General features: G+C 48.1%; 1 protein-coding gene across 2 annotated transcripts; it reads right to left on the bottom strand.

Moving 5' to 3' along the window:
* Positions 1-23,854: 23,854 nt before the first annotated feature.
* GPR20 (G protein-coupled receptor 20) lies at positions 23,855-70,024 on the bottom strand. Of its 2 annotated transcripts, XM_084621022.1 has the most exons (3): positions 69,904-70,024; positions 65,206-65,299; positions 23,855-25,514 (listed from the first exon to the last, which is right to left on the bottom strand). In XM_084621022.1, the coding sequence occupies exon 3, from the start codon at positions 25,494-25,496 to the stop codon at positions 24,417-24,419; it is 1,080 nt and encodes a 359-aa protein (XP_084477148.1). In that variant the 5' UTR covers positions 25,497-25,514; positions 65,206-65,299; positions 69,904-70,024; the 3' UTR covers positions 23,855-24,416. The 2 variants fall into 2 exon arrangements, with proteins under 2 accessions (XP_084477148.1, XP_084477147.1); XM_084621021.1 differs by lacking the exons at positions 65,206-65,299; positions 69,904-70,024 and adding an exon at positions 47,212-47,489.
* Between the last annotated feature and the right edge of the window lie 1,553 nt (positions 70,025-71,577).

Genomic DNA, 71,577 nt, shown 5'->3' with positions numbered 1-71,577 from the left:
AAACTCTTGCTCCAGGAACACAGGACACTAACGCTTACACTGAAGGGGAGAATTATCAGTGATATCGCTCCACCTACTCAGAAATAACAAGTCTGAAAGTCTGGGGATGTTCCCCCCGACCCTGCAAGCACAGCTTAGTGTTCGCTGAAATTTTCTGACCGGCTTGTCCGGTGACACAAAGTTGGGCACTACTGATTCTAATTCTGTCCAGCAGAGGGAGATGGGAGATCAATATGCCTGACTCGAACCTACTGCACCTCCATTTTCTCCAAGCCAGTGAGCTATTTCCTTTCTCATAAAAATTTTGCCTTAAAGCTTTCTATTTATTTTTAGCATAGTCTGAAATCTCTACAGTGTGTTATGCTTTTGGGCGTTAGGAGGAGACAACACAAATCTCAATTATATTCTCATTCTCTGCAGTGGTTCAACACACTTGCTATGCTGGGGCAGCAAAGCCTCTAAAAAAATCCAACAAATGTTTCCCTAATGACTTCTTAAATAAAAATTGCAAACATCTGGAACAAATTACGATTGGCTGATATGGTGTAAAATGGGTGATTTACTGCTGGATTTTAATACTCCGGGTATTTAGTTAACTGCAAGTGTTTAAATGAAGAGAAATTGAGAAACGTTAGCCATGTTTATAAAACCGCACCAAACAATATATTTAACAAACTCTGCCCGTGTGTGTAAGCAATACTGAAGGGCATTCCATCTTCTGGGCATCCCATTACCCAGGGAAGGGAAAAGATGCTGGAAAAAAGAACCTCTAAAGGGATACTGGCTAGTCATGTTCTCCCTGGCCTTGCATCCTGGCTGCTTTGCGCCATTCCATAAAGGTAGCATCATCAACCATACGAGGAGCACCCCAGAGTAAGGGGAGTTTGAGTTGGCAGAGAGCTGTCATGGCGGCTTCTCTGGCAATCTCCCCTCTGGCTACTGGAATTGGGAGTGTAGCCGTGAGAAGCAGGGCACGGCGGGGTCTTGCCTATGTCGAACCAGACCCTGGCTGCCATATTGGCCTCTTGGGCTGATGGCACTTGGCATAACTTCTAATTGCTTTAAGTACAGCTAAGGCGTGGGCCCACCCAGAGCAGCCTGAGGACTTTGAGGGGAGCCAAAGTCTTTTGCAGAGGCCAAGTCTGCAGCCTCCCTCCTGAGCTGTGCTCTCCCCCAGCCCGATACTCATCTTGGGGGACACCAAGAGAACTCCGCTGACTTGAGTGGAGGCCTGTGTAAAATCAGGAAGCGAGGAGACGCTAGCCCTCCGAGGATCTGGGCCAGGGACTGCAAAACGGAGGAGCGGGGGAGAAGGCTGCTATTCAGATGTGGTTGCCACTTACACTTAGTTTTCACCCATTTGACCCATGTTTTAGGGCTGGATTAATATGCCCTTATTCAGCTCGCCAAGTAACCTCTCTGAAGTCAGTGGGGCTACTCCTGAAGTAAGGCTCAACTCAGCATGAGTAACTTGACCTAAATGAGTACCTAGGGTGCAAGACAGTGGAGAATCAGGCCCTTCTACCTCTGAAATAGGACTGGTAATGGGAGCAAAAAAGCAGGGAAACACAGGAGCACAGTATAGGGGCCACGTGGAAGCAGAGGAGCTCCATCGTGCTGCATGGCAGCTCTGCGCTGGGGAGCAGAGCACAGTGGGAGATGGGACAGGAGAAGTCAGAGCAGCTCCTTAAATGTACCCTCGGCTCTCCTTTTTCTTAAACTTGCTAATTCATTCTCCCAAGCTTTGTATAACATCCCCCAGTGCAAGCGAAAGAGCTTGGCTGTTTTTTGTTTCAGGGTTAACATGGCTTCCTCTGACCATGGCTTGAAAAGTTATCGGCAGCTCCAGCTGCAGCTTGTGAATCTGCAGTCACAGAAATCACCCCTTGTTGCCGAGTTGTTCAGCGGATCCTGAGCATTAGAGACAAGGTTTCCAGCTACCATGGTTATGAAGAACACCTTCAAATGTCACCGACACTGTCATCATGGCTGCCAGAGGCTGCAGAAGGTCTGAAGCAATAGTGTTGAGAGAAAACACTTCAAGGGGAGGCCTCTCAGAAGCCCAACGGTGAATATTTAAAAGTCAGTGTTGTTAGCTATTGAAATGACGATCATTTTAGCAGAAACACGCAGCTAACGGCCTCAGGCGGTGATCAGAACTGCAGTAAATGGCGCTGGGAAAAGGGAAGGGTGGGTTGGCGGGTTGCTAGGATGTTCAAGCCCACCCCAAAGGTTTCTGAGTAAGAAATTCCCTCTTAGAAATGTGAAGAGAAGCTCAGTGTTTCTCAGACTGGGGGGTCCTGACCCAGAAGGGGGTCACAAGACTATTGTAGGAGGCTTTTGAGAGCAGTCTCTGCTGGCAAGATGCCCAGCTCTGAAGGCAGTGTCAGCACCCGCAGCAGTCCAGAAGTACGGGTGGCCTGGTATGGGAGAGGGTGAGTCATCACAGCTTGAAATATTTTCAAAGGGGGTCCCAGCAGAAAAAGTTTGAGGACCCCTAACCTACATTGAAAACAAAGCCCATACCTAGCTGTGCACCCCGTGCAACTCTGCTCAGTTCTGGCAGTACACCACAGCATGGATCTTTACAAGCACAGCTTCCCTCCACACCTAGCCTCTGAGCACAGGCTGCCAATCATGCTAAGCTGTAGGGTGACCAGGTTTCTGGTTGTCGACCAGAACACCTGCTTGAAATGAGATCCTGGCAGCTTTGGTCAGCACCGTTGACTGGGTCATTGACTGTCCGGTTGGCAGCACCGTGCAGCATGGCTGGCAGGCTCTCTGCTAGCCTCCACGCTGCGTGGCTCCCAGGAAGCAGCCGGTATGTCTCCAATCTGGCTCCTACATGTAGGGGTAGCCAGGGGGCTCCGTACACTGCCTCTGCCCCAAGTGCTGCCCCCGCAGCTCCCATTGGCTGGAAACAGCTGTCAATGGGAGCAGCAGGGGCAGCGTCTGTGAACAGGGCAGCGTGCAGAGCAGCCTGGCTATGCCTCCGTACAGGAACCGGAGGGGGGACACGCCTCTGCTTCCGGGAGCTGCTTGAGGTAAGTACTGCCCAGAGCCTGCACCCCTGACCCCCTCCTGGGCCTCAACCCCCTTCCCCAGCCCTGATCCCCCTTCCACCCTCCGAAGCCCTCAGTCCCAGCCCGGAGCCCCCTCCCGCACCCCAAGCCTCTTAGCCCCACTCCAGAGTCCACCCCCCACCAGCCGGAGCCCTCACCCCCTCTTGAATCCCAACCCACTGCCTCAGCCTAGAGTCCCCTCCTGCACTCTGAACTCATTTCTGGCCCCACCCCAGAGCCTGCACCCCAACCCTCTGAGCCAGCTCGGTGAAAATGAGCGAGGGTGGGGAGAGTGAGCAACAGAGGGAAGGGGATGGAGTGAGTGGGAGGTGGGGCCTCAAGAAGGGGTGGGGCAGGGGATGGGGCAAGGGGGCGGTTTTGTGTGAGTAGAAAGATGGCAACCCTACTAAACTGTGGGGAGTCTGGGGCCCTACAGGGACATGCACTTTTTCGGCCTGTGACCCAAGGCATGATTTTACACTTGGGTCCAAATCCAGACCTGGTGCAAGCTGAGTGCCACGGTACTCTTTGGAACTGGACCCATTCCTGGCCTGGAGAAGTCAGCCCTAGAGCTGACAGGTTGATGCACTAAAATCACAGATAGCTCAGCTTAGTTTGGACTGACTGTGAGAGCCGAGCCATAAAACGACAATTGTTTCAGCTATTTCTGACTCACACAGTCCTGCCACTTGCACCGACGTCGGCTCTGACAAGCTGTGTAGACAACGCTTCACTCGGGTTCAATGTGAACCAGTGCTAGTGCTCTGCACACCGAGCCCGCTAGCCCTCGGAAAGTGCCTGCCGGGGTGGGACACCATAAACCAGCAAGGGCTTGATTCCCCAAGGTGCTGAGCCTTCTCAGCTCCCACTGCACTCAACGGGTGCTCAGCACTCTGCAGGATTGGGCCCTCTGTCTAAAAATAGCTGATAGGAGTACTTATGCTTTCTTTATACAAGCTTCATCTTCTCCATTTGCTCTTAGGCAGACAGTTTTCTGTGAGTGTATGCTGTAGTGGCTGGGTGGAGAGGGTTCCCGGGAGGGTCATTAAAAACAGATTTCAGCCTTTCACTTGTTCATGGAAGACAAATTGTGCCTTGCGATGGAGGCGAGGGAAATCGCCCTGCTGAGGGTGCTTGCTAGAATGGGATGATTGTTTTCTTTTAAAGGCAGCACACACTTGTGCCTTGCTTCTGATCAGCTTTGTAAATACTCTTTGCACCCAGCTGGCTTAAGCCTGTAACCACCAGCTGCCTCCTGAAGAAAGCAGACACCCTGTGGGACAGAACCTAAGTAGAGGCGTGGCATTTCTGTGCTCCTTCCCATAGGGAACAAGGGGCCAGATTCTGACCTACAGCTAGAGGGAGCGTCAGCTCCTGCCTTTAGTTACATCCTGTAGCCACCTGCCATTGGGAATCCCGTGTTGGCCTCCCATTACCATGATATCTCAGCACCCTACATGCCTCAGTGGATTTATCCTCTCCACCCCCTTGTGAGTACTATTATCCCCATTTTGCAGCTGGGGAAACTGAGGCACAGAGTGGCTAAGCGATTTAGCCATGGCCACACCAGAAGTCTGTGGCGGAGAGGACCCTGGATCTCCTGGTCCCATGTGAGTGCCCAAGCCCTGGGCCAGCCTTTTCCCAATTGTCATCCACACCCATGTAGAGTGAGTGCAAAGTGCACGTAAAGCAGAGAGTTCTGGGTTTGCTATGCAATGTGCACAGGTGTTAAATGGTCACCCACAATGCGAGGGAGTAGAGACTCAACCCATGTGGTCTCAGTTACACCATGATAAATCCAGGGGAGGGGCCATATTCTGATCTCAGTTATAGCTGGGTAAATCTAGAGCAGCCCTATTGTCATCAGTTCTCCATGGCATATGATCTTGGTTCCCGAGCGACAGCAAGCGCAAAGCTACCAGTGCGCCAGGAGTTTGCGACTGATGCACCAGTATGACCAAGCTGTGCTGGGCCCAGGCAAAACTCCACATCCATTCAGAGATACCCATTGTAAGCTGCGCAGAACAACTTGCAACCAGTTTGGCCCTTGGGAAATGGAGGTTCGCAATAGTTCAAGCTAGAGGGCAGCGTAGAATGCTCACAGGTGCGTGGGTAAAGCTGAGGCCTGTGATAGTGTAGAGGGCAGAGATCAATTTGTATAGCTTTGTTCTTCCCTTCCCCTAAACTGTTTAAATGATTTTAACACTGTTTAGATTTGTGTTACTGCTCCCGGCTAATTTTTAAGCCCAGCTTGTTTTGCGGGGATGGTAGCAGAGGAATGCCAGTTCAGAAACTGTGAATAGCATTACTTCAGGAGTCACCGGGGGACTTTTAAAAGAATGAGTTGGAGAGGACCATGCTTGGGAATGATCCTGGCTACCCTTGGGCAACACCAAGAGGCAGCACCACCTATGGGAAATTGTGTCACCCAGCCTGGCACTGGTGACCCACAAGTAAAGAATGAGAGGTCGACACAGGCAGCCCTGGAGCTGTGCGTATGGTGCTGAAAATAATATCCGTTACGTGGTGCAAAACGTATCGGGTGCTGCCTCACGGGCCTGGTACTTCAGGCTGAAACGCTAGGGAAGTGTGGCCTGGTGCTTGGCACTCCAGCTGGGGAGTCAGGAAACCTGGGTTCTATGCCTGGCTCTGCTGCTGGATAACCTTGGGCAAGTCACTTCACCTCTCTGCACCTCAGTTTCTTCCTCTCTAGGAAAATGCTTTGAGATCTACCAGTGAAAAGTGTTGCAGAAGAGCTAGGTATTCTTCTTCTTCAATTTCCATAGAGAAACTCACAAGTAGCCCTCTTCCCTGGACACACTGATGTATCAATTTTCTTCATGCAGATAGAGAAACTGAACTGACTCATTCTGGCCCCCATCTGGAACCCAAGGATCAGCCTCTGAAGTTCTCCAGTGGTTTCTTCATCCTAGATATTAAAGGTTTCCAGTGAGGGAGACTATCCCCCAGAGTAGAGGATCCCATTGCTAGGAACTTCCTCCTAATACCCAGCTTGTGATTGGGTGCACTCACCTCTTATGAGTGCCTCGTGTCAGCTGGGTGCAAACCTGCACTCTCTCTGCTCATGGTGCCTCCCGACGGCTATTGCCCTCATCAGGCAGGTCTTCAGGGGCTCAGCCCTCTGGCTGAGTCACACACACTGTCTAAACACGTGAAAGAACCCCTTCTGGGGTAAAAAGGTCCAACAAGGCCTGTCCCTGTGCCCTTGTTACTATCTATAACCCTGTCTCTTGGCTCAGTCCTGAGCCTCTTCTGGGCTAGCATTAAGTCTGTGTATGCCTTGGTATAGCACAGTACCTCCAAGGGCTTTCTCCCTGGAGACTCTTTACATTCTGCCTGTCACTTGGGCCTCTAAATAAGACATATCCTCTTCTCGGAGCTTTGACCACACTGCCAATGGTAGGGCCAAGCCCACCCACTACTGCGGGTCCCAACTTAGGTACCCTACAAATAGCAGCCATGTGGTGCTTCCTGAAATTGCTGCTCCGGCTGTTCCCTGGGCCACTTCCCATGTAGCCCCTTGCACTTCACCCTTCCCTCGGGGCAGAAGATCTCAACTTTCCTCCTGTCTCACCCTTCTGGTCCCAGCCAGCAACTGACCTGCTCAGGCCCTGCAGCTCCTTTTAACTAGCCCTGTTGCACTCTGATTGGCTGCTTCCTTTCAGCCCTTCTAGGCAGGCCGGGAAGACCCACCTTTGCTGCTCCTTTTCTGTGGCGGGGTGTGGTAGGACTGCGAGGCCTCCAGCAGGGGGCCTCAAAGGGCCTGGTACACCTCATCACACAGCTCATATTTGCCTGTACACTTACTTTCATCCTATGTCTCCTAGTAACAAGAGTCACTCTAAGGGTACGTCTACACAGCAGCTGGGATATGGGATTCCCAGCTTGGATAGATGTACACATGCTAGTTCTGATTGAGCTAGCATGCTCGAAATGTAGCGCAGGCTGGCTCAGTCCTAGAGCCTTGGATGGATTTGTACTCAGGTAGCTAGCCTGAGCCACCATCCATACTGCTGCAGCCACATGGCTAATTTTAGCATGCTAGCTCAATCAGGTGTAGCGTGTGTATGTCTGTTCAAGCTGGGAATCACACCTCCCTCCCTCTTTGGGGTTTGCACCCCTAAGATAGTTGTGTGGGGTTGTCAGATCCCCCTCTCTGGCCATTGCTAAATCATGAATAAGGCATCCGCCCAGTTGTCTCTTTGGATTCTGATTACAATTTATCCCAGTGATTATACAAATGTTTCACTTCCTTGTTCTAAGTACGGCCATTTACGTCTTCATTGCTCTACAGGACGTAGCGGTGGCTTCCCTTTGAAGGGCTGATGTTCACACAACACTGGAATTTCTGAGGGACATACAATATCCAGCATGGGCCTGATGCCAAGCCCTCAGTGGAAAGACTCCGATTCACTTAATGCCTTAGATGCAAGCGCACCCGATCTGCAATTTTCTCCATGTAGCAGGAAGTTCAACAACCCACACTCAGAGCAGGGCTTCCCAATGGTGATTTGATTTGTTCCCTGCTTGTGGCTACCGTTGCCAGGCTGGCTTACTTGATTTCCCATTACACTTTAGTGGCACCAAAGCATGCCCAGGAGGTAGGGACAGTTCCCATCCCTGCCCATCTCCAGTTTAGCCGTTGATATGTCCTTGTGTATCTCCTGCATGCCTGCGGTGTACAGAGTCACAGCATAGTTCTCAGATTTCTGTCACAAAGCCTCCTCCACCAGGTGCCAGAACTGATCCCATTGATTTTTCACTGTCCTGTGCCTGAGGGAAAAGCAGCCCCCTGACTATTGATGCTAAACACAGACTTGCACTTGCACTCCCTGCCCCGCAGCTGCTGCTGATCAGTTTTGCTCTAGTGACTGGATGGGCAGCTCTCTCACAAATCACCCCCCTCTCACCTTTGCAGAGCTAGAGGAGTGTGCTGGTGGTGTCCAATCTCCATGCAATGTGTGGACTATATGCCAAGCTGTGCAGCAGTTTTATGCCATCGCAAAGCAAAGCTGACCTGGGAGGACAGCATGACAAAGACCTCCACTGAGGTCTGAAGGGAATCAGAAGACTCCTGTGTTGCCCATCAACCGTGGTAGTTGAGTGCCTAATAACTAGAGACAGTCTTTGAGACACATTGACTAAAGGGTCTATGCAGAGACACCAGACTCTCCTTCACTCAATCTGCAGATGTTCCCTACCTCTAATGTATTACAGGCCCAGATTGTTTTTGGCCTATGTAATATTGATCTACAGGACAGTTATACTACTGGTCACTTTAAAGAATGAAAGAAGTCAGAGTCAGAAAAAATAATTCTCTGCTCCCCCTGTGCCATACATTGTTTAAAGGGGGAATAGAGGGTCTTAGCTCCAGGACTTTGACTGATGTTAACAGGAATAGCTGGGAAGAACTTTATTATAAAAAAAAAGTAAAAGAAGCACCTCTGTAAAATCAGGATGGAAGGTAATTTTACAGGGTAATAAAAAGATTTAAAATACAGAGGATTCCCCTCTAGGCTCAACTTTAAAGTTACAAAAACAGAAAAAATGCCTCCCTTTTGGCATAGGAAAAATTCACAAGCGAAAACAAAAGATAACCTAATGCATTTCCTTGCTATTACTTACAGTTCCTGTAATTTTAGATGCATCGTTTCAGTAGGAGCTGAATTACCTGCTTGGTCTCTCTCTTTGTCTCAAGAAAGAACACAAAAAGAGCACAAACAAAACCTCCTTCCCCCTCTCCCCCCCGATTTGAAAGTATTTTCTTTCCCCATTGGTCCTTCTGGTCAGGTGCCAACCAGGTTAATGGAACTGATTAGCCCCTTGCAGGTAAGTGATTCTGTACCTCTGACCAGGAGGGATTTAATGTTACTGCATACATAAAGGTTGTTACCCTTCCCTTTATATTTATAACCACGGGCCTTAGCTCCAGGACTTTGACTGACGTTAACAGGAAGAGCTGGGCACAAACAAGTAACAAGCTTTCTAATAAAGCCAAGTGCAAGGTCAGATATCTAGGAACAAAGAGCTTCAGTCATGCTGACAGGATGGGGACTGGATCCTGGAAAGCAGTGACTGCAAAGGACTCTAAGAGGTCATGGAACATAAACAGCCTGAACATGAGCTCCCAGCCCAGTGCTCTGGCTATAAGAGCCAATGCAACTCTTGGCCCTATAAACAGAGACAGAGCAAGCAGGAGCAGGGAGCTGGGATTACCTCTCTGTACTGCACTGGTGAGCCCATCTCGGGAACGCTGGTCCAGTTCTAGTGTCTACACTTCCAAAGGGGACATTGAAAAATTGAGGAGGGGTCAGAAGAAGAGCCACAAGAATGATTTCAGGTCTGGAAAACCCGCCTTAAAGTGAAAGACTCAAATTCAATGTGTTTAGCTTATCCACGGGAAGGTTAAGGTTATGGTTTACAAGTACTCACACAGGGAGAAAATATCTGATGCCAGGTTTTTTTAAAATCTAGCAGACAAAGGCACACAATCCAATGGCTAGAGTTTGAAACTAGACAAATTCAAACTGGAAATAAGGTGCAATTCTTTTGAGCAGTGAGGTTAGTTAACCATTGCAACCACTTATCAAGGGATACAGCAAACTCTCCAGCCACTTCATGTCTTTGACTGGCTGTCTTCCTCTGGACACGCTGTCGCTCAACCAGGAGTTACAGGCTTGATGCAGGAATCACTGGGTGAGGTTCTACGGCCTGGGTTATGCAGGAGATCAGACTAGATGACTATAATGGTCCCTTCTGGCGTTAAAATCTATGGGGAAAAATATCCAGCAAGTTACAGGGGCTACAAAAGCTGCATGCCTTGGTTTTAAAGCTGTAGGGGTTAATATACACTAGGGTGGCTTGCAGAAGGCTTCTCGGCTACATGAGCTTTGTATGGCTAAGCTGATGATTCCCAGATATAGCAGTAGAATCAGTGCAGATGTTTAGATTGCATAGATATGTACCATCTTCAACCTCCAATAGTTTGCTTTAATGATGACATCATGGATTTGTTTGCTTTACTCAGTGTTTGTCATAGGATGAAACATGATTACCAAATTTATACCATAGGCTCCTCTGTATATAACGGCAGGCCAAGAGGTTAGAAGAGCAAAGACTTCCTGGTTGTGTAGTAGGGATAAAGGAAAGTTGCCAGATAAACAGGACATAATTTCTGTCAAGAACCTATCAACAGATTCCCACTACACATGTGACCGGGCAGCTCCAGTGAGAAATTCATCTGAGTTGGCATGCTGGGTGCACTGTGGTATTTTCAGAGCAATGCTGGCAGGATGGCATTTCAGATTCTAAATAATATCAATCAGAGAAGGGCCTGACCCAGAAAGTTTGGAATCTGGTCTACTTCTGAGCTATCCCAAAGTTCAGGGGTTTTGGTTGAGACTCATCTTTGAAGCACTGTACAGAATGTATGCACAGGGATCATTTACTCACCAGGGAAATGCAGCTACCTCTGGGATCAAAGATAAGATGGTCCAATGCTTGTGGGGTATTAGGTTGCGACTTGGAAACTCAGTGTAACTCCTTGCTCTGCTACAGGCTTCTTGCATGACCTTGGGCAAGTCACTTTATTATTTGTATTATCATAGCATCTGGGAGCCCCAGTGATGGGCCAGGACCCCATTGTGCTAGGTGCTGCACAGCCAAGAACAAATACAGTCCCTGCCCCAAAGAACTTTCAATTTAAGTATAAAACAAGAGACAACAGATAGGGGAGTCCAAGGAAACAATGAGGCAATAAGATACTTAGTCTTTCTGCCTCTCAGTTGCCTATAATAGCACTTCCTTACCTCATGGGGTGGTGGTAAAGACTGTAAGTATCTAAGAGAGCCAGCAATATTACACAGTAGTGAAGAAGAGACAGAGGAGCAATCTTATGCCCTGAGATCTTTTAATAACCTTAAGAGGTCAAGGATTTGTTTGAAATACTGATCCAAAAATACCACCTCTCCAGGACTGAAGCCAGTATCTTCTGTTGAGTCATTCTGATGTCAAAAGAAAAAGGAGGACTTGTGGCACCTTAGAGACTAACCAATTTATTTGAGCATAAGCTTTCGTGAGCTACAGCTCACTTCATCGGATGCATTCAGTGGAAAATACAGTGGGGAGATTTATATACACAGAGAACATGAAACAACAGGTGTTACCATACACACTGTAATGACAGTGATCAGGTAAGGTGAGCTATTACCAGCAAGAGAGTGGGGGCGGGGAGGAAACTTTTGTAGTGATAATCAGGGTGGGCCATTTCCAGCAGTTGACAAGAACGTCTGAGGAACAGTGGGGGGTGGGGTGGAGGGAGAGGGAAATAAACATGGGGAAATAGTTTTACTTTGTGTAATGACCCATCCACTCCCAGTCTTTATTCAAGCCTAAGTTAATTGTATTCAGTTTGCAAATTAATTCCAATTCAGCAGTCTTTCGTTGGAGTCTGTTTTTGAAGTTTTTTTGTTGAAGAATTGCCACTTTTAGGTCTGTAATCGAGTGACCAAAGAGATTGAAGTGTTCTCCGGCTGGTTTTTGAATGTCCCCTGAATAGATATGTGGACACAGTTGGCAACGGGCTTTGTTGCAAGGATAGGTTCCTGGGTTAGTGGTTCTGTTGTGTGGTGTGTGGTTGCTGGTGAGTGTTTGCTTCAGGTTGGGGGGCTGTCTGTAGGCAAGGACTGGCCTGTCTCCCAAGATTTGTGAGAGGGATGGGTCATCCTTCAGGATAGGTTGTAGATCCTTGATGATGCATTGGAGAGGTTTTAGTTGGGGGCTGAAGGTGATGGCTAGTGGCGTTCTGTTATTTTCTTTGTTGGGCCTGTCCTGTAGTAGGTAACTTCTGGGTACTCTTCTGGCTCTGTCAATCTGTTTCTTCACTTCAGCAGGTGGGTATTGTAGTTGTAAGAATGCTTGATAGAGATCTTGTAGGTGTTTGTCTCTGTCTGAGGGGTTGGAGCAAATGCGGTTGTATCTTAGAGCTTGGCTGTAGACAATGGATCGTGTGGTGTGGTCAGGGTGAAAGCTGGAGGCATGTAGGTAGGAACAGCGGTCAGTAGGTTTCCGGTATAGGGTGGTGTTTATGTGACCATCGCTTATTAGCACCGAAGTGTCCAGGAAGTGGATGTCTTGTGTGGACTGGTCCAGGCTGAGGTTGATGGTGGGATGGAAATTGTTGAAATCATGGTGGAATTCCTCAAAGGCTTCTTTTCCATGGGTCCAGATAATGAAGATGTCATCAATGTAGCACAAGTAGAGTAGGGGCATTAGGGGACGAGAGCTGAGGAAGCGTTGTTCTAAGTCAGCCATGTGGGTACCCATAACAGTGCCGCTGATTTGAAGGTATACATTGTCCCCAAATGTGAAATAGTTATGGGTGAGGACAAAGTCACAAAGTTCAGCCACCAGGTTTGCCATGACATTATCGGGGATACTGTTCTGATAGCTTGTAGTCCATCTTTGTGTGGAATGTTGGTGTAGAGGGCTTCTACATCCATAGTGGCCAGGATGGTGTTATCAGGAAGATCACCGATGGATTGTAGTTTCCTCAGGAAGTCAGTGGTGTCCGAAGATAGCTGGGAGTGCTGGTAGCGTAGGGCCTGAGGAGGGAGTTTACATAGCCAGACAATCCTGCTGTCAGGGTGCCAATGCCTGAGATGATGGGGCATCCAGGATTTCCAGGTTTATGGATCTTGGGTGGCAGATAGAATACCCCTGGTTGGGGTTCCAGGGGTGTGTCTGTGCGGATTTGTTCTTGTGCTTTTTCAGGGAGTTTCTTGAGCAAATGCTGTAGTTTCTTTTGGTATATAAATCTCCCCACTGTATTTTCCACTGAATGCATCGGATGAAGTGAGCTGCAGCTCACGAAAGCTTGTGCTCAAATAAATGTGTTAGTCTCCAAGGTGCCACAAGTCCTCCTGTTCTTTTTGCGGCTACAGACGAACACGGCCGCTACTCTGAAACCTGCCATTTTGATGTCAGGCACTTGAACCTTGCAGATGTATTTTTGCTGATGTGTCTGATTAATTTCAATCGAGGAGTGCAAGAGAGGGAGAGTCTGTGAGAGAGGGAATGAGGGGCAGAGATGGAGAGGTCTTCCCAGGAATACCCCAGACAAGCTTGGGGTAAAAGCTCAGGCTGATTAATTTAAATAGTAACAACAAAACTATATCAACAACAAAGACAAAATCCAAGATGGAGATAAGTTTGGATCATATCCAGTGTGAATATCCTTTCAGCTGAGCAGGGTGGAAATGTCACCGGCTTACAGATTTGTGAAGCATTATATATTTTGAAGGGCTGTCAAGCGATTAAAAAATTAATCACGATTAACTGCATGATTAAAAAAAATCGTGATGAATTGCACTGTTAAACAATAATATAATACTATTTATTTAAATATTTTGGATGTTTTCTACATTCTCAAATATATTGATTTCAACTACAACACAGAATACAAAGTCTACAGTGCTCACTTTATATTTATTTTTGATTACAAATATTTGCACTGTAAAAAACAAAAGAAATAGTATTTTTCAAGTACTGTTGTGCAATCTCTTTATCATGAAAGTTGAACTTACAAATGTAGAATTATGTACAAAAAATAACTGCATTCAAAAATAAAACAATGTAAAAACTTTAGAGCCTACATGTCCACTCAGTCCTACTTCTTGTTCAGCTAATCGCTCAGATAAACAAGTTTGGTTACATTTGCAGAATATAATGCGTCCTTTTCTTGTTTACAGTGTCACCTGAAAGTGAGAATAGGTATTTGCATGGCAGTGTTGTAGCCAGCATCGCAAGATATGCCAGGTGCACTAAAGATTCATATGTCCCTTCATGCTTCAACCATCATTCCAGAGGACATGCGTCCATGCTGATGATGGGTTCTGCTCAATAACCATTCAAAGCAGTGCGGACCACTGCATGTTCACTTTCATCATCTGCGTCAGACGCCACCAGAAGAAGGTTGATTTTCCTTTTTGGTGGTTCGGATTCTGTAGTTTCTGCATTGGAGTGTTGCTCTCTTAAAACTTCTGAAAGCGTGCTCCACACCTCATCCCTCTCAGATTTTGGAAGGCACTTCAGATTCTTAAAGCTTGGGTTGAGCTTGGGTGCTGTAGCTATTTTTAGAAATCTCACATTGGTATCTTCTTTGCATTTTGTCAAATCTGCTGTGAAAGTGTTCTTAAAATGAACACATGCTGGATCATTATCCGAGACTGCTATAACATGAAATACATGGCAGAATGCGGGGAAAACAGAACAGGAGCCATACAATTCTCCCTGGAGGAGTTCAGTCACAAATTTAATTAACACATTATTTTTTTAAGGAGTATCATCAGCATGGAAGCATGTCCTCTGGAATGGCGGTTGAAGCATGAAGAGGCACATGAATGTTCAGCATATCTGGCACGTAAATACCTTGCAATGCCAGCTACAAAAGTGCCATGCGAACACCTGTTCTCACTTTCAGGTGACATTGTAAATAAGCAGGCAGCAGTATCTCCCGTAAATGTAAACAAGCTTGTTTGTCTTAGCGATTGGCTGAACAAGAAGTAGGACTGAGTGGACTTGTAGGCTCTAAAGCCGTGGTTCTCAAACTGTGAGTCCGGACTCCAAAGTGGGTTCCAACGCCATTTTAATGGGATTGCCAGGGCCGGCGTTCGACTTGTTGGGACCTGGGGCTTTGGCTTTGGGCCCCCCTGCGTGGGGTGGCAGGACTCAGGCAGGTTCAGGCTTTGGTCCCCCCTCCTGGGGTCATGTAATAATTTTTGTTTTCAGAAGGGGGTCACGGTGCAACAAAGTTTGAGAACTGCTGCTGTAAAGTTTTACATTGTTTTGTTTTTGAGTGCAGTTATGTAATAAAAAAAATCTACCTTTGTAAGTTACACTTTCATGCTAAAGAGATTTCACTACAGTACTTGTATGAGGTGAATTGAAAAAATACTATTTCTTTTGTTTATCATTTTTACTGTGCAAATATTTGTAATAAAAATAATAATATAAATGGAGCACTGTATACTTTGTATTCTATGTTATAGAAATCAATATATTTGAAAATGTAGAAAAACATCCAAAATATTTAATAAATTTCATTTGGTATTCTATTGTTTAACAATGTAGTGAATTGTGAATAATTTTTTTGAGTTAATCATGTGAGTTAACTGCAATTAATCACCAGCCGTAATATTTCTATAGTGCTGTATAAATCTCAGTTGTTACTATACACATTCCCACCCAGGATCCATAGGAGGACCTAACTCTTCTTTATCATGTCCCCCTCCCCTCCAACACACAGAGACAGATACGTTCAGTTCTTGGTTACAGTCACTACTGTCTTTCAAGGATCAGCTTTAAGACGGATCCTCACAAACCTCTATTGAAACAACTCAACCTTTGTATCTTTTTTTTTTTTGGTTTTCATCAAAGGTTCTTAAAAGATTATTGAAATCCACCCCACCCACAAATTGCTCTGGGGTGACACAATCCAAGGCAACAGGTTAATAGTCTTTTGGGGCCAGAATGCACCAAGCTAAGGAAAAGCTAGAGGCTGTAGCAGGCACACTGAGATCTCTTATGGCAACTCCAAGTCAGACGTGTGTTAGCCTTGGTGGGTGCTGCTTTTGGGGGCAGCAGGTAGAGACGGTGGGTTCTTCATTCAATTTGGATTGAAACAGAAGAATATAATGAAGAGTCTGATGTGGAAAATGTTTCCCTCACTTGGTCCCTTTGTTTCATCTCTCCTTGATGTTTTAAATGGGTTACATTTTCTGCTGGGCTGTCGCCAAGCTGGTCTTAGATTGTCAAGACAATGAAGAAAGCAGATCAGAACAGGCTGCCAGTTGTTTAATTTCCTGCTATTAATGGAGCATAATCTAAACAGCAATGGCAAATATTTACCTTCACATTCCTCTGGTTCAGTGTCTTGATGGGTGATAGACAGCATTCTGCCCTTCTCATTCTTGATGCTTATTAAGGCAAATCCAAAAGGAGCAATGGAGACCGAAAGAAGGATGCTTATCTTTTGATAGATACAGACTCAGGCTGTTGCAATCAGTCGAAGTCATTGTTAGATTAACCCTGGATTTCTCTTGGGCATGCTCTGAGCCTGATTTCATCTGGGTGCTTTGCTTCTTGCAGAGGGTGGCTCTCAGATCTGTGTTGAGCGGCACATTCCCTCCATGGCCATGGTAAGTGAGAACGAGGACTGTGCCAGAAAGAAAAGGCTAAGGGAGAGGAAGACACTCGGGCCCTGCTTCAGGGCAGCACTTAAACACATGCTTAAAGTTAAGTAAAGCCCCATGGGACTTAAGTTAAGCACATGTTTAAGTGCTGTCTTGAAGAGGGCTGTTTTCCTAAATCAGAACCTAGGTCAGTGGTGGGCAACCCGCATGGCGCATGCGGCCCAGCAGGGTAATCGGATTGTGGTCCGCAAAGCATTTTGCTGCAGGCACAGCCCCCCGTAGCTCCCAGTGGCCACGGTTCACTGTTCCCAGAAAATGGGAGCTGTGGTCACTGGAGGAAATTAATAAACAGCAGGTTTAAAGCAAACAAACAGAAGAAAGCATAAGAAAGTACAATGCACAGTCAACCTGTGGAACTCATTGTCAGGGGTTGTTGTGAAGGCCAAAAATATAAAATGGTTCAAAAAAGAATTAGGTGAGTTCATGGAGGATAGGTCCATCAATGGCCATTAGCCAAGATGGTCAGGGACACAACCCCATGCTGTGGGTGTCCCTAAATTTCTGATTGCTAGAAGATCGGACTGGACAGTAGGGGAAGATCACTCAACAACGTGGCCTGTTCTGTTCACTCCCTCTGAAGCATCTGGTACCAGCAGTGCCAGAAGGCAGGATACTGGGCTAAATGGACCATTGGTCTGACCCTGTATGGCTGTTCTTATGATCTATTACTACTAAGCAGCTATGGGAGCTCTCCTTTAGTTCTCGTGGTAAAGATCTGCAGCATTACCAACCCCAAACTTTGAAAAATCATAAATCAGGCCTCGCAAAATCCTGGGATTAAAAAAAAACAAAATACTTTGTGGATGCTTTTTATTCATCTTCTGGTTTCTGAGGCCAGGTCTACACTAAAAAATTAGGTCTACCCTGCTACATTCCTCAGGGATTTTTTATACACCCGAGCAACGTAGTTAAGACAGCCTAGCCCTGGTGTTGATGGAAGAATTCTTACGTCAACCTAGCTACCACCTGGTGGGGAGGTGCTTAACTACAGCAATGGGAGAGCCTCTCCCATCCCACCCTGCCTGCCCTGCCAGCACATTTGGCCCCTGTCCCTGGCAGCTGGGCCCAGGCAGGGAGCCGAAGGAGCATGACCAGCCACTTCTCACGCCAGCCGCTCTGGCTGCCTGTGAGAACCTGGCTAGGGAGGTGGCAGCGGCTGGGTTCTCTCTTAGACAGCTGCTGAGCAGCCACCGTCAGCTAGTGTGAGAAATGGTTCTGCCACCTCCACTCCCCACCTGGGCCCGGCTGCCAGAGAGAGTGGCAGAACATGCCAGTGGGGGAGACACAGTGGGAGAAGGACAGAGCCCTCCCTGCAGAAAACTCTGGTGGGGTGGGGAGAGCTCAGCAGCCCCGGGCTGGGCGCATGGCCGGGGGTGTGTGTGTGTGTCACTGGGCAGAGGAGACACGTGGGGCAGTCATTTGTCCTCCCCTGTAGATTGTCCTCCCCAGTATTAGGAGGCACGGGTCATCTATGGATCTGGAGGTCTGTGATGCAGTGGGGGGACCCCATACAATGTGGGGTGAGCTTACCCCATCCTTCAAGCCACCCCATCTCCAGGCAGTGAGGCCTAAAGGGCTCAAGTCTGCAGAGTGACCCTTTTCCTCAGGGCTGTAAGGCTTAGAGGCCATAGTCAATAGAGAGATCCTGATTCACACGGCAGCGAGGCTTAGTGGCCAGAGTCAATAAGGCTCCGCTGGTTCACCAGGCAGCAAGGCCTAGTGGCCAGAGTCAATAGAGTTGCCCTGCTGGATGCGGCTGGATGGCCGGTGGGTGGTGGCCTGGGTAGGGGGAACTTGGGCCCTCCCTACTCCACCGGGGCCCTGTCAGTGGCAAGTAAATCCACCACTGAGTCAACGGGGGTCCATCCACAACACGCTGACTACCGTCAGGACAGCAGCTAGTCCCCCCACAGGCCATGGATATCCTACCGTGATATCCATGGCAGCGATCTGTGAGTCTTCTGGATTCCTTGGCGGCCACAGCTCATGGTTGCTCAGACCTCTCTGGGACGTCTGCAGGTAGCTGGGCATCTGCCTGGGTCTCAGACCCTCTGGCTTCCATGGTCTGGGGCTTTGGCTGTTCCCGGGCTGGCACCGGCAAAATGCAGCCTTCCTCGCTGGTAGTCCACCGGCTGGGCTGCTCCCTTTTATACAAGTACTGCGTTTGGTGCATGCCTGGTAGGACAAGGGGGCATGGCTTCCTCAGCCAACAATGAGGAGTTAACCCTTTCCCTTCCGGTGCGGGGTGAGTGCGCCCCGTCACAGGATCATAGCGGGTCACAAACTAAATATGAATCAACAGTAGCCAAAAAAAAAAAAAGGCTGCAAACATTTTGGGATGAATTAGCAGGAATGTTGTAAGCAAGACATAAGACGTAATTCTTCCGCTGCACTCCGCACTGATTAGGCCTCAGCTGGAGTATTGTGTCCAGTTATGGGTGCCACATTTCAGGAAAGATGTGGACAAATTGGAGAAAGTCCAGAGGAGAGCAACAGTAAAGGTGAAAGTTTGAGAAAACATGTCCTATGAGGGAAGATTGAAAAAAATTATTTGTTTAGTCTGGAGAAGAGAAGACTGAGGGGGACATGATAACAGTTTTCAAGTATATAAAAGTTGTTAAAAGGAGGAGGGAGAAAAATTATTCTCCTTAACCTCTGAGGATGGGACAAGAAGCAATGGGCTTCAATTGCAGCAAGGGAGACTTAGGTTGGACATTAGGAAAAACTTCCTAGCACTGGAATAAATTGCCTAGGCGTGTTGTGGAACCTCCGTCATTGGGGATTTTTCAGAGCAGGTTCAAAAACACCTGTCGGGGAGGTCTAGATAGAACTTAGGCCTGTCACGAGTGCAGGGGATTGGACTAGATAAGTGGTTTTCAAACTTTTTTCTGAGGACCCAGTTGAAGAAAATTGCTGATGCTCATGACCCACGGAGCTAGGGATGAGGGGTTTGGGGTGTGGGAGGGGCTCAGGGCTGGGGCAGAGGGTTGGGGTGCAGGAGTGAGGGCTGCGGAGTGGGGCTGGGAATGAGGGGTTCAGGGTGTGGGGAGGGGGCTCTGGGCTGGGGCAGGAGATTGGGGTGCAGGAGAGGGTCAGGGCTCTGGGCTGGGGGTGCAGGCTCTGGGGTGGGGCTGGGGATGAAGGCTTTGGGGTGCAAGAAGGTGTTCCAGGTTTGGGAGGGCTCAGGGCTGGGGCAGGGGATTGGGGCATGGGGTTGGGGTGTGGACTTACCTCCAGTGGCTCCCAGTCAGCTGTGCAGCCGGGGGGCAGAGGCAGGCTTCCCATATGTCCTGGCATGGCGGACCACGCTGCACGTGAAGTGGCTGGCAGCAGGTCCGGCTCCTAGGCAGAGGTACGCAAGCGACTCTGTGCGGTTCTGCACGGCTCTCACCTGCAGGCTCTGCCCCTCCCCCCCCGCTCCCATTGGCCAGAGCCGGTGCTTGGGGGAGGGGCTGTGTGCAGAGCCCTGTGGGCCCCCGTGGCTAGAAGCCGGACCTGCTGCTGGCCACTTCCAGGGCACAGCGCGGTGTCGAACAGCTAGGCACTTGCCTGCCTTAGCTGAGCAGTGTCGCTGATGGGACTTTTAATGTCCCGGTCGATGGTGCTGACTAGAGCGACCCAGTGCCTTACATGCCAGGACCCAATACTGGGTTGTGACCCGAACTTTGAAAAACACTGGACTAGATGACCTTTCAAGGTCCCTTCCAGTCCGACAGTTCTAACACTCTATGATTCTATAATAATCAAATGATGTTACTAATAATATATTCTTGCATGCTCCAATATAGAGGGTATGTGTGAAGATCTTCAAGTCCCATCAAAGTCCATCACCTCTAAAAATCAGGCTCAGATCTGCCTTTATGTGCTAATGGGACTTCTGTGCATAAACTCTCCACATCCGAGGGGTGGCAGAGGCCAAAGAATTAAACAGCACGGACGAAATATCCGTTGACTATGTGGAATGGATCGTTGTTCCATTTCCTTTTTGAATGAACAGGATTTAAATGCACACATGGAGGGGGGAGTAGAGCTCGTTAACTGTCCTAACGGAAGTTGGTAAGTTGGGGAACCAGATGTTTGGAGTCAAGGCTTCTCATGCTGGACGTACATCTGGCATTCGACGGAAGCATTTTAACCCTTTCAGTTGGAGTGTGTTTGCAAGCAAGTTAAATGCTGGTCATTGCTACACGCTGTCGCTCCGCCGTGCCCCAAACTGAAACATGTCTCTGTAAAGAAATATGTGGAGCCCTGGTCCATGACGAATGCCCCCAAACATGATAGCAATGCCCCTTTGAACTAGTGAACATCCTTCATGAAATCAAGGTGGCCCACACAGGCATGGTAGTAAAAGACAGCTTTATTTCCTGGCCTGCATCACCTGACATATGTCAAGGTTACAGAAGGTTATACACCTCTGCCACATGCCTGAAGTCAGCACCCACTGACTCCCGCGGCTACTATTACACTGAATACAGAGCTTCTTGCAATACAAATTGTTTACATCAGATATAAATACACATGACATTTTGCAGATATTCTCTTTGTTACTCATTGACAACCAGTGGAGGAGGAGATTTCACCAACAGTACTTGTCTTTCAGAGATTCTGGATACAGTCAAAGAAACCCCAGGAACCAAAGGAAAATGGACACCATGGCGACACTGAAATATATAGCCTTTTCACAAAGCTCTTTCTATTGAGCTTTTAATGACCTTTAGAGAATGTCTTCTGCTTTAAATTCCAGGCTTGATTATGTGGAATTTCCAGCCATCCCTATTATTATTATTTGTACTTTGGGGCTGAGATCCTGACCCTGCAAGCTGTCCATGTGCATAGCTTCCATTGACTTCACCAGAAGAATCGTGTGCAGAAGGCTTTAAGGAGCCAGCCCTACATTTTCAAACCTAGATGTCTGCAAAATATGTGCACTGTGAGGAATGCTGGAAGAGACCAATTCATGATGAAGGAAATAAAGTCCAGGCCAGCCTGACAGAAGAAATACACACATACTGCATCTACAAAAGAGGTGTTTAACCTCAGGCCAGGCCAGTGCATGCATGGGTACTGGTTTGTGTGTGAAATCTGAATGTGCACAATTACCCACTTTTCACTTTTCACGTGCATGCTTTCCTTAGGCACAATTCTCTGTGTTGTGCAGGTGCATTGTGGGAAGGGAACTAGTATAGGCAGCCATTCATCCCTGGTGCAGCAGTGTAACAGCTGGGGAGGAGACCCACCTAATGCTCAAGAGACTTTTACGAGTGTGGCCTGGCTGGTGGTTCTCCACTATCCAATGGGGTGGGATCTGCTAGTTTGGGGGTTTGGTTAGGTGGTTAGGGGGTGTGGTTAGGTACAGTCTGTAGTTTGCAGTGTGTGTTAGCAAGGGGTGCTGCTCTGCTCCTTTTCACAGAAGTGGCAGCGTGCCCAGCACCGTGCCCACCCTGCCCTGCGCCAGCAGGAGTCCTCCGGGACCAGTTGCATCCTGGACAGCACCCAGGACGGCCAAATGTCATGCCTCGAGTGGGGCATGCACGCATCTGGCAGACGGCGCACACCTTCATGCATCCCAGTGAAGAGCTCCGGCATTCATTCCCCTGGCAGTAAGTTGCAATTCCTGTGGGCAGCTACAGGGGTTGCTGTGGTGCAGGTTTCTTGCAGCGAGGCGGGTCTCTGCCATGACCTGCTGGCGGCAGACCCATACCCAGCCCCCCAGGAGGAAGTGGTGGTGGCAGCTGGGCGAGGGGAGGAGTGTGTATGCGTGTGTGTGTGTGTGAGCGCACAATGAAGGACGGGGCTGGAGAGGGCAGAATGGGGGGATGCTAATGGAGTGCCACAGGTTCCCCCCAACAGTCTCCCCAGACTCCAAACCCCTAGTGCCCCGTCCCCCTTATTCCCCAACAGCCCCAATGATAGACCGCCACAGGCCCTCCCCCACCCCCTGCCAGATCCTCATTGTCCCCCAATAGCCCCAACCCCAGGTTGCCACAGGCAACCTGTTCCCACCCCTCGATGCTCCATTGCCTGTTGCTTAACAATCCCTCTTCCAGACTCTTCCCCACTGCAGCCCCCTGACCCCCTTAAGCCCCCGAGGCCCCTGACTCCTTCCCAGACCTTGGCCTTCACTAAATCCCGCCAACCCCCCCTTGCTCCTGGGGCTTGCCAAGAATAGGCGCCTACCTCCCCCAGACCTTCCGCCACTTGACTGAGGTGGGGGAGCACCTTGAGGGGGAAATCCCTGACTTCTCCCCACAAGCAAGAAATGGGACACATAAAGCTGCACAAACTCCACTGCCCCATTCCTTCGCTTGGCTCCCTGTAGCAAGAGCAGGTTTTGACCCTAATTTGTAAATTTTGGCGTGCAGATCTCCTTTGCTGGCTCCTGTGCAGAGTTTGCTAGTGGAAATTCCAGTGGGTTCCATTAGAATCCTTTAACTAGTCTCAATTGGTTTCTACTGGTTTAAATTGGAGGACCAGTAGTCCCAGTAACCAACAGACCAATAGATCCATTGCTCTGTTCCTCAAACCTAGTTAGCCAGGTGGAACCCGTTGAAAATATTTCAAGTGACATTTCCACTAGGAGAATAATCACAGCAATGATCATTTTCATTCATGCTCTGGGTCTTGCTGTTTCTCTGGGATGCTTTTTCATGCTTATGCCTTTTAAATGGTGCAATATAGAATGCAAACGATACAGCCACTAGCCAGCACTGTAATATTGAAATAGGGACTCTCATTTGCGCCGATGTTGTGAGTCAAACATTGCGATGGGATTTTTACAAAGGGTTGGCTCATTTTATGACACTGCACGATGAAAAGGATAATTCATGCTCCAAGAAGGGTGTAAACCTACCCGCCTGCTTTGGGGTGTAAACTGATTGCTGCAGGGGATCAGGAGTGAATTCATCCCTTCCCAGGAACAGCATGACGGAATTTGAAAGAGGTGAAGTTCTTCCCTGGGAAAAGGCCCTCAACATAATTTAAATCCTAAACATAGGTCTTAAATTATGCCTAAGGTTCTGCCCTGAGATGGATTTCAACCTAGATATTTTATGGGGTTGTGGAGTTAGTTGTGGGATTTGTTGTTGTTGTTGTTGCTTTCCTCTGAAGCCTTAAAGGAAAGGTAGATACAGATTAGTTGGACCAATGGTAGGATCTGCTATAGCAAACCCTAATTTAATGCTGCATCACAAAATAAACTTAAACAAGGCTGACACATCTTCGTCTTTCAGTTCTGCTTTTCATCACCACCGATTTGCTAGAAGAGGTAGCAAATGTGGGAAACAGAGTTTCCAAGAAATCACATATGCTTGGACAGCTTCTTTCCATGCCTCTCTGAAACAAAAGGAAACTGGTGATCCAACTGAATAATCTGAACCAAGCAATACAAATCCTTGCATGTTTATATATTATATAAAGTCATACAAATCCTCTCCTTATAGCTGATATATTAAGGGTGTGTGTGTTGGGGGGGTGGGGGAGATATTGTTTTGCTTTAGAGTGCCTTCCCTGAGGAAGTTCAGATGTGTTTCAGAAACAACTGAATAGCTGCTAGTGACAAGTGGGTTAGATTTATTTTGTCCCGCTTCAGTTCAGTCACCTCAAACTGACAACTCTGCTTGGTGTCTTAAATCTTTGCTGTCTCTAGTAGCTTGGAAAGGTCAGCAGAATCCGCGTTACTCAACAACAATATTCCTTCCCGAGGCTGGGAGGCTTTCACCGACAAGAAGAGTGTTTATGGCCTTCTAAGTCCTCCTGCAGTTTGGTATCTTACTGTCACACTGCCGTGTGAAACAGTGAAAGAAAGACCACAACAGTAAGGGATTTGCTGCTAGTAAAACATCTATATTAAAATGCAAACAGAGCATTCCTGTTGTGAACTGTAATTAATGGACTTTCTTTTGTATTGGTACTAATGGCACTGAGAGTTCCTCTTTCCAAAAAGAGCATAATGTTCTCGTGGAATAAATTCTAACACAGTCGCTCCAAAGCTCGTATTTGAAAACAAGAGGCCAAGGGCAATAGTACCAGACAGCCCAGCAATATTCCACACTGGCTTACTGTAGCATGTCCCTCTAGGAGCTGATTATATCTGTGTACTGTTTGTTGAAGGTAAGCTCAAAGGGCTGCCTATTGTGTTTGAGAAGGCAATGATCGCATTTGTACCTGAGCCCTTGGAGCTCTTGTTCATAGTGATAATGTCCCCACTTATCTGCTCAGGCTCTGACTTCCTGAAGATATTTTTCATGGTCAACTGGAAGTTGTTGGTGACAAAGCAGTAGACGATGGGGTCCATGCAGCTGTTGAGGCTACTCAGAGTCATGGTCACATGGTAGACAATTAAGCTGATGTCACGGGGCATGTCTGGGTTGATGGAAATGGCCACCTGGCGCACATGGAAAGGTGTAAAGCAGATCATGAAGATGATGAGAACGGTGGTGAGGAGCTGAACGGCCCTCATTCGCCTCTCACGGCTCTGGTGCATGAGGCTGGGCTTGGACAGCGCACACATTATCCTGGTGGTGAAGAAGGTGATGATGATGAGTGGGAAGAAATACTCGCAGACCATCACGGCAAAGATCTTGGCAAGGCAGCAGGGTGCGAAGGTTATCGCCATGGTCAGGATGGAGAAAGTGACCACAGTTGCAAAGACCCAGATGAAGACACAGATCCCCTTGGCACAGCTGGGGTTCCTCCACTTACGTGAGGCTTCTACCTGCACGATGGCCAGGTACCGGTCGATGCAGATGCACGTCAAGAAGAGAATGCTGCAGTACATGTTGACGAAGTAGCTGAAGATGTGAACAAAGGAACATTTCAGGCAATCCCCTGCAGTGTAGTACATGATGATTCGGGTGGGCAAGGAGAAGCCCACCAGTAGATCAGTAACGATCAGGTTGATGGTGTAGATGACAGAGGTGGTTTTCGTCTTGGTGCGGAAGCAGAACACGTAGAGAGCTAAGCTGTTCAGCACAACTCCCACCAGGAAAATGATGGCATTTACCACCATCAGGGCTATCCACAGGCTGTAGAAGTCTTGGTAAAGTTCTTGGTCCAGATGGATGAACTTGTTGAACAAGTTGTCCTCATCTGAGATGCTAGAGTTGGGCGCCCTCGTGGAGTTGAGAAGGTTAAGGGCTGGTACTCGGGTGGAGGAGGCGTGCATACTCAGTGCTCTGGGGACCTGGAAGAAGGAAGCAACAGCAAAGAGACATTTACAGGCATGTGCAGGGGTTCACAGAATAGAACACTTGCAGCCACATTACGAGGCATTTTGAAGGCATTTACCAAGGGTTGTGGTGGATTCTCTATTAATCGCAATTTTAAAATCGAGATTGGGTGTGTTGCTAAAAGATCTGCGCTGGGAATTATCTGGGGGAAGTTCCATGGCCTGTGTTACACAGGAGGTCAGACTAGATGATCACAATGGTCCCTTCTGGCTTGGGAATCTATGGATAATTATATCTCCCCAGGGGCCTGCAGCCAGACCATCTCAGTCTGCGATCACATCACATCTCACAAGCTAAGCAGAGTCATGCTACTGCTCTGAACAGCTTACACTCCATATTATAGATACGGCCCAACATGATGGGATAACAAACCACAAGGAGGGAAAGATCTGTGGATGGACAAGAGGTACAGCAATAGGCAAAGTGAATGTAGGGAATGTCTACATTTGGAGCTGGGGGGAGTGGTGAATTCCAGCTTGAGGAGACATACCCGGACTAGCTGTCCTTGAGCTAGCAGACCGAAATACATGCCCATCAGAGACCCTAGGCATGTACTCAGGGCAACTAGCCCCTCCTGCTGGTTGCACTGCTGGGGCTATGCTCTATTTTTAGCACACTGGTAGGATGAGAGCTAGCGCAGGTATGTCTCCTGGAGCTGGGAATCGTACCCCCAGCGCCAAGTTCAGATGTACCTTTAGGCATGCACACATCTGTTCAGTTTTTAAAGTAAAGAAGACACAGATCTGTTGACTCACTTATTGCTGGGAGTCAATGAGAGGCACTATCTTTCAGCAGAGTTTCACAGGAATCGTGAGTAAGGACTGGGCAGACCAGAGCAGGGTGACTTTGTTCCTTGCATACAGGTGGTATGATTGATGCCACTGGGCACAGAGGTGAGCCAACCATGGTGGAAAAATGGTCTCCAAATTCTTCATTCTCATTTAAAAATCTTCACTTAGCGGGCTGGGGAAAATCCTATTGCTCAGAAGCTTGGGACATGTAGAAATGCTATCTAGGCAAGAATTAGGCAGCTGGTGTGCTGACATCACAGCCTGTCATGCTGAGCAGTAGTGTCTGATTGTTTCCTTGTGCTTCCACTATTCGTCTGTCTGTATCCACCTTGTGTCTCTTGTCTCATACTTAGATTGCATAAGCTTTTTGGAGCAGGGACTCTTTGTTTGTTCTGTTTCAGAGTAGCAGTCCTGTTAGTCTGTATCCACAAAAAGAAAAGGAGTACTTTTGCATCCGATGCATCCGATGAAGTGAGCTATCTCACGAAAGCTCATGCTCAAATAAATTGGTTAGTCTCTCAGGTGCCACAAGTCCTCCTTTTGTTTTTGTTTGTTCGGTGTTTGTCCAGTGCCTAGAGCAACGGGGTCAATGACAGGGGCACCCAGCACTATTCTCATACAAATCCATAAGTAAATAATAATTATAATTAAAGTGCCAGACAAGCACAGCAGGTGGGCCTTGGGGCAGTGTGGGAACACTGGCCACATCAACAGTGGTCTGGGGTAAGCTTCTAGCCCTCAAGCTTGGGAAGGTATTGAAAATATGAAGTGGGCATAACCAAGACAGCAACATCTGCCTGAGTGTGCAAAGAGCCTGAGACACTTGCTCTGAGAGGTGTGAACTGTCCTATGAATTTCAATAGGGTGTTAACTACACCTGGAAGTGACAGCAACATCTGCCAGAGCGTACAAAGACAGCAACATCTCCCTGAGCATACAAAGAGCCTACAATGGTTGCTCGGAGAGGTGTGAACTGTCCCATGGATATCAATGACCCGTTAACGACACCTGGAAGTAGCAGGGGCCCTGCCAATACTCCCCCAAGAGAGGATTGTGTGTGGCAGAAGGAGAAGGTGCAGCATGCCCAGCTCATCCAGCCAGGCAGAGACAGCTCAGAGGCCAGCATGTAAATATTGGGACCCTCCCCACTGCCTGGTGCAGTCTGAATGTAAGAAAGGGCCCCAGATCACTACCCCTGTCCCTGCCTCTCTTCCTTCTTTTGCCACTCCAGATGGAGGGGTGAGGCCATGGAGAAGTGATGGTGTCACAGCCTGGGACTGACCCACAGGGGCACTCTCTCTGCCTAGAGCTCTGTGTTGTCTTGGGGGTGGGTTGTCTAGGGGTTAAGTGGTAGCAGAGAAGTGAGCTTTGGCAGTGATGCTGTAGGGTTGAACTATGACCAACCTTGATTGCCCATTAAGAACAGTTCCCTCTCACAACGGGCCAAAGGAGAAACTCATTCCACTTGGATAAGTCTTTCTGTGAACACCTTAGGACGGATATGGCCAGTGGCTGCCCCTGTGAGTCAGCAAGCCATGTAAGGGCATGTGACATGCTCCTGAGGCCCTGGACTCCATCTTGTGCCAGTAATTTCCCGCAAACTGTGCTGTGAGCTTTGTTTGGGACTGTACATTTCCAGGCACATGACAAAGGGTATCACAGACCCCTGAAATGACTCCATTTTTCCTTCTCTGATTCTCTGGACTGTGAATTTACAACAAAAAGGAGCATATTGGACTATGGACTGAGGAACTTCCAATCTTTTGGAAGTTACCAGAGACTTTACAAGCCAGCCGTCTGTAACATCACTGCTAAAAACCTGCTATAAGAACATTGCCATTATTGTAGGTATATGATTCTATTAACCATTTTAACTCTCTTCTTCTTTTCTTTATTAATAAACAACTAGACTTTAGTGACTAAAGGATTGGCAGCAGTGTGGTTCTTGTATATTGACCTGGCTGTGTGGTCTGATCTCTTTGTCTGATGAAACTGGATTTCAGGAACCACTCATCACAAAGTCCAGTGGTGCAATAAGGGCTGGAATGCCAAAGGAGCCTGCATATTTTGCTTCTTGTTAACCAGTGTGGTGAGACCGAAGTTTACTTTTATTACTGGCTTTGTACAATCTAATGATTATTTAATCTGCAGAAGAGAAGAATGAGGGGGGATTTGATAGCTGCTTTCAACTACCTGAAAGTGGGTTACAAAGAGGATGGATCTAGACTGTTCTCAGTGGTAGCAGATGACAGAACAAGGAGTAATGATCTCAAGTTGCAGTAGGGGAGGTTTAGGTTGGATATTAGTGTAACCCTTCTGCCCGTCAGAGTTGGCAGCAACAAGGGCCGGGTTCAATATCTAGGGGTTCCATTCCAATAACACAATGCAAACCGGCTCGAGCCCCCACCCAGTGACCTGGGAAAAATATATACCACCCCCGCTGGGCGCCTCCAAGAGGCAATACTTCCCCTCTCGCAAGCACATAGTCTGAGTGTAGCAAAAGTCTTTTAATAACAGAGAGAAACAATGTGGCATTATGTTGGGGAAACACCACCAACAGGATTCATAACACAACCCATGAGCAAAAACAACCCCACCCCAGGCAAATTGGGGCATGCCCTTTTCCCTTTGGTTCTTGAGTCCAGCAACCCCAAATCACCCAAAGTCCCAAAAGTCCAATGCCCCAAAAGTCTCTGTCCCTGGTCAGGGCAGCCCCAGAGTTCGAAAGTTTATCGGCGGAGCTTTACCTCCCAACCTGGGTGGAAATGGGACGGGGGTAAGAGGCACCTTACGTGATCTGAAGCTGACCGCCCCATAGCTCCATAGCGGCGCTCCGCCAGCCGCCCCACGAACTCCTTCGCTCAGCTGCGCTCCGCTCCGCCAGCCGCCCCACGAACTCCTTCGCTCAGCTGCGCTCCGCTCCGCCAGCCGCCCCACAAACTCCCTCGCTCAGCTGCGCTCCGCTCCGCCAGCCGCCCCACGAACTCCTTCGCTCAGCTGCCCCACGAACTCAGCTCCACGGCCCACAAGCAGCTCCTGCCATCCACACACTGCTCCGCGTCGAACTGCTTCACCAGCCGTCCCGCAAACTGCTCCACAATATATCTGCAGGCTCCCCCACTACTTAACACAACACTCAGTGATTTCAGCTCTTAGGTGAATTCAGCTTATAGTAGGGGAGCCCCAGTGCTGGTGCACTGTCAGCCCAAAGTGAGCTCAGCAGCCTATAACTAGACTTCTAATGAAATCAAAATTAGCTCTGATATTCCACAGTGGAGAGAGGAGGAAGTGCAATCAGCATGTAAGGCCCTCACCAAGGGGCCCATGCCACCAAGTACTACTACTTGTCCCCAGCCTCTCTCCATTGACACAGTTTTGGAACCCATGACCCTTGCCTAGCGAGTGCTACTTAGTTGATGGTGAATCCCTCCATCATAACAAAAGGCCACGTACAGTTCCAAGCACAGTTCCCATAATCAGGGTAATAACAATTTATTCTTCCTGCCCCAATAACAGAGACACTGGGGATCCCACAGCAGCCAAAGTGACCATTTGGGCAGCTATGGTCTCATTCTAGGCGTGGTGGATGTGCCTATGCAAATGAGATCGGCCCCTGAAGTTCTTTTCCACAACTTGCCACACCTCACCACCAGATGTCAGGGTGGAGCTCATCCTGACACTGCTTACATCCTCCCCCCAGCCGAGACTTTGTCGTCCCGACAAATCACACTCCCTTTATACCAACTCATTGGTTTCCTCCAAAGGGCCTCAGGAAGCCCACTTTAGCTTCCACAAGCCTGTGTGCTAAATGTATTGGCTCCTCACTAGTCACCCCAGGTGCATCATAAGTTAACCGTTTCACTGGTCTTATCACCCTGTCTCGTCTATTGAGAATCTCTGTTGCCGAGGTAGGGGGAACATCCTCTTGAGTGACGGATGGAGAGGCTTCCCTGGAGGGTCCCTCGGCTACTGGCGTAGGCCCCTGCACTCCTAGTTCTAACGCTGGAGGGTCCAAGGTGCCCAGGACATCCTCTACCTGTCTGTCCCCATTGTCCAATAACCTGTGTGTGTCATCACAGGGGGGTCTCATCAGCAGCACCGGGGTATCAGAAATGGGCCTAAATAGTTCCGCCATTGGGTTTAGGGCGGAAGAGGGAAAACTCTCGTTTGGTTCAGCTGATCGAGACTGAAATCTTGTCTCCATCCCAGGATACACCAGGGTTGTGTCTTCCTCCTCAGACTCACTCTCAGATGTGCAGAATAGGGGTAAGTTAGCTGCAGGGGGCCCACTGTCTGTGTTGGATGGCGGCTTTGGTCTAGCACCTCTGTTCTGCCCGGCGGCCCTGCCGTGGCCCATCTCACAAGGGGTGCTTACCAATTCCCCCACAGGGAGCAAAAGGTTTCTATGCACCGTCTTTATTTGCCCTGGACCGTCTTCAGGTTTGATCTTGTAGACTGGCAGATCTCCCAGCTTTTCCATCACCAGGTAAGGTATTGCCTTCCATCTGTCAGCTATCTTGTGTTTGCCAGCAATACCCAAATTTCGCAGCAGGACTCTGTCCCCCGGCTGGAGCTCCTGCGAACGCACTCTAGCATCATATCGATGTTTGTTGCGGTCTGCGTTCTTCCGAGCCGCAGCGGTAGCTAAGCGATAAGCATCCCGCAGCTTTTCTCTTAGTCGGGATACATACTGCTGATGAGTTTCATAGCTATCTCCATCCTCTGATACACCAAAGCACAAGTCTATGGGTAATCTTGGTTCTCGCCCAAACATCAAGAGATATGGGGTGACTCCCGTAGCATCGTTCTTTGTGGCATTGTAGGCATGCACCAGAAATGCGACATGCTGGCTCCAGGTTGCCTTCTGCTCTGGTCGCAAAGTTCCCAACATATCTAATAGGGTTCGATTGAACCTCTCGGGCTGAGGATCACCTTGGGGGTGATAAGGCGTTGTCCTAGACTTTTTAATTCCTGCTATCTTCAGCACCTCCTTCAGAAGGTGACTCTCAAAATCCCGCCCCTGATCAGAGTGTATCCGAGCCGGGAATCCATAGACTGAGAAATATTTGTCCCACAATACTCGAGCAATGGTGGTGGCCCTCTGATCACGTGTGGGATATGCTTGTGCATACCGTGTAAAATGGTCAGTCACTACTAGAATGTTTCCAACATTCCTCTTGTCTACCTCCACAGACAAGAAATCAATGCATACCAACTCCAAAGGTTTGTTGCTGGTGATGTTCTTGAGATATGCAGCCCTCGTGGGCAGAGTTTTCCTTTGAACACATCGAGCGCAAGTCTCACATTTCCTGCGAACATCTTCAGCCATTCGGGGCCAATAGAACCTACTACGAATAAGTTCCAGGGTCCTCTCCATCCCTAAATGCCCAAAGTCATCATGCAGGGCCCTCATGGCCAGGGCTCTGTACTTTTTTGGCAGTACTAGTTGTGCTCGTTGTTTTTGTAAAGGGTCAGTGGTCATTCGGTGTAGCACTCCCTGAATCAGTTTTAGTTTGGTCCATTCTCTCAATAGTAGTTTACCCTCCGGGTTAGGTGGGACAACCGCAGCTGGGCTTCGCCCCTCCCTTTTGGCAAGTAGTGTATCACGAATGTCAATATCTTGCCGCTGGGCTTCTTGCCAGTCAGCCGCATTGAGCATGGGCAAAGGAGATTGGTCTAATGCAATATAGTTCACCGAAGCAGAAGGCATGCATTCAGGGGGCAGGCCCAAAGCTTCTGCAACACATCCCTGAAAGTCTTCACGGGCCTCTGGCTCTCGGCGACTCACACTGCAAATAGCTCTCACTCCATCTGTGGGTATCACAGCAACTTCTGGAGCCTGCGGACGCCTGGACAATGCATCTGCATCTACATTGCTTCTCCCTGATCGGTACTGAATGCTGAACTCATAGCTAGCCAAGGCGGCCACCCATCTCTGCCCTGTAGCATCCAGCTTAGCACTTGTTAACACATAAGTCAGTGGATTGTTGTCTGTCCACACCTGGAACTGAGCACCATACAAGTAGTCTCGAAATTTCTCAGTGATGGCCCATTTCAAGGCCAAAAACTCCAGCTTGTGGGTGGGATAGCGAGTTTCACTATCAGACAATCCTCGGCTGGCAAAGGCTACCGGTTTACATTTGCCTTCCACTTCCTGGTACAGGACTGCTCCCAGACCCTCCAAACTGGCATCAGTATGCAGGATAAATGGTTTGCTTGGGTCAGCAAAAACTAGGACTGGAGCATGAGTTAGGCAAGTAATGATTTCTCGAAAAGCCCTTTCACATCTCTCATCCCACCGTGGCCCAAATGGTGCAAAGGGGCCATTGTGTCTCTGCACAGGAGGCTTTGGGGACCTCCCCTTATTCTTGGACTTAGATTTGTTCTTGCTGGACTGATGTCCCCTGGTAAGATCATTCAGAGGCTTTACAATCGTAGCATAGTTTTTCACAAATCTGCGGTAGTAGCCACTAAATCCAAGGAAGGTCTTGAGTTCTCTGTAGTTACTTGGACGTGGCCATGTAGTGAGTGCTTCTATTTTATCAGGATCGGTACTCACACCTTCTTGGGACACAATGTGACCCACATACTTCACTGAGGTTCTGCAGAACTGGCATTTGTCAATTGAAAGCTTCAGACCATAATCCTCCAACCTATCAAGCACTTTAAGAAGTCTTTCTTCATGCTCCTCTAAGGTTCTTCCAAACACAATCAGGTCATCCAAATAAACTAACACTTGCAGTAAATTCATGTCTCCCACAACTTTCTCCATGAGACGTTGAAAGGTGGCAGGTGCTCCAGAAATCCCTTGGGGCATGCGTTCGAACTGATAAAACCCTAATGGGCAGATGAAGGCTGTCTTCTCCTTATCTTCTTCTCCCAGAGGGATCTGGTAGTATCCACTTCGAAGATCCAACACAGAGAACCACTGGCTTCCCAGCAAACAGTCTAAGGCGTCTTGCACTCGAGGCATAGTGTACTGGTCGACCACAGTACGGCTGTTTAGGGTGCGGTAGTCAATACACATCCGGATTTTCCCATTCTTTTTGCGGACTACCACAATGGGTGAGGCGTATGGGCTGCGGGACTCTGTAATGATGCCATTCGCAGCCAGCTCCTGAAGATGATGTCGCACATCTTCCATCTCAGAGAGAGCAATCTTCCTAGATCTCTCCCTGAAAGGTCGAGAGTCATGTAGTCTGATATTGTGCTCTACTCCTTTTGCACATCCCACATCCCACTCATGCAGTGAGAACACCTTGGATCTTTCACAAAGTTTCTTCCTCAGGCGATCTTTCCAGTCCTCGGACACTGGTGAATCTCCAAAGTCAAACTTTGCTGGGTCTATTGCCGAAACTGGAGTTTCATACTGGGGTTTTACAATCGACTCAGGCTCAAAGAGGTCTGCTATCTTTTGTCCTTGCTTCACAAAAATATCACGACTCGTTTCATTAGCAATCAGTATAGTCACCCTTTCCTGGGCTTCAGCAGGTAGGGTTATGACTCCACTGGGGACCAGCACTCCTTCAGGGAGCTCTCCTCCCATCGGCTGCTCTATCATTGCTAACGTCCCTTTACTGCCTTTCAGACAGGTACTCATGACAAGCACTTCTTGCTCCGTCCTTGCAGGCACTACTAAGGGGGTTGTGCCCGCGTACTTCAGTGCCCCAAGCGGTAGCTCAGATGTGTCCCTTTTAGCGCTCTCAATTTTCCTATAGGCTTCAGCACAAAGCGTATGGATCATCAGGGTATTCAGGTACTGGTCCCCAGCCCGCCTTCTGCAGTAATCCGCGAGTACCTTGAAGAGACTGGAGTTGGTCCCTATCAGCACAGACACATCGGAAGTCCCTTTAGGGTCAGGGCATATTAAGGCAGCTGTGTCTACCTCTTCTCTTACCCCAGCAACCTCCTCTGGGAATTCCAGGTGCACTATGACATACCCTTGATAGGGGTATTCATCCATGCTGAGGCCACATAGGCCAAGGCCAGTCAGTGACTGTATAGGCAGGTGCCTAAGCATCTGTTGGTAGAATGACTGAAATATAATAGTCACTTGAGATCCAGTGTCAAGCACTGCTTTACACTCCACCCCTTCGATCCTCACCATGACCTCTGCTCGAGGCCCTATCAGTCCTGCAGGGATCCCAGCTGGACAGTCTTTTCTGGGGGAATCTTCAAATCCTGCAGACCTGGGGGGTCCCCGTCCCCAGACCCTCTGGCAGCTACCGGATCTCTCCCAACTGATCCTCAGCTTTCCATACACTAAGGAGGGGTTTTCTTCATTACGGCACTTGGCAGCACTGTGTCCATCCTGACCACATCGGTAGCAGAAGAATTGACCTTTCCCCCTTCGCCTGGGGGGGATGGTGGCTCTAAGTGCGGGCTTCTCAATCGCCACAGTTTGAGGCTTCTTATTCCTAGAAGTCTTAACTCGGTCAACGGTACTTTGCAGCTCAGCTATCCGTTCCGTCAGGACCTGCATTTGTTGGGCAAGTTCCTCTCTGGTGCTCACCATCAGTACACTGGCCATTTGCAGTGGTGTTGTGCTGGCTGGCTCCGATGTTTGGGCTTCCCAAAACTCACTGGCAGCCTGCCTTTCTTCCTCCTCTCGGACCTCTTTTATCAGCTGGGAGTAACTTGGGGGATGTTCCCGTCGTTCTCTTAGCCGGAGATGAAGTAGAATCGGGTTCTGATACTGAGTTCCTCTTACAATTTGAGCCAGTCTGGTCTGATCCATCTGCTCAGCAGTCACTGCTCCCCTCATGACAGCTCTCTGAAGCAGTCTCTCCAGTCTCTGTATGTAGGCTGAAGCCTTCTCGCCCTTTTGTTGTCGGGAATTAAGGAACTTACAGTAGCTGTCTTCAGGGCCCTCTACGCTCCCAAAGTTGTGTTCAAGGGCCTCTAGGCAGTCCTTCACACTGACCCCAGGGTCAATGAGCTTCAGGGTGCGAATCACATCTAATGCTGGGCCGCCAAGGCTCTCTATAAGGCATCTTCGCTTTTCTGCATCTGGTACGGCCCACTCTTGCAGCATTTCAGTGGTATGCTCTAACCAGGGTTCAAACTCCTCCTCCCCAGCAAATAATCTTAACTTACGACAAGAGTCTGACTCAGCATGGGGCAGCACAACCTTTTCCAATATTTGCCCCAGAGCTTTTGTCCAATCATCAGCCGAGGCTGCAGCCTCCGAGCTAGAAGCTGCTGAGCCAGGGCCCAACAAACCTGACATATTAGCCATTATACAAACAGTAATTTCCTCAAAATATAAGCACAAACAAAAAAATATAAATTGTTTCCCAATGTAGTGGATCACTCAACAGGTGCTTGCGAGGGGTACTGACCCAGGCGATCCCGGACGAGCCCCCAAAAATGTAACCCTTCTGCCCGTCAGAGTTGGCAGCAACAAGGGCCGGGTTCAATATCTAGGGGTTCCATTCCAATAACACAATGCAAACCGGCTCGAGCCCCCACCCAGTGACCTGGGAAAAATATATACCACCCCCGCTGGGCGCCTCCAAGAGGCAATACTTCCCCTCTCGCAAGCACATAGTCTGAGTGTAGCAAAAGTCTTTTAATAACAGAGAGAAACAATGTGGCATTATGTTGGGGAAACACCACCAACAGGATTCATAACACAACCCATGAGCAAAAACAACCCCACCCCAGGCAAATTGGGGCATGCCCTTTTCCCTTTGGTTCTTGAGTCCAGCAACCCCAAATCACCCAAAGTCCCAAAAGTCCAATGCCCCAAAAGTCTCTGTCCCTGGTCAGGGCAGCCCCAGAGTTCGAAAGTTTATCGGCGGAGCTTTACCTCCCAACCTGGGTGGAAATGGGACGGGGGTAAGAGGCACCTTACGTGATCTGAAGCTGACCGCCCCATAGCTCCATAGCGGCGCTCCGCCAGCCGCCCCACGAACTCCTTCGCTCAGCTGCGCTCCGCTCCGCCAGCCGCCCCACGAACTCCTTCGCTCAGCTGCGCTCCGCTCCGCCAGCCGCCCCACAAACTCCCTCGCTCAGCTGCGCTCCGCTCCGCCAGCCGCCCCACGAACTCCTTCGCTCAGCTGCCCCACGAACTCAGCTCCACGGCCCACAAGCAGCTCCTGCCATCCACACACTGCTCCGCGTCGAACTGCTTCACCAGCCGTCCCGCAAACTGCTCCACAATATATCTGCAGGCTCCCCCACTACTTAACACAACACTCAGTGATTTCAGCTCTTAGGTGAATTCAGCTTATAGTAGGGGAGCCCCAGTGCTGGTGCACTGTCAGCCCAAAGTGAGCTCAGCAGCCTATAACTAGACTTCTAATGAAATCAAAATTAGCTCTGATATTCCACAGTGGAGAGAGGAGGAAGTGCAATCAGCATGTAAGGCCCTCACCAAGGGGCCCATGCCACCAAGTACTACTACTTGTCCCCAGCCTCTCTCCATTGACACAGTTTTGGAACCCATGACCCTTGCCTAGCGAGTGCTACTTAGTTGATGGTGAATCCCTCCATCATAACAAAAGGCCACGTACAGTTCCAAGCACAGTTCCCATAATCAGGGTAATAACAATTTATTCTTCCTGCCCCAATAACAGAGACACTGGGGATCCCACAGCAGCCAAAGTGACCATTTGGGCAGCTATGGTCTCATTCTAGGCGTGGTGGATGTGCCTATGCAAATGAGATCGGCCCCTGAAGTTCTTTTCCACAACTTGCCACACCTCACCACCAGATGTCAGGGTGGAGCTCATCCTGACACTGCTTACATCAGGAAAAACTTTTTCACTAGGAGCGTGGTGAAGCACTGGAATGGGTTATCTAGGGAGGTGGTGGAATCTTCTTCCTTAGAGGTTTTTAAGGTCAGGCTTCACAAAGCCCTGGCTGGGATGATTTAGTTGGGAACCAGTCCTGCTTTGAGCAGGGGGTTGGACTAGATGACCTCCTGAGGTCCCTTTCAACCCGGATATTCTATGATTTTATGATAGAATAACCACCAGTTTGAGGTGAGCCTGCCCTATTTCTCAGCAGTTTGTCCTGAATCTGGTATTCTCAGCTGCGACTCACTGAGGCACGGGGACAGGTGGGAACAGGGAGAAGTGCCCTGTTGAGTGTACCAGAGGCTGAGCCTTGCTTTGAGTGTCTGCTGGTGCTCTGACCTGTGATTGGGGTGCGCAGATAGAGGGTCTGAGTTCTTCAGATACAGTCAGATAGTTTCCAGGCAGTTACCTTCGCCATAAAAATAAGGAACAACTTCATTTTACACCCAAGACTCAGTCAGCTGTGTAGCAGCTTCTAGAGCTTTGTAGACATAGCAACATTAGCCTTGAGATTCCAAACCAAGCTGCTACTGCCAGGGTCCAATAGTTTAATTTTCAAATCATTCCCGACTTACCCACTATTTTAAACATATTGGTATAAAAACTATATATATGGAAACTTGGCTGATTGAAATAAGTGGTTTGAAAAACATCTGGAATACCTCAAATCAGCCTCTTGGGACCTGGGGGTTAAACCCCCCCGAGAGCATCAGCCGAGGATAATACTGAAAGCCCTGGGCCAAACGAGCTTAAAGCACATGAGATCAATGAATAAACTTAGTAATATGAGAAACTTAGATGTAAACAGAATTAACAGAACTTGAAATATCCTTGGAGTTCCCGTCAGAGAAGGTGAAATGTCCTGTGCAATCTGCAGAAAGCCTGGGAAGGTTTCTAGAAAGCCCAGTGCTCTTCTAAGTGAGCGTTGGAGCATTTGAAGAGATTCTCTACATGTGCTCAACCACTCTGCTGCTCATGAGAAATTCTTGGAAACAGAACGAGCGTTGCTTTGCCTGCAAGAAGCTCCTATTAATAGTTACCCCTGTAAAATGCAACCTAATGAGCAGAGTGGGTTGGAAATTCGCCAGGGGAACGGGTTTCCGTCCAGGAATGCCGATTAGATGCAATGCTTTGCTTCAATTTCAGCGAAGTGGCGGGCTGCTGGGGAGCCCAGACTTCTAGGTTCCCAGCTCTTTGGCAGCCTATCTGGTGGTCTGATGGGAAACTGGGAACCTGGAAGTCCTGGGAGCACTGGCTCCCAAGCTCCCTGGATTGTGGTTCTGGGGCAGCATGGAATTTCTGGGCTTCTAGGGTCAGCCCATGAGGCAGAAGGCCCTTGAACTGGAGATCTCAGGGTCCGTGGCTCTGGGGTAGCCCATGAAGGGCATGGCCCTGGAGCTGGGGATTCCAGGGGTCTCAAGGTTCACAGCTCTGGGGAAGTCATGGAGAATTTCAAAATGGTTGGGTTTTGTTCCAAATCGCGGCAAAACCAAATCTGAAATATCAAAATGCTCCATGAAACAGAATCCCCTTTCTCTGGCCTGCCCTGATGAGGAGAGCCACAAGTTTGCTGCTTTGTCTGACTCTCCCCCTGATAACTTCCTGCCACTGTGAAAATTTAAATAATTAAAAGCTAAAAAAATGCTTTAAAATGAACATTGATATTATCTGTTGAAATGATAAAAAAATAGAAATCCAGTTCTGCCCCGGCTCGATCTGAGAGTTTCTACCTGAGTCTGAAATACAGAATGACACAGTCTCTATTCCGCCTCTCAAGTTGGAACTGAGGGTGGCAATGGCATTTTAATTTATATTAAAGTAAGGACAGAATTAAACATATGAGACCAAAGGCCTAATCTCCCATGAAAGTCAAAGAAACACGCCCACTGGTGTTGGATCAGCCCCCAAGTAAGAGTCAGATACAATGCAAACAAGAGAATAAAAATGAAAAACACACCGACACAGTGATCCAAATCAGAGAAAGCAGAACACTGGAGATAGACGCCTTCAGACAATTACGGCACCAAAAATATTTCATTGTAATTTACATCAGGCAGTGAGAACAAAGCCTTGGAACTGAGACAGCCAAATTTGAATTGTTAGCTGCCCTTGGTCATGTGATCCGGTTTGCTCTTTGTCTATCATCGTTTCTACGCATCCAGTCTAGTTTTAAATGTCCCAAGTTATGAGCTTCCACTACTTCTCCTGTGCGATTTTTCTTCCTCTGGCATAGGAATTTCCAATATTCACCCTACATTTTCCTTTGCTCCAGTTTAGTTCAAGTTAGCCACTTGAGCAAAATATGCTGTAAACATGCCTCATTATCACTATAATTGAGAGTGTCATAGGTATGCATGGTGCTTTACAGGCAAATAAAATGGACATGCCCCGGCCTCGAGGAATATTGTTCATATACTGTAGATACTTGAGGCAAATCATATGGCTTGTTCACCTAGCCCCAGTTTAAAGTGAAGCAAGCTCTTGGCCTTTGCAGACCTAGTATCCAAAAGGTGGTAGGTAACCCTTTGTCTGCCAAACTGAATTTACAGTGTTGGATTTTTGTAAGGGAGAGGCCAACATGGTTGGTTTAGATCTGTTCACCCTGCCTCTGCTTGTCTCCATGGAAAAGGGAAGGATCTGTGTCGGAGAAAAGTAGATACAGGATGGCGTGGAGATGGCTTCTATTTGGCGTCCCTTGTGCCTGCCTTGGTACCAAGGTCTCAGTAACAAAGCCCAAAAGGATATGCTAAAGCAGGGGTGGCCCACCTGGGGCTCCGGAGCCCCATGCAGCTCTTCAGACGTCAATATTCGGCTCCTTGTCTAGGCACCGACTCCGGGGCTGGAGCTGCAGGCACCAACTTTCCAACGTGCCGGGGGGCGCTCACTGCTCAACCCCTGGCTCTGCAAAAGGCCCTGCCCCCACTCCACCCCTTCCCACCCCCCTCCCCTGAGCCTGCCATACCCTCGCTCCTCTCCCCCACCCCCAGAGCCTCTTGCACGCCACAAAACAGCTGATCAGGAGATGCAGGGAGGCGCTGATCGGTGGGGCTGCTGGTGGGCAGGAGGCACTGGGAGCGGGGACGGGGAGGAGCTGATGGGGGGCTGCTGTCGTATTACTGTGGCTCTTTGGCAGTGTACTTTGGTATATTCTGGCTCCTTCTCCTGCTCAGGTTGGCCACCCCTACGCTAAAGGTTTCCTCACTAGCGGGCAATGCAAAAGCCGCAAGTTGGGCCCCATGCAAAAGAGAGCTTGCACCTTCTCCAGATCAGAATTGAAATCGTTACAGGAGAGTTGTAATATAAGGTGAGTGGACTTTTATTGTTGGGTCACATTCTATTATTTTTCTACCCCCATCGCTTGGTAATATGCGTTAGGGACTGGGGAGCTGGTAAGGCAAAAACTAAAAAGCCTCCACCCATATTTTAAAAATGAGATGGCTCTGGACCAAAATCCCAGTTAATATTACTTAGTACTTTTCAGCTGTAGAGCTCCGAGGGCTTGACAAAAGGTATATTGTCCTCTTCTGTAAAATGGGGATATAGAGGCACAGAGGGGCAAAGGCCCAGATTTCTGTAGGGGTTTAAGCATTGCTGCACTCAACTTTGTAATGCCTACCTGATTTAGGAGCCTAAGTCTCATTTTTCACAAGTGATTTAGGCACAGAGGAGCCTAAGTCCCATTGGCTGCCAATGGGATTTTGGCTCCTAAGTGCCTATATCCCTTTTGAAAATGAGACTTAAGCACCTAACTCTGTTGGGCATGGCAATGCTGAGTGCAGCAATCTCTAAACACCTTTAGTAATCTTGTCCAAAGTGACTTGCTGAAGGGCAAAGAGAAAGTCAGCGGCAGAGTCAAGACTCTCCAGAGGTCTCCCAGGTCTCCTTATTCCAAACCGGGTGCACTGCTCACAGGACCATGTTACCCCTCTGGCTCAAGCACCCCTGACATGCTGGGACAGTTTGGAACTGGACTGCATCAGATCTTCGCTGCTCAGATCTATTTCTCTTTTTATCCAATTATTTTCATTTGCGTGTCGCGGTGACAGCAGAGTGGAAGCATCATAATATCATGAAAAAGCTTCTTCTCCCCCCAAATTCCTACCCATTTCTGCAGACCTAATAATTGTCTAAGTATCTGGCGTCAGCCTAACTGTTCAGTTATCGACACCACTGTCAGATACCTTATTATCAAAGGCCAGATTCAGCACCTGAGGTTGTAAGGATCTGTATGCTGTTTCTTTCTGGGGCTGGGGTGGGGAGAGCGAGCTCCCCCGGCCCCAGGGCTGCAGCAAGGGCACAGAACCTGCCCCTCCAAAAACAGTGACATTTAAATGCCTGCACATGCCCCTGGTTTCTTTAAATCTGTAGCAGGCAGCTAGGCGGGATGGGGGTTGGGAAAGGGAGAAAACAAAGGCTTAGGGTTGCTATTGTTTTCCTTATTCTGATCAAGCTCCTTGTTCAGTGTTAGAAGAGCAACTCTCTTAGCGATTCTTTATCCCTGACCCATGCCACGGGCTGATTCCATCCAGGGCCAGCTCTAGGCACCAGCAAAGCGAGCACGTGCTCGGGACGGCACATTTCCAGGGGCGGCGCTCCGGCCAGTCTTTCTTTTCGGGGCAGTTGCGCTCTCGGAGCTGCGCCACTTAGACGGGGCAAGGGCGCCGTGCCCCCGGCCGCAGCGGGAAGGGGAAGCCCCAGCCCCGGGATGCTGAGCTGCCAGGGCCCAGCCGCTAACTGGGGAGGAGAGGGCGAGTCCGGACGGGGAGCCGGGGCTGCGCTGCCTTGTGCCACCCCTTATCTCGGGGCTTCTTTGCGCGGCCGGGCCGGGGGGGAGAGGTGGGGGGGGAAGCCCCTGCAGGCACTGTGAGAAGGTGACATCGCTCCTTCCACTTCCAGCGCCGCCTGCGAGCCCCGGCCCCACCCCAGCTTGGGACAGCAAAAAACCTAGAGCCGGCCCTGATTCCATTCCATTTCCAGATAGGAAACGGACGGCTGCTTTGCTGGACCAGACCCTAAAGTCTCTTTCCCTGTTGTCAGCTTATTTCTCAGCGGTAGCTCAGCCCTGGGACTGTTGGGCCGCTCCCAGCAGGGCAGAGCTGACCACCAGGTTTTCATTCACTGCATTTTTAGTTTTGCTTCTGCAGCGAACATCGACGTCAGCCTCGTCTTTAGGGGCCTGGTCCAATGCTTAGCAAAGACCAGGGAAGTCTTTTCACTTGGCCTTTGGCTCAGGCCCTCTGATGCAAAGTGGGATGCAGAAGACAGGCAGCCAGGGGGAATGAACCAAGCTCTGTTGTAGCAGCACGTGCACCGTTAAAGGGTTATTTAGCGGCATGAGCAGACAGGATCTCGGCACGGGGGCACAGAGTGAGGGAACGAGAGAGCCACATGGTGCGACAGCCAAGACCGAAAAGAACATTAACAAACAAGCCAGAGCGTAATTCAAATAAACAGTCGAAGTTAATGCTTCAGCTTTTCCCCGTCTCACAGCCCTGAATCTGAACAGCTGGGCTAATTCCTACCCACCTCCTGCCTTCGAACGTTACCCAGCTCTCTGGGAACGGCTTCGGCGTGTGTTTAGCTTTGCAGCCACTCTGTGTTTAAATTTCCTCCAGTGATTTATCATCTTATTTATAAACGAAGGGTTAAACCCGCTCTCTTTCCATTTAAAATGGTCAGATCCGCGTGCTGGCAAGTTCCTGCTCAACTATGGCTCAAACTGGCCAAATATGGTATTTTCTGTAGACAGAGCACAGCTTTTATGCCATGTGTATCTCAGTGAGCTTGGAAAGGATGGCTATGCTGCATACTGCCAGCAGAATACCCTGAGTTCAGAACTGTTCAGAAGAAAGGAAACTAGCTAAACAAATCCAGGGGGAAGCTCACAGGCTTTGTGGAATGTGCTGGTTTTTCTAGGGGACAGTTGACTCCATCACTAAAAGACCCATCACTAAGTGGCACCCTCATTGGCATTCTCAGCAGAAGCTAAGGTCTGAAGGCACCAGAGCGGCTGAAGGGATTTAGGCCCCTAAAGATGCAGATGGACACAGTGAGATTTTTAAAAAGTGCTTAACTCCTATTGAAACCAGTGGGAGTTAGGCACCAAGATGCTTTTGAAAATCTTGCCAGGTACCTAGCTGCATCTTTTGGTGGCTAGAATCTCTTTAAAAATCTGTCCCTGACTGATCACAATCAGCCCTAGTCTGGCCCCCATCATATCACAGTTGAGACAGGTAGGCTGGGGTTGAATGGGGGAAAGTTGCCTTTACCAAGCTCAGTGTCCACTCTGTGGCTGGAGAATTTCAGTACTCAGGAACATCAGTTCAGCACTTTTCACATTTGTTCACATTTATTACCCTCTCTCATAGAAAACACTGTTACGCCAGCATCTGGCTTTCAGAACGAAACCCTGCAAATCGAGGATGCTGCAGTTAAGGTTACGCACACCACACTAACTCTAGTCAGGTGTGTTCTTTCACCCAGAACGCTGGTTAGGAAAAAAAACCCTGTTTCAAGTCTTTTTTAAAAATTAGACTATGTCTGCAGAGAGGACAATTTTCAAGCCCTCATAACTTAGTCAAATCAAACCCCCGCCCCGGCTTTTTTTTTTTTTTAACCAGACCTCTCCAATGAATTTCTTTTCTGTTAGGGCTATTTCCATGCCAAATGCAACTTTCCCCAGTTGCCAAGCTTCCTCGGTACGTTGGCATTTAGAGCTCTTCAAAAAAGTCACCAGGGTTTTATAAATGGGGAAGTATTTTGTTCAAACTTAAGGAAAAAGCAAGGCCCTGAAAGTTTTGTTCTGACGGGCGAAAAGTTTGGAAGTTGGAAAGTAACTGAAAAGGGGGTTAGAATGGAAGTACTCATGGACCTTGAATTATTATCCACGCTCTCTGCTGGCACACTGGGGTTTGAACTGCAGCCTGCCAGAGCTAAAAGCATGACCTGCTACAACTTGAGCTAAAGAACCAAACTTCTGTAGCTTGTGGCTTTAACAGCTCACCGGCTCTGCGGATCAGCACCAACACACACTGAGCGGTGGGTTACACATGCATACAGGTGTATACAGTTCCTGCTCCTCAGAGCTTGCAGTCTAGGGCTAGGATCCTGTCAACTGACCCACAAGGATGCAGGATCCTTCACGGATCACATTGCAGGAGCATCCCCTCAGAAAACTATACCTATGTTCCAGCAATTATATATCCTAACGTCCCATCAGTGTCATGCCAAAGACCTAAAGGGATTTTTGTCAATTACAGAAGGCAAATTCAATTTTTCAGAATTATTTTTTTAAAGTGTAATTGGGCCATTCAGTTGGGCACAGATGCATTCTTTCTGAAAGCAGGCTAGAAGCTGATGCTCTGGCGAAATATCAGCAATGCTAGACACTCTGGAGACTCTATTTAAAACCCGGAAAGAGCTGCACTCCTTCAGCCCTGTCATTGCTCAAGCATGGAAAATATGGACTGAAGCTTGTGAAAATACAAATCTGCATACTAGGAAATATTCAAGGGCTTGTCTATTACTATGTTTATTTTGCAGTGGTGTAACTCCACGGACTTCAACAGTTACGCCTGATTTACACCAGTAGACGTGAGGGAAGAAGAAGACCTATATATATATAGAAATATGTCACTTGCCTGTCACTAAATATACACACACAATGGTCAGTGCTGTTATGAGTTTATTCTTATCACGAATCAGAAATGGTTACATTACCCTGGTCGCCTGTCTCAGTGCCAATAAAGCCTTCAAGCCACCACAGACTTGTTCATGCCATGTTTTAGAGAAGAGTTGCTCCTGAAATGTTTAGACTTTTCAAACATCTTATTGGTGCCATAGTATTTTGTATGTCCCTCTTCCTGTAAAGCCTTAGGTTGAGCGGTACATTTTCATATCTGTACAAATGATCTATTAAGCTCTCCCATTGTGATTTGGAAGGTTCAATATCTCACAATCTGCCAGAGCTAGAAACAAACACCATCTATCGCTGAGAAGCATTGGAATGACACATCTCCAGTGGACACCATGTTCGTCTCTAGACCGGAGATTGTGTGGGAATACAGACCTCATTGATCCAGGACTGAGATCTGTCAGTCCCGGTCGAGGGATCAGTATAACCGGGGGAAAGTCCATGTCTGTGAGGAAGACAGGCCTTTTTGTAACAGGATCTTTATTATTTTAAAAAAGGGGCCGCGTTCAGAAAGAAGCTCAGAGATTTTGAATGCTAATAGTACACCTGGGTGAGATGGATTAGTGAGCAGAGGCGAGAAATACATCTTACATCATGCTGTCCATCATCTCTGTATCTCTATTACGTAGTAACTCCCTACAAGAGGCAAAAGACATCTGTGCAGTACCTTTTTGAAAGGGAAGGTTCTTTTATTTGAAAGACCTCTGAGCCATGAGCCATTTGTGTATTAAGGTGAAGTTCTGCTCTTTATTTTTCCTCCAGCTGCCTGGCTGCTCTTAGATTTGACAACAGGCCTGAGCAGAATTGGCTGGGGCTATGAATGGCAGAGCCTTTCAACAGGGAGTTATGTTTGGTCCCTTAACTTTCTCGCCCAGGGTTACGTGCCAAACAAAGGCAGACCTATGAGAATCACTCCATCAGCATGTCATCCAACATATGACTTCCCCACATAGGCTTCCTTTATTTTAGTCATTGCCACTAGAGAGAACACTATTGGCCACTCCAGAATTTGGTTCAAATGCTGAGTGAAAGTGCAGAGGACAAAGTGTACACTGCTTCTCCTGAATGCTAATCAAAATACTTCAGAATAGCAGTTTCATCCCTTGATCTCCAAGTGTTTTGCGAGTACCCTTATTCTCTGTCTACTGACGGGGAAACCGAGGCACATAGCAGGTTAGTGGCATACATAGAAAGAAACTGCACATTTTATGACTCCCAAACAACTGCCCTTTCCATTGGACTGGACTTTCTTGCTATTTCTCTCTCTGTAGATCGATAATAAAGGTTTCACAGGAAATAAACGTTTGCTTGGTTGAATTCTCAAATGTCTGAGTCTCGACTCTTTTTAGTGAAATTTTCACCTCTTGTTCTATAGGATTTTAGCACTAGACACGTGCCAGGCTCACTGCAATTCCGACCAACTGTATGGGCTTTGCAAGTTTAATTTTCCCTGAGGAAAAGGTTTGAAATGAGCAACGGATCGAGTATTTTACCCCAATTTCCCACTAGTAGCAGCCATATCAAAAGGGCATGTCATATGACCATGCTAAAGTGTTTCTTCTAATAGTGACCTAGGCACTTTATTAAAAGAAGGAAAGCTGCATTGTTCTGAAAGATTCTCTCACTTTCTGCTGCGCCGTCAAGCTTAGACCTGCACCATTCTCCAGCCCTCAGCAAGCCTAGCTTTCTGTGCCATGTGTGAAGAGACAATGCACAGAGCAGCATGGCCTTCCTACTTTTTAATCTGTGTAAGCCAACTTTAACAAGAATTCAAGTTTAACAACCAAATACAGACCCAAAGTAGTGACAGATGTTAATGGCGATGTGATGCCTTTCACACGAGCAATGCAAAACACTTTGTAAACCTTAAATAATTCTCACTGTGAATTAGGTAAATTCCCTGTGAAGTAGATAAATACGGTGATACCATTTTACAAACTCAGCTGCAGAGAAGTTCAGGGGATGTGCACAAGGCCACACAGAACAGTCAGGAACAGAGTCCGGCCAGGACTCATTCCCCCTTCACGGGCAATGAGTGACTCAACCAAAACCAGAGAGTTACTGCAATGGGAAAATCAAGACCAGGAGAGCTTATATACCCCACTGTTTAGAGTGCACTACATCTGCACCTCTCCTCCCAATCCATGGACGATCTGAGTTGGCTACAGCTGCCTGCTATGGGACTCTCAAACTCATAGCACTGGATTGCTGAGTTCAGTCCCCCGGAATGACCAAGCAGAATTGATTCACTTACTCCAAACCTTTTCTGAAACGACTTCAGTCATTCTCCCTGACTAATAACTGATCATTGTTCATCAGAGCAATAATTATTATGTGCTGCCTCAGAAGTGACAGGCTGACTTACCTCTGATCTGCTTTCCTCTTTTGCCTTTACAGAAGCCCTGGTTAAGAAAATTCCCTGGTGGAGCTGAACAATATCCCAAAAGGAGACATCGGTTATGAGGAGCAGAACAACTGGAGTGACTACAGAAGATGAAGAAATGCCTAATCTCTCTCTCCCCTCCCCCCACCTCCCTAAATATAGCATTGAAACCAAGAGGAAAAAATATACTAACAAAAAAATTCCACTTCTTGCCTTCAGCATTCAGAATTTCTTTGCAAGCATCTGGCTTCTCGCCCAAGTCTGTCTGAAGTTTATGAAGTGTTAGAAATGTTGGAGAGGACTTAAGACCTTCCCTGTGATACTAATGCCTAAGCATCTCTACTCAATAAATCTCGGTGTCCATTGCCATGGGGTAGCTTTCCTATCTCCATAGGGGAGATGAGCTTCCCCGCCTTGGTACAAATCAGGAGACATATTTTTTGCTTCAGGGTGTAAGTCAAGTTTTAAATTGCCTTTGTCTAGTCTCATTGCTCTTATCAAGATCTCCAAGAGCTTCCTCCTCCGCTGGTGAATTCAGGGGACAGGCGAGAGGTCCTGCAGACCATCTTTTGCACTTTCATTAATATAGATACCATCTGACATACTGCTTTGTTCCTGCCAAGCTCTCATACAGAGCCTGAATCTCTACCAGGGGCTGGGCATGGTACGAGGAGGACACATTGGGGGAGCAAAAAGGGAGGAAGTTGCCTAGACAGGGACTACTGTGTCTTACAGATTTTGGGTGCTACCACATTGCAAACGATAAATAATTTTTGATCTAATCTGTGGAATCTGCTGGCATTTTGAAGTGCCAGATGACTTGCGTGCCATGGTTTGGGAAGAAGAAACATCAATAAATGCCTTCCCTTTTCAAAATCCTACTCATTGGAACAATGGTGTTGATAGAAGTTTAGACAGCTATCTGCCTAGTGGCAAGTAGCTCATAAGTTAGATCAGTAGAGAGTCAGGACTCCTGGGTTTTGTTCCCATATGTATGAATTTATCCAAGCTACTTAACATCTCGGCACATCAGTTTACGCTTCTGAATGATGAGTTTAATTACTGTTCATAAACGGAGTTGAGATATTCGAAAGAGAGGCACTATATCAAATACTATGATTAGCATGATTGCAGAGTCTTAGCTAACCAGCTGCAAGCTTTTCAGACACTGAAAGGAGTGAGCAGATTGGCACCAGTTGAAGACAGGCCAAAAAGTGGTTAGAAGTTTCACCACAGAATCAGTCTCAGTAGCAGTGGTTTGATAGCTGGATTATTATGATCTGTTCTGAGTTTTGGTCAGACCTGGCTAAATAAAGAAACCCAGTTCTCATTACATGTGCATGTATTGTGAATGTCCAACTCCTCTTTGACACTGAATGCAGCAAATGAGAGGGTGTCGTTTCCACAGGGAGTTCACCAAACAAACCATCCAACCCATTTTATTGATAATAGTAACTAAGAGCTTCTTCCTGAAACAGTGCCAACGCAAGACAAGCCTCCCAAGGCAATGGTCGCAGAGCGTGTCTGGAGTCGCTTCATGGACACTACCCCAGTAGCCCCTTTGACTGTAATACAGCCTCTGGGCAGGGCTAGGGAATGTTGATAAAGGCAGGAGCATCTACATAGCCTTGCCCCCTTGTCCCATTCCCACCCATCCCTTGTGCACGTTGCTGTGGGGGCACTAATCTGAGGAGCATGGAATGTGTATGGCACCCCGCAGACCCCCCTGCTACGGAACAGAATTTCACCCGCCATTGGGGATTTCATCCACAGCTGCAGAGGCAGGAATCACCTCAGTCATGAAAATTAACACTAACGGTAAATGTAGTGTCAAATATGATTAATTACGAAGCTGTTTTCTTCAGTGGCTGCCAAATTTCGATATAAATAGCTTAATGCAATATTTGAACACCGTGTGTAGACGCACAATAGAACAAACGGGGGAAGGCTGGGACACAGCCAATCAGCATGTCACAGGTTCATTCAAGGGAGATTGAACTTTGGGTCCATATGCCAGGCCCATAAATAGACCAATGGTAAACTCAGCCCACCAGTGTCTCACTGGAGCAGTGGTTATTAGAGAAGGTTGGTTGACCACACTTTCTGGAATGTTGTCATCCTTGGATCTTTCCCAGGGAGCCTCAGGCTGAACTTTGTGTGGTTCTGTGTTATTCTTTAATTGTCTATTTTTGGTTTTCCCCATAATCAGGAACAGGTTCTCTGTCCCTATTTCTGGAACATACTCCCTGACCTCGGGAGCTTTCCAGTTCAGTTAGCCTTCCCATCCTGAGCTCCAACACAGCTTTCCTTCTGGACACCCACGTCACTTGCGTGCGGCGAAATCCCAGGGACTTTAAAAGCAAGCAGCCTGGCAAGGGCTGCATGAATCATCTCTTCCCAGCTAATCATTGGACTGATGCAGGAGCTCGCATCACACTCTCCCACCATCTTCTCCACCAAGGCTCCATCTTCCATGCTGGCATGCAATGGAATGAAGAGTACAACAGAGAAGTGGTGAACCCATGGAAACAAAGCAAATACTTCATTCTCCTCTATACAGGCTGTGATGGGAACGTAACGGAGACCTTCCAGACATGCTCTTGCCCTAGAGAGTAAATCTCAAGTTAAATGTGCTGGGAGGGCTTCTTTCCAAAGTCCTGGTCAGGGAGAAGGAGGGGATTTTTCTCCCAGGGTGTTCTCTTGATATTTGTGTTCTGTTCACCTGCTCATTGACTGGGTGGCTCCCTGCTTTGTCCCCCATGCTGACTTTGCATGCCACACAGCTGCTGTACTCCCATCCCTAGCACATGGGTTAAAGAGAGCTTTCCCTGTTGTCACATACTCTCCCTCAGTGCTGAATTTAGAGTTGTAGTCACAGTGGCAACAGCTGGAACATTTCAAGTGGCCTGTGAGTCTGTGCCGAGCATGATGTGTCGAGAGGCAGGTTTCCCATGGCTGCCTGTAGGCCTAGCCAGATGCTGCAGTTAAGGTGGAGACGGCCTAGCTGGTCTATGAGCCAAATGCTGGTGCAGGCACAGCTTTCACTGACTACAAGGAGGCATGGGCACAACTCAAGGGCAGCATCAGGGCCACTGTGTCCCTATTTTCAGTCATTTATAATTGTCTCAAAAAAACAAAAAAATGCCAAGCTTGTGGGCTGGAATTTCTCACGCTTGCTCAGATGGATATGTAGTGATGTAAAGTACTGTATAATGTGTTCAAATGTTTTAGGTGGGAAAAGGTACTAGTTAAACCTAAAACAACATATTGGAGACAGTGGGGTATTCAGGGTAGGGCACAAGACTGAGAGGCAGGGGACCTGGAGTCTATAGTCACTTATCTGCTTTGTGCCTCAGTTTACCCTTCTGTAAAATAGGGACAATGCTGCTTATCCAAGTGCTATGAGGCATGAGATGAAAAGTGTCATTATCTTAATTACACACGCTCACTGGAGAAACAGTATAAAATGAATGAACTTCTTTAACATTATAATTCTATTAGCAGCATAGAATGTACCAGTGCCCAGAACTGCGTGGTCACATAATGAAAGATTGTACTGTAGTTAGTGATGGCCCCTGACCAAATCCCCAGATCAAATCCCCATGAACTTTGCAGGAGCCTGGATCTGGATCGCAGGTTTGTGGCGCTCTCTTCTCTGTAATAAGCCAAACCAAAATCCTGAATCTGACCCTTTCCTGGACTTTTGACACAGTTAGATCTGGATTTCATGGGGTTTTTAGGGTTCAAGAAGGTGTTCCTCTTGCTGTCGGGCAGGGGAAGGAGTCCATATCCAGAGGACCCTTGGCTCCGGTAAAGGGCTCTCAGGCAGTAGTAGAACCAGTCTTGTGGTTTAAACTGAAATGATCAGTGGGGTTTTCTGTGGAAGAATAATTGATTGAAATCAAACAGTGGGAACGATACTGGTGTGTCTAGTAGCAACTTCTCTATTAGTTATGTGCAAACTGGTTCAGGAAAAAATGAGCCCCTCCCTCTCCAATATGTAGCAGTTCCTCAATTACCGATCCTGATAGACCAGGCCCTTCATTTTCTTGGTCAGCCAGGGTGGTAGTACCATGCAGTGAATTTGGCACAGGACTGAGAATCTGGAGGACTGGTGTTAGTTACGGTTGTGAATCCTGACACTGATTTGCTGGAAGACTGTGGACAAGTCACCGTAATGCTGCTCCACCCTAACCATCCCCGTCTGTAACATGGGGATAATGCTATTTTTATCTGCAGATCTCAAAGCACTTTGCAAAGGGAGGCAAACTGCAAAGTATTATTCTTTGTTCAACTTCATCAAACAATAGAGGGGGAAAAATAGGGTCATTTTCTTCCATTGCCCACAACTTACAAGAACTTCCTTCCTTGTGAAACATGAAGGAGGAACCTGCAGCGATAATGGAAATGTTTTCTCAAGTGTTTTGGTCCCATCATGTTTACATCAGAGTTGACGAGGGAAACGTATTTATTTCCCCACACTCCAGCAGCAGCAGCGGAGAAGGGCTCTGTGATTGGAGAGCAATCCTTGGACAGGAGTGTGGGAACATTTTCAAAAGGGCACTGAACAAACCGTTGGCTTCAGTTCTAATCCGAGGGACGGAGTGTAGTGGAGAAGGGGCGAGATTCCACCAGGTGACAGCCTGATTTCCTGGAGAGTGTACCCTCTGCTCACAACCCCCCCGGCCTAACTCGTTTACCTGCAGCAAAGAGAGGGGGATGCGAGTCAACCTGATCATGGAGCGCAGGATGCCCAGCTCCGAGAGAGCTGCTGGCTGTTCTTTTGCTGTAATGATTATTGGAGGGGACTCGGAGTCAGCAATCCTGGCTCCTCCTCCCAACTCTGACACGGGCCGTGTTCACGTTCTGGGAGAGGATTCTGAAGGGTTCTCATTTTATTCAGGCTGGTTCTCCCCCCACCCCCTTCATTTGGAGGCTCACGCTCCTTGGGAACTGGGCCCAGTTGTCTGAGGGGGAGCCTGATGCAAGAGTGGAGAAGGGCCAGATTTACCCCTCCTGTCCCTGGCTGGCTCCGGGGGAGTTACGGCAGGGAGGACGTTAGCTCACAGTGATTGCAGCTGAGGAAAAGGGCTAAAATTCATTGCTCAGGCAGACAGCTCTTGAATGCCACGGGGTTTTGATGGCCAGTAAAGTCCCTCCAGGGGCAAATCGAGGTTTACAGGATCAGGGAAGCTGGAAGGAAGCGTCTGCATGGGGGCCTGACGTTTTGGGTCCCCTGAAGTATTGTTGAGCCCAACTTACTTTCAATCCACCACTGCCACTGCGTGATCGGAAACCAAGCTCTGCTTCCCAGCCTCCCGTGCTCGATTTTGAACGACAGCCCTAAACCTAACATGCCACAGGACGACAATGACTTGTACTGCAGCTGGTAGCCGGCTGTCAGATCAGACATAACCCATCAGGGCTGGTGGCTCAGACAGGGCCAAGACTTGCTCAATCAAACTCTACCCTGGGTTACACCTCCGCCTCCTGCCTCCCCTGCATGCTGTTCTACAAGGGGACCTGTGACGGTGTGCCCTGCCACACCCCAGGTTGCGGTGCTGAGGTGGCTGCCACTGGGAGAGCAGCTCCTTGGCTACATCACGCACCCCGTGTGCCAGGCTAGTGCTCACCCCTGCTTGGAGGTGGCTCAGAACTAAACCCTGGAGCCAGCCCCACAAGCTCTTGGGGTCGGGAGAGATTCCGATTCTAAAACGAGATGCAGATTTTACATTGGTCCCCTAGCTATATCATGGGCTGAACCAACATGTTAGAGGGGGTTCAGATTCCGGATCCAGGTCTTAAATATTTGCTTCAGGCTCATTGCCAGCTATGGCGTTTGCCTCTTTGGGTTGGCCGTCTCAGATCGGACCAGTGAGCATCTTGCCTCCAGAAGGTGCCTGATACCTGGGAATTCAGAAGGACGAAACACCCTCTTCCTCCTCCTATACAGTAACCCAGCAGGCCAACTGTGCCAGGCCATGCTGCACACTGCGGAAATATTCCTTCCTGACTCCTGCTCTGAAGCATTTTCGTCATCGACCATTGTTATTGGTATTGTAGTGGTGACTAACGGCCTCCAATCAAAGATCACAGTTCCATTGTGCTAGGGGCTCTACAAAAATACAGGGAAACGGCAGACCCTGTCCCAGCGAGCTTACCACCTGTGTTTATAATTATACAGAGCAGGTGGGTGGAACAGACAAACGGGTTGTGGGGGAGATGGGGGATGAGGTAACAGTAAAATGAGCTTGTTTTACCCAAGAAGCAGGACTCAGCTCACCACCAGCCTAGCTGTTTTAAGCAGCACAAGATTCTAGCTGTGGATGAGTCGGGCTCTAGTATTTCCTCATGTTCTAAGAGCTCCGGTTCCCAAGGGTTTGAATGGACCAGAAGGGGACAATTGCTTTTTACCCCCATAGAATGAAAGGTGGCTTTTTGTTGAAGTCACCTTCCTGATCTTAATTCCCTCCCAAGGACAACCCACCCTTCTGGCTGAAGCATCATGGAAGCTGAAAATGGAACAGAGCTAAAAGCCCTTTTAATCCATATGTAGGGGGTCAGTTCAGGGTTCTTCCCTACAGTACAGTCTGTCCATGCCAACTTTAAGTGATGCGGACAATCAGGATACTACTCCTAAGGAGACTATCCTTTAGTCTAATACGTTCCCGATTGACCTCTCTTTGTGAGCTCCAAAGGGAGCTGTGCTCAACACATCTCAGTGAGAGCGGCTCTCCTGCTCTGAAGGGACCACATTGCCTTTGAACTGCCCTGATGGTCCAGGTCTGAACTCAGGTCCCTCCTCTGGCACCGCTCCATGTGATATCACTGCGCCATTGCTCTCACTAGAAGCTGTTTCTTTTTTTAAGCGTAAGAAGCTTTCTGCCAAGAATGCTACATCCAGTTTTGCAGTGTCACGTGGATCTTTCTTTAGTTCCCAGCAAAGGATTTCCTGCTGGGCTTGTTTGTCAGGGAGACGCAGAGGGACATTTGCATTTTGAGCAGGAGGATGTGTGTGTGTGGGGGGAAGGCGATCACTCTTGCGTAACAGATGCACTTGTGAATTCAGCACAGGCCCCCCTTATAAACTGCTCCTGCCCAGGTCCCAGCTTGTTGGCAGGTCAGCGCCCGGTGGGGTAATTCGCTCAGCTGGAGTAAGTGGGAAGGTGCAGTGGCTAGAGCTGGGCATGCCCAGGGTCAGCCAGAAGAGTGGAGGGCGGCTTTATGGTGAGAGTGGGGAAACCTGGCGAATTGTGGGTTCGGCAGATGAGTTGAAGACACTGGGGGCTGCTGAAATGACTCTGCAGGGAAACACAGTCTCAGTCGGTAAGGCCCTTCCCTCCAGCAAATAGCAAAAAAATTACGTTAATGTAACCACCTGGGTTTCAGCTGAGTCCTGTGATGGGAAGCCCAGCCTTCCTAAACCCATTTGCTCCTTACACCTTCCACGCATCCCCTGGGCACCCACAGGAGAGAAGGGTGCAACTGAGCTGAAGTGACCTCCTTCGTCACTGGGGACCTCTACCAGTCACAGAGGGGCCAGCCCTGAATTCCTGCCCTTGCTCCAGAGACAAATGTCCTGCCTGACTCAAAGATGTTCACAGGATGGGGCTGTGGGGCAAATGCACGGATGGGTTTGAACTACAGAATTCGGTCAGGATCAGGGTTTGGATTTCAGACACCCCACCCATAAAACCAGGGTTGTTTGGATCCAGAGCTTTGGATTGAGCCCATCTGTGTTTACACATGGTAGGCAGCGTTAAACTAGCGGTGCTGAACTGGCTCAGATTTCAGCAGGATGCAGTCGCCGATCTCTGTGTTTTGACCGACAGAAAGAAAAACGAGAAAAAAAGAGCTACGGCACTTGCAGATTACCAGTGCAGAATTTGATTGCCCCTGCCCTAGAAGGGGGTCACGCGGTGGATATGCCCTGTCTCGAAGGGGTGTTGTCAATATAACTTCACCAGTACCGGGGAGGTAATCAGATACACACCTAGGCCCCGATCGTGCAACTTGTGTGTGTGACTGTGCAGTCGGTTGCAGGACAACCGCCTTAGGGCCTGTCATAAATATAAAGGGAAGGGTAAACCCCTTTGAAATCCCTCCTGGCCAGGGGAAAGCTCCTCTCACCTGTAAAGGGTTAAGAAGCTAAAGGTAACCTCGCTGGCACCTGACCAAAATGACCAATGAGGAGACAAGATACTTTCAAAAGCTGGGAGGAGGGAGAGAAACAAAGGGTCTGTGTCTGTCTGTAGTCGTCTTGGCGGGGGACAGAACAGGAATGGAGTCTTAGAACTTTTAGTAAGTAATCTAGCTAGGTATGTGTTAGATTATGATTTCTTTAAATGGCTGAGAAAAGAATTGTGCTGAATAGAATAACTATTTCTGTCTGTGTATCTTTTTTGTAACTTAAGGTTTTGCCTAGAGGAGTTCTCTATGTTTTTGAATCTAATTACCCTGTAAGATATCTACCATCCTGATTTTACAGGGGGGATTTCCTTATTTCTATTTACTTCTATTTTTTATGAAAAGTCTTCTTGTAAAACACTGAATGCTTTTTCATTGTTCTCAGATCCAAGGGTTTGGGTCTGTGGTCACCTATGCAAATTGGTGAGGCTTTTTATCCAACATTTCCCAGGAAAGGGGGGGTGCAAGTGTTGGGAGGATTGTTCATTGTTCTTAAGATCCAAGGGTCTGGGTCTGTAGTCACCTAGGCAAATTGGTGAGGCTTTTTACCAAACCTTGTCCAGGAAGTGGGGTGCAAGGTTTTGGGAAGTATTTTGGGGGGAAGGACGCGTCCAAACAGCTCTTCCCCAGTAACCAGTATTAGTTTGGTGGTGGTAGCAGCCAGTCCAAGGTGTAATATTTTGTACCTTGGGGAAGTTTTGACCTAAGCTGGTAAAGATAAGCTTAGGAGGTTTTTCATGCAGGTCCCCACATCTGTACCCTAGAGTTCAGAGTGGGGGAGGAACCGTGACAGGGCCTGAGTCAGCAAAGCACGTAGGAAGGTGAGTCGCCCCAGTGATGTCAGAGCCTTAGGGTTAAAGCACTGACTTAACATTCAGAAGAGGGGGCTTCAGTTGCTGGCTCTACCCCAAAATGCCTTTGCGGCCTTGTGTCATTCAGACAGTGCCTCATCTGTACAACAGGGATGCTTCCTTTTCCAGCAAACCCTTTGTCTTGTCAATTTAGATGGTCAGATCTCCAGGGCAGGGATTGTCCCTCCTGGGGGGTGGGTACAGGACAATGGGTTCCGATCTCAGTTGGAGCCGTTAGGCATGATTGGAATGGATAATAATAAATACCATGCTGAAAGCCTGCAACCAAGTACATAAAATACAGGGCCCCTGTCATCTTCAAAAATCATGCTTCTCCCTGCAAATTCTGTGGCTGCTATCTCCACAAGGGGTGTGTAAAATCGCAGTATGTGAAAGAACCTGGTAAAAGAACTGATTTTTTTCTCTCTATTAATTGCCAAGTTTGTTTCCTTTGCACTGGCAGTTCCCCAGGATAGTTTTACTTTATAGTAATTTGGTTCTTCAGTCAGCCAGGCACCAATCTGACAGTGAGCTCTGGGTGAGTGGACCTCTGCTCCTGGCTCATTGTAGGGCTGGTGTCTCAGTTTCCCCCGGCTGAAAAAACCCTTATAAATACCAGAGGTACAGAAACACTGATATTTAAAAGGGATTTTTTTGGGGGAGAGAATTAGGAGATCTTATTTAAGGGGGTTTTATCAGAAATTGGAATAAAAAAACTGTTAAAAATTCAAAATATACAGTTTCTCTTAAATTCTAAAAACAGTGCAGCAGAATTCTACAGGCCCTGATAATCAGATTGGAGGGTTTTGTTTGTAAGATGACAGTACCTTCAATTGTTACTTCTTCAGAAAGATTTCTCTCTAGAATAACACATTATGAATTATTCCAGTTTTGTCTTTCCTGTTTCCTAGGGACTGGCTGAATGGAGTGACCCTGCTGCATTCTGCTATCTCAGAGGTAGCTCTGGTTAACGAAAAGTCCAAGAGAATTTTTCCCCCCTCGGGGATGTGACCCTGCTGCATTCTGCTATCTCAGAGGTAGCTCTGGTTAACGAAAAGTCCAAGAGAATTTTCCCCCCCTCGGGGATGTAGCAGCAGAGAGTAACTCCTGACAGCAGATTACCAAGGAAGCCTTGAACTTGCTGCAGAGCAGGCAACTAAAGGCAATATTTGGGGAGGGCCAGAACTAAATCATAAGGTCATCCATAATTCATCTTCTTGGAAGACTCAGGCCCCTCAATCAACCCTCATTTTTTATAGACACACGACGAGTTCCTTGGCAGGGACTTAAGTACAAACTGCCTGTGTTGTAAAATCTTGATTCACTTCTGCAGCTTTCTCTCATTATTTTGTTACATTATGTTTCATTATTTTGTCTCGGGCTGTGCCCTGAATCAACCCAAACCAGATCCTGTTTCTTGCCCTCCTAAGGCTCGAACACTATCATCTTGGAGCTCCCTAATGGAAATGATAGTCCACTTCATTCAAACAAAATCAGCTGGCCTCCCTCTGTTGGGTTCCATTGGTGGCTGTTGGCTTTAACTGGAGGTCGAGTGGTCCCAAGAACCAGTAGACCCACAAATCTGTTACAAAACCTAGTTAGCTAAATGGACACAATAGAGTCCAGTTTACAATTTGCACTTGGTTTGCATATACAGCAGTTTTAACATACCTATTTTCTGTCTGTACACACCCACGCATATCCATCATACACATAGACACACATATATTTGAGGCGTCCAAACTCCATATGACTTAATCATGAATTGGGTTTACATTTCTGTCTGAAACTGAAAGGACGTAGCACCGAATTAGCCCTTGGCATGGCTTCTGCTGTTGGGGCACGTTCTCTTTATGGTGATGTGTTGGCTTCGGCAGCAGTAAAATTTGAGACATCATCAGCAGGAAAGAGAAGGAAATCAATCTTTTCAGTTTATCAAGTCGAGTCTGGCGTGGGGCCCAAATATTTTGTGCCTTCAAAGCGGAGTGTGTCCACCTTAATCTGTATAACAGGTACAGCCTGCAGAAACTACAGGTCCTAGCATGCATTGCTCCACTTTTACCTAAGCAGTTTTGCAGCTGCAATTCACTCCTTTTACTATAATGCAACTTAGGTGATGCCCTCAGGTTGACAAGTTTCTCATTTGGACAAATTTGGTTCCTCCTTTGCAAAAATCTTTCGGATCACACAAGGATTCTTAAAATAGATTGTGCTTCCTCTTGTCTCCTTTCCTTTTCCAGGACAAATAAACTACACATTTTTTATTTTAAAATTTTGCCATCTCATCGTAGCCAAGTATAGATCAGTCCCAATATTGTAAATCATCATCTACTGTTAACCTCTCTTGGGCAAGGACCAGTGACTAAACCGCCTCAAGTGCATTTAATAAATCAATGCTTTTAAAATGATCATGCATATTCTTAGGTGTGTAATCATACCAAAGGGATTTATCATGGCTGGGGCATTAGTAGCTGGCTTTTTCTCAGTACATCTAATACTCATGAAAGTGAGGGACTCATAGCAGCAGTATGAACCAGACCAGACACAGACAAGGATTGTGCAAGCTTCCTCTTACACCCGTGCTAGTGAATCTTTGTTCTGACCTCCAGTAACAACTAGTATTTCCATCCTGAGTCCCTTCTGAGAAGAGGCTGCCAATTGGGCGATTTAAGTATTAATGGAGAATAGGACGGGACAATCAACCTCTCATGTGCCTGTGACCTAAGCCAGCATTTGAACTCAAATATTCCAAAATTGAAAGCTGGTCCATTAACTCACTGATATCACTTAATTTCTCTTCCCCTCCCACCCACCGCTCTACCCCAGCTGTGTGTCAAGGTAGTAAGTGATTGATAGGGAAGGTAGTGGGCTTGGTGGCTCAGGGACAGGAGCAGAGGAGTCAGTTGGAATGGGTTCTAGTTTTCAGCTCTACCATTGACTCACTGTGTGACCTTGGGCCAGTCATTTTGCCTCTCTGAGTCTCAGTTTCCCCATCTGTAAAATGCAGATAATACCACGTTTCATCTGTGTGTGGAAACTGCTGGCAGATGCCAAGCAGTGCTGTATGATAAACCAAAACAGTGACAGCTTCCTCTGCAGCTAACACACTTTCTACAGCCAGCACGAACCCCTGTGTTGTGTCTAAAGGAAAGGAGTACTTGTGGCACCTTAGAGACTAACCAATTTATTTGAGCATAAGCTTTCGTGAGCTACAGCTCACTTCATCGGATGCATACTGTGGAAACTGCAGCAGACTTCATATATACACAGAGAATATGAAACAATACCTCCTCCCACCCCACTGTCCTGCTGGTAATAGCTTATCTAAAGTGATCATCAGGTGGGCCATTTCCAGCACAAATCCAGGTTTTCTCACCCTCCACCTCCCCACACAAATTCACTCTCCTGCTGGTGATAGCCCATCCAAAGTGACAACTCTTTACACAATGTGCTTGACAATCAAGTTGGGCTATTTCCTGCACAAATCCAAGTTTTCTCACATCCCCCCCCACCCCCATACACACACAAACTCACTCTCCTGCTGGTAATAGCTCATCCAAACTGACCACTCTCCAAGTTTAAATCCAAGTTAAACCTTGCAAGCTAGCCTGTGTCCTCTTGTTTTTTCCTACCCCCCCCCCCAAGATGTTCTGGTTTAACTTGGATTTAAACTTGGAGAGTGGTCAGTTTGGATGAGCTATTACCAGCAGGAGAGTGAGTTTGTGTGTGTATGGGGGTGGGGGGATGTGAGAAAACCTGGATTGTTGCAGGAAATAGCCCAACTTGATTGTCATGCACATTGTGTAAAGAGTTGTCACTTTGGATGGGCTATCACCAGCAGGAGAGTGAATTTGTGTGGGGGGGTGGAGGGTGAGAAAACCTGGATTTGTGCTGGAAATGGCCCACCTGATGATCACTTTAGATAAGCTATTACCAGCAGGACAGTGGGGTGGGAGGAGGTATTGTTTCACATTCTCTGTGTATATATGAAGTCTGCTGCAGTTTCCACGGTATGCATCCGATGAAGTGAGCTGTAGCTCACGAAAGCTCATGCTCAAATAAATTGGTTAGTCTCTAAGGTGCCACAAGTACTCCTTTTCTTTTTGCGAATACAGACTAACACGGCTGTTACTCTGAAACCTGTGTTGTGTCTGTCACACGTCTGCAGCCACGAGACCTTTGTCTTTATATTTGGTAAAAGGAGCCCAGATCCTTGAGTCTGACACCTGCAAAACAGGGTGTTTCATTTTTCAAAGCACATTTGCTGAGCTACCGTGTCCTTCTCACTACAGCTGATTTACAGGCATGATTGAGCACTGGAGCCTGTGTAATACCGCTCAGCAGCCTGGAGTGATCTCAGATACTCATTCCGTGGCAGGCTCATGCAATATGAATGACCAGGGAAAGTGCCAGACTGAAGCCTCTGGGAGACTGAAGTTCTCTCTGTATCAACAGAACAGGTACAGCCCTGGGTAGCGATAGCAGCAGCTCCCCCCACCCCAGCAGTCTGCTTCTAGCCAGACCCCTTAGCTGGATTCAAATAGGTGATCTCGAGGCAAAGGAGTCTCTTAATCCGGATGTAGGGGATGGCACAGCCATAGCGCTCAGAGCAGCAAGGCTGGGGTTTGTAGGTTTCCTAGAGCTGCAGGACTGAATCCCAGAAAGATGAAAGTCCAAACTGAGCTCTCTCTGTGTGTGTCTGGGGGGGAGGAGGGGTCGGGTCTTTTACAGAATATTTTAAATACCAAGATCCTGTCTTCTGTGCATGGCCATTAGAGAGCTGCCATACTTTTCATATGAGAAGCTGTTTGCCCTGGTGTCTTTGGCCATAATTTTCCTCCTGTTGCATGCAGGTAACCTGCTTTAGTACATCACTGTTGTGCCTTGAGTGTAGTTTTGGGATGACCTTTGAGATCTTTCTGAATGAAAGGTGAATGAATAAATGCCCTCTTACCCCATGAACAGCTCCCCGAGCCACACCAATACCCACTCGGCTGCTCCATGCTTGGGCTAGGGAATCTCACAGTGAGCAGGGGTGCAGAGCTCCACTCACACAGAGTTCATGGTGAGCTTAGGGCCTGGATGACTAATGACGACACAGGAGAAACACAGCCTCATACTTTAAGACCAGTTTGGTTTCACTGCCATTTTGCTGCTGGATAAAATGGAGATTTTCAGCAAACATCCCACACGGTTCTTAGAACGATTCATTGACACTTAAGATCGATGCCCATCAATGTTAGCTGGCAGATCAAAGCTTAATTCCCTCATGATGACTTAGATCTGGAACCATGCACCAAACAAAACCATTTGTTGATCATTCACTCAGTGTATCACTTAAACTTCCTTTCTCTGTCCCTCGCAGCACATCCATTGCAGAGGCTAGCAACATCAGTGTGCAAATGGCTGGGAAGCTCCCTGTCGGGCATGCTCTATGCGTGGGATTTGGCTTCGGGCACACTGCCAGAGCCCAGATCTTTTAACCTCGGGGACATGCTGCCAAGCCCACCTTGTCACCAGTCTTTATGGACAAGGCGGGCTGAGGTTTATCCTCAGGCTTTATTTTATTGCCCCCATCATGTTTGCTGGTAAATAGATATCTGTCAACGTGCGAGGAGCAGCACTTTGGGTCGCATATTTCTAACTGATGGAATGGGCACGTAGCGAGGCTTTTATAGATCTAAATAAACAAGCAGTGAATAAAAAAGAATGGATCTTGGCAGCATTCGTATACCACAGTAAACGTCTCCTTGGGATTGATGCACAGATAGGAGATGGAACAGATATCATGTAGCTAAGGGGCACCACCTCATCTGGTGACATCACACCCATTGATGTCAGTGCCTAGCTAAACCTAGCCCCTTCTGGCCTATGATTCCTTGTCTTCTGGCTCCTCCCCTTCTGGCCTCACCTCTCCCACTTCTGTCTTTGGCCCCTGACCTCAACCCAATCTCTTCCATTTCTGGACCTTGCCAGATCCCATCCAGCTTCTGCCTCCATTCTCTATGGCCAACTGGATCAGAAGTCCCTCCCCTACCTACAAGGAGAGTCAATAGGATTTGCTGTGTGGCCTGGAGTCCCTAACCCACTGGCCGATTCATTGTGGCCCTGCTAGAAGTGATAAAGAGCTGCCGCTAAAACTCACAGGGAAAACTAAAGTATATGGAGGGAGAAGGGGGGGGGCAGGTCCTTAAAATATTTGCAAAGGGGCCTTTGGAGGAGGACATTTGTAAGAAACGTCTGTAGAAATGTCACAGGATGTTCACCCACATGGAGAATTGCGTAGTAAACTGGTAAACACCTCGGCATTTACAACAACGCCTTATAATACTCCATGGAGCAAACAATGTATAAAAATAACGTGTCTTTTCAAGTTTTGTAAGCGAGCTAAAAGAATGCAGAATCACTGGCCTAAATTTTCAAAAGTGCTCAGAGATTTTGGGTGCACTACATGAGTCACCTCGGATTTTCAGCAAGCGCTGAGCATCCACCATCTAAAAACCAGGCCCCTTCCAGCTGGGCACCTAAACACTGAGACGCTCAGAATCACTATTCATTTCTGCCCACTCGGGCCACGATATTTGTTCCTCCCTCTGGACAGGGGATACAGCTGCTGACTGTTAGATGGAGCTGCAGGTAGAATGCCGCTGCCGTGCTGATCAGCGTACCAGACCTCGCCCCACACCCGCCATTGACTGCAATGGGATTTTAGAGAACAGCGGTGCTGAAGTGCACGCTGTGGGGAGCGGCGTTGTCGCCCTGGCCCTTGTTTACGTGTATGTGGTGCTGCAATCACATCGGGGGTGTTATTGCTGGTCTGACCCACTGCAACTCCCAGGTGGAGTTTTGCGTGGAACTCAGCCTTGACACAAGGAGAGCGTGCTGCAGAGGGCAGCTGTGAGCGGTCTCATCCCTCTGCCTCCTCCTGCCCCCTCAGTGACTGAAGGCTTTCTGGGGGCTTTTGGTTCCATTACACTCTGCAGAGTGGAAGGTAGACTGTGGCTCAGTATGTGTCTGAAGAGCTTACGGACGGGTTATTTTATACAAAGCGAGTGCCTGCGTAACCCACACCCCGCCTCGGTGTGGTGTTCTGTCCCATCTAGTGGGACCGAGACCACCCAGAGAGAGAGACTGAGTCTGCTCCACAGCCTTAGCTAACAACCATATCGCTTTTAGCTCATGCACACTAAGCTCCAGAGGTCCCAGGTTCGATCTCCCTCCTGCCAACAACTGGGGTCTGTCAGTGTTACACCTGGCTTTCCAGCTGAGATGGAGGCGGTCAAGTGGCAGAAATGGACCAAAGCAAAAGTTGGTGGAGTCAGTGGGATCTTAGACATAGGTGAGAGGTTTATCGCAGGAGTGGGTGTGTGAGATTCCGTAGCCTGCATTGTGCAGGAGGTCAGACTAGACGATCATAATGGTCCCTTCGGACCTTCATATCAATGAGTCCCTGAGACTCACTTGAAGGATTAGGTGTTAACATTGTGCTGGGACTTGGGGGCAATTTGTCTCTCTGGTTTTTCTCCTGGATTGGCTGAGGGGTTTATTTTCTGGCAGAAGAAGTTTAAAACATTCTCATTTTAAAAGTTGACCAGACTACGGCCAGCGCTTTTCCCCTCACTTATTCCCGGTGTGACCCCCTTATGTCAGTACCGTTGCACAGAGGGTAGTGTTGGAGGGGACAGATTTTTCACGTGACCGGTTGCAAACGTGATTGGCGCATGGCTGCCGTCTCATCCTGCACAGCTATGTGTTTATTAGCGATGAGCCCAAGGCACAAAGTTTAGATCTAAACCCAGAAACCAGGGTGTTTGCACCTGGGTTTTCATCAGGGACTCTGCCTTTAGTATATAAGTAGGGATGCCACATTTCATATACACATTGCCATCCTGTCTTCGCTTTCTGATACAGCAGGTTTTGTTGCTTTAATAATGCAGCTATAGCTCCAGGAAGATACCAGATTTTAGCTAAGGAAAGAAATGGGAGTCTGCCTTTAAGAAATGTTTAAAGAAAAGGTGCCTTGCATTGATTGCTAACACCATTGTGTGAAGTGAGCCAAAAGATAACTGAGTTTTCAATTAAACACACCCACCCACTAACTATGCTGTGAGCACACTGGGTGTGCACCGATACAGAAAAGCCAAATCATAGACATTGCAGAGACCTACGAGGCCATTCAACCCATCCCACAACTAGACCAGGATTGGTCCCGATAGTACATTTCCCAGTGCTTTCACCAGTCCGCTTCTGAATGTCTCAGGTGATGGGGCTTCTACCCTGGGGAGACCTTCCCACACCCCAACTGCTTCCATCACTAGGAAGTTCATTCATCCTGATAGATTTCAGACTCAGTTTTCATTATCTTAATTTAAACTCATTACTCCTAGTTCTGGATTTATATATACACACATGTACAATCTACGGGTATCTTCTATCAAGTAAAGCTATATATATTATACCAAATGCTAACAGACATCTATCCACAGGATGTTTGTATATACACCTGTGCTTGTGCGGGTGTGTAAGTATTGACACACACGCACATATAGAAGACAGATATAAATAACGTGTTTATTTCTATATACAGATCAGTTCTGATATAATTGAACAACATGGAAAACACTGGATTTTTCCCTTGCTAAACTGAAGAATGATATTGACATTTTTGAACCAGATACTTGACTGTTAAACTCCAGAATGACCCTGCTGTCTAGAAAGCCATCAATGACTGAGACTTTCTGTAATTTAAGGACCATTGCTACTTGTATTCTGCTGCCTCTCCCGTACATTTAACAAATGCCCTCCAACACATGTATAAACCAACCGCCAGGACCGAACATGCTTCATTTCTAAACTGCAATTGCTAAAACTCCCTGAGGGAACATCAGACCGACTGTCTGCTCAGGGAGGTCAGTGCAGAGGAGAGCACAGTACTTACACAGTTTGACTGAGAAAGATCAGCTGCGGGTCTTGAAGGCTGCTCCCAGATCCTCGAATCGAATGACAGTGCAGTTACTCCCCAGCGCGGAGCCCTGCAGAGTAATACAGGAACCAGACCTCTTTGGTTTACTTTTACATTGACGTCAGTGCCTTTTTCTAGCATCCCCGGCTCATTTTGGTAACAGGCCATTTTAGGCGGGGGGGGGGGGGAGAAAGAGGAGTAAGTGGGCTAGTTTTATAACTGTCTTTAGGAGGGAACCAGGCAGCTGTGGGATGGTGTGTGGGCAAGTGTAATATCCAAGAGTGTGTGTATTGAACAAAGATGAACACCGCATATAGAGCGGTGCAGACTTTTATGGATGGTCATTCAAAGCTGGATTCTACTCTCACCCCAGTTCTACACTGGTGTTCCACCACCCAGAGGAGTTGCTCCTTATCGACACCACTACGCGTGTAAAATGCTCCCATTCCGATCTGGTTGTGTTTTACCCCCACTGCTGTAAGCGCCTATGCCTGGCAGTAGAAAAATCAGGTCTGGTGCATGTGCAGGATATGTGGGCATGCACGGGCAGGCCAATTTTTAAAAAACGTGTGCCTACAGTTAGGACCCTAAGTCTATATTTAAGGACCCAAATAAGTGGCCGGACTTTCAAAAGGGTTCAGCACTCAGCCAATCTTTTTAAAGTCAGTGGGAGCAGCAGACACTACCCCAGAATATCTGCCCATGTCGTGTATATGTTTGTGCAGTGTGACTGTGCGTGTGTGTGTGTTTTGCAATATGGTATGCACATACACTATGTGTACAGGACGTGTGTGTATGCACAAGATAGCTGTGTATACAATGTGCATACACGCAGTATAACGGATTAACATTTGTGGAGAGCTTTGAGATCTACATGCAGAAGCTGGGAGCACCGGGCGAGTGCTAAGAATTATGATTAAAGCTGGTTGAATTGTTCAGTGTGGCGAATTTAGCACTTCTTTCTGCTTGTGAATAGATCCAGGTTGTTCTGCTTGGACATTAATTTTCAGGGACTCAAGTATATGTTATGACATTATGCCCCCAAACAATGTTAGATTTCTTTTCAGGCATGATCCTGCAAACACTGAGTCTGGCTACACTGCACACTAAGCCCTGGTCTGGGGCCTCCAAGCTTGTGGACTCGGTATTTCCAAACCTGTGCTTAGCAACCACACTGCATTGTGAACCTGGGTTTACAATTGCTGGACCCAGGTCTCACAACTGTGCTACCATGCCCACATTGCCCTATGCAGACCTTGTGACTTGGGTCTGTGGCTTGAGCAGTGTCCATGATGGGGCTTGGACCGGAGTCATATCGGAACTTGAACACTGACCCTACGCCCTGGCAGGGTCCTAGGATCTGGGTCCTGAGTGCTTGCTGACCCAAGTCAGACTGCTTTGTGTGTGGATGGAAAGGGGGCTTGGGCTCAAGCCTGAGTCAGAGCCTGGGCTTAGTATGCAGTGTAGACATACCCTTACGGACTCTGGTACGATGAAGCTGGAATGGAACCTACAACATAACGGTAAAGTTACGAAGACTGCAAGCTCTTTGGGGCATGGGCGGTCTTTTTGTTGCGTGACTGGAGCCCTTGGGCTCTACAACAGTACAAATAATATGTGAAATTATCACCAGCCGCTGTGTTTGTATCCCACCTGCAGTGACCCCTGGAGCAGGAGTTACAGCAATTACACTGAGTGGAGAGTCTTCGCCAAGACATATGTGATGAATATGACACATTACACACCACATTGCGGTGTGTTATTTTAGATCAGATGTCAATGCTGTGTAGTTATGCTACGTTCTATAACTATGAATTGTGTTATGCTTTTCCCAGCATGCTGTTCACTCGTGCCATCCCGTAACACTTTGCAACAGGTAAACCTGGCTCTTGGCACAGGCAATTACAAAACTCTGTCAGGAACAAGATGGATGAATGGTTGGCCTAGAGCAGTTGGGGGTGCTTTCATGGCCCACTGGCACCTGGAATGTGATGTCCAAAGCAAAGATAAGGAAGGCACAGGACAGGAAACAAGAAGAGAAACTGGTACATAGTGGAGGGGTTGAATCTTGCGTGACGTATAGACTCCTCGTGGTCAGTGACCGGTCATGCCTAGTGGTCAGAGCAGGCATCAGTGGCCAGGAGTCAAAGCCCAGAGCCAGAAGCAGAGGCCGGATGCCAGAACCAAGGGTCAGAGCTGGAGTCAGGAATCAGAGTCGAGGCTCAGAACTGGGTTATCTGGAAGGAGGCAAGGTAGGAGTTAAGCTGCAGCAAGCAGGCACAGACATGATCACAGCCACAGGCAAACACTCGGAGCAACCACTGATCTGTAGCTGCTGCTGGGCTTAAGAACTGGTGTGCTCACTCTTCCAATCAAGCCGGCGGTGTAGCCAATTAGGCAGCCTACTACAGGCCAGCTGTGCTCGTTAGGGTGCCTGAAGCCTGGCTTTGCTGAACACCCTGCTGCCTGACACTCTCTACCTTGTAAACAACTGGGCTAGAAATGCAAGTAGTCTTAGATGCATATTTTCAAAGCAGACCTACTGTGTAAGGTGAAGGCAGTTAGATGGCTTCCCAAAAGGGTGGCACATATGTCTCCTTTCGTCCACTGCTTTATCCTTGCCTCATAAACTGACTCAGCTTGGCTGTTTGATCTCCTGAATACTTTTAATATCAAAGCAAGAGTGTAGTCAAGCAATTGGTTACCCTTAATTAACCAGGGCTTACTACTGGTTGTATCCCCACTGAAAACCCTAGTAAGAGGTAAGCTCGATAGTGTGGGATCATGGAAGTAGAAGACCCTTTTATTGTATTGTATCTGGACCAGGCACCTAATTTAGTCTATATCTGTCAAGGGCCTAGCCGCTCCAGCCACTGTATGACTCCATGAAGTCCACTGTGGACTTTGCTATGCTAATATAATTAGCCTGAAAGGCACTCCTGCGTCATGGTGATGGGCACTAGCCCAAAGCTAAGTACGGCTTATTGTAAGTATTACAGAGCTACTGAGAGGTCTCAAAAGAGATCAGGGTCCCACTCGAGAGAGATCAGGTGCTGTGCAAATGCATAGTGAGAAACAGTGTCTGCCCCAGAGAATTTACCATCTGAACAAAGATGATGCAGAGACGTGAAACCCTAAGGTCACCTGGCAGGTGAATGGCACAGCCAGGACTTGAACCCAAATCTGTCGAGTCCCACTCCAGCATCCGAGCAAGCCAGACTTCCATCTCCGCTCGCACTCATTATTAATTATAATAAAGCTTCTAAAATGCCTGGTGTCGTTGCTCTAACCAGTGATTTCTCACCGTTCCGGGAAGGCAGGGGCTCACAGAAATGCAGACCCCGGAAAGGTCTATATTTATTCTTAGAAATGCTGTTCTACCATTGCAGGCTCCATTTCAGGAGCTTTGAATACTGGCGCATGTAAAGGGAAAGGATCTATTTTTTTTCCCCAACTCTAAAAACTCATCCAAAGGTCACTCTGAAACAGGAATAAAACTGTCTTTGAAATCTAAAGCTGCTGTAACAGCATTTTTGGCAGTGAATAAGAAACTTGAATATTTGAGGTTTATGCCACGAAACACAAAGGGATGGAATGCATCAAGGAAAGGATGAAGTTCGGCATATTTTCTATACAAGGAATGGCCCTGCAGCTGCCCTGCTCGGTGACCGACAGCAACATTTAGAGGATTCTAATGGCAGTGGGCGAAAGCCTGAGCTCAGAGGGCGGAGTTAAGGCTCTAAAGTCAGACCAGCGACATCAGAAAAAACATCTCAGCAACGTTATAGCCGTAGGATGTTTGGTAACCCACCCCTCCCCAGCCGGAGTGATGGTGCCCTGGGTAGGAGTCCCAGACACAGCGTTGACGCTCCATTTCCCCAGCAGGAGTCCTTGCCATCCCCAAGGGCCTTTCACAGCTTTGCAGAGAGCTCACAGGGTTGTCCTGGGAGAACTCACAATTGGAGGGTATCAAAGTGCCCAGACTCTGAGATGCATCTGAGCTGTGCTTGGCTGCAGTGTCTGGGGCTTTTTTCTGTCTCTCTTTGAAGCTGAATGCTAACTTTGTAGACCCCAGATTCTAGGGTATTCTGGGGACTAGTTGGGTCCCTGCCTTCGGGCTTCTTTGACTTATGTCCCATGGCCTAAAGGGACAATTCTGGCAGCTGTGAATAGCCGAAATGCAGTGGCTGTCTGACTAGGCCCTTTTTGCTCCAAGCATGCCCCATGGTCTGGAAGCTGAGGGGATGTCATGCGGCTACACTGGCTTTATGCTACCGGGGGATCTTCTTGTGAAAGAGGAATTGGTAGGTAGCCGGTTAAGCTGAATTTCCAGCTGCCTTGCACTGCAGAGTGGCACAAAGCAGAGGGAGTTAGGGATCACACATCTCCCAAGATCCCCATGAAGAAAGGAGTCTCATCTCTGTTATGATCTCCGTAGACAAGCTGCAAAATGCGGCACTTTCACTCCACCAGTCTGACTTTAGATTAAAGAAACAAGAGTGAAGAGTGAGAGCAGAGCAGAGCATGTCCCTCTAAGAGCCTCAGTCCATCTTCACCTCAGATCCCCTCACAGCCAGGCAAGCAAACTTCAATGTCAGCGAACGGAGCCATTTATCACCTGAGGGTGGTGAAATCAGACAAAAACACTGAGTCTCCTAGGAGGTCTGCACTTACACTGGGTGAAGGCACCTCTAAGGAAGGGCACTGGGATGTGATCTTCCGCTGATTCTTCCTGAGCACCCAAGGTGGCATCCTCTGCAGTAGAATTTTCATTTACATCATCTTCCTTTCCAGGAGTTACGCTGATATTGTCATCAGGCACTAAGGTACCACGGTGGTGGATGAACCTAGACAGAGATAGAAAGAGACAGTTTAGATCTATCTAGATTGTTAACATACTCCTAAGGCCCCTGTAGCAGGGTGGTCACCTGCTCCAGCCTTAAAGGGCTTAAAACAGCTCAGGAGAGGGCTGTGGCTGGGGGCAGGAAGCTGCCAGGCTGGTTGCGGAAGCAGACTCAGCTGTGGCCACACCCCAGTCAGGGCTCAGCTGGCCCTTATAAGAGGGCAGTGGGCCAGGAGCAGACAGAGTCTCCTCTAGCTGTAGAGGGAGATGGGCCTGGCTGCTGGGGAGCACACCTGGGTACCTAAGGTGAAGCAGGCTGGGGAAGGCCAGAGGAGCTGGGAGGCTCCAGACTGGACAAGCCCCAGGCTACAGGCCTGGCAGACGGCCTAAGATAGGTACCGAGGTTGCAGGGGGCAGCCCATGGGTAGGCGGAGGCAGCTGGTCCAAATCCCCCTTGCCTATGATGAGTGGTACTTACGCTGCAGTCGGCCCCAGGGAACAGGTGATGACTGGCAGTGGCCATAGACCGAGGCGAGGTGGGGGTAGAAGGTTGGGGGTTCCCCAGGGAGGGGAGACCCAGATCTGTGAGGGGTACTGCAGGTGGCAGCACCCCGGTGTGAAAGGGGGCACCGGGGTCCAGGAGGGACTTGGGCCCAGTGACAAGCGGGACACCGGCCTGCAGAGGGCGCTCTGGAGGCTGGAATGCTAATTCCCTGGACGACCAGCGTGAGGCGCTGCAGGGGTGAGTCCCGCACCTCTACAGCCTCCTATTATCTGAGTACTATCTATCTAGCTTACTAACATACTATTAAGGCCCCCTGAAGTATCTGAGCACCTCAAAATCTTTAATGTATTTGTTCTCACAACACCCCTGTGAGGTAGGGAAGTGCTATTTTCCCCATCTTACAGATGGGTAATGAAGGCACTCAGCGATTTGCCCAAGGCACATAGGAAATTGAACCCAGGTTGCCCAACGCAGTGCCCTAGCCATTAGACCATCTTTCCTCTCTGATGGGAGATCAGCTCCTATTTCACGCCTTTAACCTTGTTAAAAAATTTGAAAAGCAGCTTGTGTGTGTCACAGATGCTACAAGAGAGAAGGAGAGTTTGAGTACCTGGTGATTACTGTGGTTCTTTAGCTACGGGGACCCCAAGATTCTCAGTGAAAAAGAACGAAACACTCACAAGTGTGAGGCAATCTGCTTGTGAAGACATTTTGACACTATCCACCCAGCTGTACTAGGTGAAGAGCAGACGGACTCCCTGAACATACTCATGGTGTAATTACTACACATCCCTTTATTTCTTTGTTGTTTAATGTGTTTTTTCCCTTTACTTTTTAAAAGTAGTTTGTTAAATTAAGGACATATCAGATATTAAACTGATAAGAACAGATATAACTTAGAATGTTTGTACTTCATGGTCCAAGAGATACAGACAAGGTTTTCATTTTGGGGCCAAAAGACCAAAAACATCAAGACACTTGATCACATCCTTTGCTAGGC

The sequence above is a fragment of the Lepidochelys olivacea genome, assembly GCF_965140295.1.
Source record: "Lepidochelys olivacea isolate rLepOli2 genome assembly, chromosome: 2".
In the NCBI taxonomy this organism is placed as follows: Eukaryota; Metazoa; Chordata; order Testudines; family Cheloniidae; genus Lepidochelys; species Lepidochelys olivacea.
This window is presented reverse-complemented; position numbering and strand designations above follow the sequence as displayed.

Excerpts from the sequence above, each read along its gene's own strand:
- GPR20 (XM_084621021.1), bottom strand. The coding sequence starts at position 47,451 with ATGCTGAAGGCAAGAAGTGGAATTTTTTTGTTAGTATATTTTTTCCTC. Across the intron at positions 25,515-47,211 it reads AAGAGGAAAGCAGATCAGAG|GTCCCCAGAGCACTGAGTAT; the intron begins GTAAGTCAGCCT and ends TCCTTCTTCCAG.